The 57,781-nt window shown below is 35.3% G+C and overlaps 1 protein-coding gene across 1 annotated transcript; it reads left to right on the forward strand.

The window, feature by feature from the left end:
- The first annotated feature begins 22,898 nt into the window (after positions 1–22,898).
- LOC131848709 (putative serine protease K12H4.7) lies at positions 22,899–56,041 on the forward strand. The gene is made up of 11 exons (XM_059198649.1): positions 22,899–22,956; positions 23,787–23,977; positions 24,848–25,032; positions 38,145–38,255; positions 42,305–42,438; positions 42,871–43,009; positions 43,642–43,790; positions 44,770–44,898; positions 51,836–51,968; positions 54,250–54,447; positions 55,477–56,041. The coding sequence occupies exons 1-11, from the start codon at positions 22,899–22,901 to the stop codon at positions 55,640–55,642; spliced, it is 1,593 nt and encodes a 530-aa protein (XP_059054632.1). The 3' UTR covers positions 55,643–56,041.
- Positions 56,042–57,781: the final 1,740 nt, after the last annotated feature.

Below are 57,781 nucleotides of genomic sequence, written 5' to 3' on the forward strand. Positions count from 1 at the left end.
AAAGTGACTTATTGACTAAAAAGGTGGAATATCTTGGTTATGAAATTGAAAATGGAGAAATAAAACCGTGTAGAGACAAAGTTGAAGCAGTTTTAAAGTATCCGCAACCTAAGTCGGTAAAACAGATTCAAAGTTTCATTGGATTGACATCCTATTTTAGAAAATTTATTGAAGGGTATGCTTCTATAGCACGACCATTAACAGACTTATTAAAGAAGAATAATGATTTTATTTTCAGTGAAAAACAGGAGATTGCATTCAAATTGTTAAAGAAGTTGTTGTCTGAAAATCCAGTATTAAAATTATATAACCCAGGACTCGATACCGAATTGCATACAGATGCATCTATCATGGCTTATTCAGCAATATTATTTCAAAAGGATTCTAATGATGGGAGTTTACACCCTGTGTACTACCTAAGTCGTAAAACCTCAGATGCAGAGCAGAAATACACAAGTTATGAGCTGGAGGCATTAGCCATAATAGAGGGTGTTAAAAAATTCAGGAAATATTTACTTGGCATAAAATTTAAGATTGTTACTGATTGCTTAGCATTTGAAATGACATTAAAAAAGAAGGATTTATCAACTAGAGTTGCAAGATGGGTATTGTTATTACAAGAGTATGATTATGAGGTGGAGCATAGAAAAGGGAATCAGATGCGGCATGTTGATGCTCTTAGCCGCAATCCTTATGTTACTGTTGTTACCAGAGGGTTACATGATCAAATCAGGAGAGCACAGGAACTAGATGAGGGTATAAAGGCGATTTCAGATATAATTAAGGAGAGGCCTTACAAAGATTATTATGAACAGAATGGAATCATATACAAGGGTGATCAAGGACAAATACTTATTCCCAAGGGATTAGAAATGGAAATTATTAAAACAATTCACTCGAATGGTCATTTTGGCAAGAAAAAGATGTTAGAAATGTTAAATGTAGATTATTATATAAAAGATTTATCTTCTAAAATAGATAACTTCCTTGTAACCTGCGTACCATGTTTGTTGGCAACGAAGAAAGAAGGAAAACAAGAAGGTTTTCTTAATTCCATAGAGAAGGGCATTATCCCACTTAGTACATTGCATATTGATCACATAGGACCACTCTCAGAGACTTCAAAATTGTATAATTATATTTTAACAATTGTAGACGCATTTACAAAGTTTGTTTGGCTCTTTCCAGTGAAGACAACTACTACTAAGGAGACATTAAGTAAGTTACTTATTCATCAGCAGACTTTTGGAAACCCAGATCGAATTATATCAGATAGAGGAACGGCTTTTACTAGCAAGGAGTTTGATGACTATTGTAAAGATGAGAATATCCAACATATTGTTATCACCACTGGAGTACCCAGAGGAAATGGGCAGGTAGAAAGGATTCATCGTACTTTGGTGTCAGTCTTAACGAAACTGTGCATAGAGGATAAAAGTCAGTGGTATAAGCATGTGAGTAGAGTTCAAAGGGCTCTAAATAGTACTTATCAAAGAAGTATAGGAACCAGTCCTTATGAGTTAATGGTGGGTGTAAAAATGAAACAAAAAGAGGATTTAAATATTTTTAGTTTATTACTAGAAGAAAGTAGAGACGAATTTGTGACAAATAGAGAAGAAACGAGAGAACAGGCTAAGATACAAATTTTAAAAGTACAAGATGAAAATCGGCGAAATTATAACAAAAAACGCAAGGAAAGCCTTAAACATAATATTGGTGACTATGTAGTAATCAAGAGAACCCAATTTGGTACTAATATGAAATTAAAGCAAAGGTATTTAGGACCTTATAAAGTTGTTAAAGTCAATGGCAGAGACCGCTATGATGTACTGAAGATCGATATTGCTTCTGAGGGACCTATGAGGACGTCCACTTCAGCAGACTATATGAAGAGGTGGCCAGAGGTTAGTTCTTGAAACTCATTTACTTACCAAATTATTGTAATTTTCAAATTAAGTTGATGGCTGACCTTGTGAGGCATTAGTATTAGCTTATGGTGAAGATAAAGGATTATTTGATTGTACCTATTTTAGTACTTAGTTTATATTGTATTTGATTATAGGAGTATAGGTACTGTACCAGTTGTATTTTTTTCTTTGTGTATTATTATTATTTTTTGTACTGTGTAATATGTTAAAGTTGTGTAACTATGTTATAAGAAGGGTCATGTTTTAATTTAAGGTGTTTAGTTGTATTTTCATTCTATATTTTGCTTTAGTGTGTAGTAGGTGTGTATGAAAAGAGTGTGTTAGAAGAATTGTAGAGTGAAAGACGGACCCTGAGGTCAGGCTCCAATGCAGGATGGCCGAGTTGTAGGATTTGAAACTTGGCGGTATGAACGAATGGGAACGAATGAGTATGAATGAATGGAAACAGAGGAGCAAATGGATAGAAACGAAAGAGTGAATGGATGGAGAAAGGAATGAATGGAAAAAGAGGATGGGCATCGCTCTCTTCCTCGTAGACTGCCATATAGTTAGGTCGTTTCATGTATCATAGTAAATGTTTTTTTTTGTAATTTAAATAAAAGGAGTTCTATAAAATAATCATCCTGTTATTCGCGAATCCTCATTCCCACATATATATATATATTAAATTTACGGAAAAATTAATGACTGTTACGATCCATTGAAAAGTTAAACTTTACAACAGAGCATTGTTACTGTAACAATGTAAAGTCTGAACAAAGTTTCATGATAACTGTTATTTTTGTAACAATTCTAAAGATACAGACAGACGTCCCGACTTTCGGGTATTTATAACGCTATAAAATAACAAAGATTTATTAAATAACAAAAAAATATGAATATGAACAACTAGCTGTGCTCGCGGTTTCATCCGCATGATTATAGTATTCTTCTGATATAAGCTACATGAATGTAAAATTGTCTGTCAACTCTTTTCTATCCTATACGATCCACTAGCTCCTCGGTATCTCAAAGATAGATTTCTATTTCTAAGTTCATCACACTCTCGTGATCTTCGCTCATCTTCTAATCTCCTGCTGTATACTCCTTCTCATCGTTCTAACTTCTCATCCCAATCCTTCACTATTTCTGCTATTAATCTTTGGAATGCACTTCCTGTTGGCCTCAGAAGATGTCTAACCAAATTTTTCTTAAAGAGATCCTTGCGTGAACACTACTCGAAATTCTTGTAGCAATATAAACCACTGTCTCAAGATATATGTCATGAAATCATATATATTGTATATTTATTATAGTTTATATTTAAATTGTATGATATTTATTAAGCTTATATATTTCGCTTTATTTATGTAATTATATAATTTTAGAAGTATATTTGTACGTTTATGTGTATATATATATATTCTGTATTAATCTATTTAATACTTGTAAAATTGCACCGCTATACTATCTCTGATTAACGCGTCGGTTGACTGGTAGAGAATGCCATCAGGCATTTAGTCCGCCATGTATACAATTTTGTGTGCAAAAGAATAAATAAATAAATAAAATTCCATGAAAATCCGGTCAGTAGTTTTTGCGTGAAAGAGTAACAAACATCCGTCCAACCCTCTATCCATCCATACTCACAAACTTTCGCGTTATAGACCGTTACGCTAGTAGTTCAAATCAGGCCAACATAAAAAACAAAATTTTATGTGTCAATTTATATATCTAACTGACTCTCCGGTGATAGTAACATCACCTCACCAACCTGATTGCGTTGGATTTAAATATTCCGAGTGAAATGTGGGCAAGTCAAGTGTTCACCACAACATCGACAGTTGACAATCCTCTGACTACCTCATCTAGGATAACAGTCGTAGCGTGTGTTTTTTTATAGGTACTTACAATTATCAAGCTGACGGCCAGCCTGATGCACGCAACAATAGCTACCTGACATGAATACAAAATAATACCTTGATTCACAAGGTTTTCCTTGATTTAGGGGTATTTACTTTCTGCACTCTGCAGGTAACTGTCGGTCTGTTTGTCATAATTTAACCACAGAACTGAGGTTATCCGTGTGTGCCCACATAACCAATGCATTGGTAGAGAATAGGAAATTCCTGCCTAATATTAAAAACAGTAAATCCACAAGCAAGATGATCAGGGAAAACTTAGTAGACTTAATAGTAAAAATTCGTATGTTGTGTCCTGGACAATTTCACCTGTTTCAAGCATAAAAAATTTAAAACATTCAAATAATTTAATATAAATTATATTTTGTTTCCGAAAAATTATGAAATATTTTTGTGATTTCAGATATTGAGTAGATTATATGATAGGAGGTGGTCTAGCGGTCAAGCACACCGCTTTACGTCCGATGGTCGCGGGTTCGATTCCTCGCACGGCACACCATTTGTATTCATGAGTATGATTGGTTCTGGGTGTTTTCCATATATAACATGTTTGTATTTACAAAAAAAATCTATGTATTTGTATCACTTGTCTAGTACCCATAACACAAGCCTTAGTTAGCTTAACTTGGGTCTAAATGGCGCTGTGTGAATTGTCCTGAGATTATTATTATTCTCAGACCTACTGAATATACACGCAAAATTTCATAAGAATCAGTCAAGCCATTACGGGTGACTAATGTTACAAACACTGTGACACGAGAATTTTATATATTAGATAACTTTATCAAATCAAATTATTTATTTGATATACAGTTTATTTGATTTGATTTAATTTAAACTTCAATATTAGCAGCTTGTCTACCATTCTTTTTATAATATTTATATTTTTGATATCTATTTTTTTTATGTCATTTTTTACGTATTGTTACTTTTTTTTGTTCTCTGTGAGCCTTTCTGGAAAAAAATACACGTTTTTTTACTATTACTTGATTTTTAATTAAAATAGTAGTTGTGTTCCCGCTTCAGTCATAAATGAACAACCGTAGAAGAATTTCTTTTATTAATTTTTAATGCCAATCGAAATTGATAACAAAAATTTAGTAGTTCACCTAATTTCTGCTATTTGATTACCTACTCGCAGCTAGTGGAGGTTGGAGTGGAGGTTGATAAGATTAGTATGAGGTCAGGTCAGTTAGCCCATCGTGACAAATTCACCAAGAATTCATCACGATGGTGTCCAGAGAGAACCGCGTGGAGGTCGACCTAACACGGTACATTGCTAGTAATGGGGTCATGAGTCCACATTACAGAAATGTACGGTTCGTCTGATGGTAAATGGTTACCGTAGTTTATGAACGCCTGAAAAAGCAGGCGCACGTACGCGGTGTCCGATGGTCTCGGGTTTGATTCCTCTCGCAGGCATTCGTATTTATGAGTACGATCGTTTGTTTCAGTCTCTTGGATATTTTATATTGTAGGAGCCATACCTGATATGCTTTTACTGAACATAGATGTACTATGTGGCGTATGCTTTGCTAGCAATGGGAGTTACTAGTTTCCATTGCTAACAATCCCCTCCCCTACCCTCCCGTCAAGCATATTAAAACTGAACTAAAAGAGAAATGACTAGATTAAGCCTCTTTTAAAAAAGAGCAGTGCAGTATTACGGTGTACTCGAGTCAATTAAAGAGAGGGAGGGCCGGAATAATCCAGGACAGAACCCAAGGCCATTGTGCCTATCCACCCTTTAATCGGGGGATTCCGTGATGATTTATACACGCAGCGCGGACCCTGAGCAAGGGTTGCCAACCCTTATGACACGGCATTTGTTCCAATGGTAGCGGGTTTGATTCCCCGCACGTTGTAAATATTCATGAGTACGATTGCTTATATTGCTCTGGATGTTTTCTATGTCTAAGTGAATTAACTTTCGTTACTTAATTTATTTAGTCATAGAATACACCCACAAGCTGAGTTTCTTATCAGTTCTTCTTGACTCGAAATCATTCCGAACTGACGGTAGATTTGACATGTCATAAGTCTGTAATAGACCTACATGAATAAAGATAAAATCTTTTTGTTTTTTTTTATCTGAGGACAATTCACACGGCACCATTTAGACCCAAGTTAAGCTAGCTAAAGTGTTACAGGTACTAGATAACTAATAAATGTATATACAAATACATAGATTAATTAATACGTACATACATATTATACACAGAAAACACCCAGACCAATACAAACAATCATAATCATGAATACAAATTTGCACCGAGCGAATCATACCCGCGACCATCGGAAGTAAGGCGGTGTACTAAACCGCTAGACTACTGAGTCCGTCGACATTATGTATGTATTGTGACAATTTCTGGACGAATTTGTTACGATGTTCATCTTATCATCCTCCACTGTTGCCCCGCTGGCGTAAACCGTTAGCGCAGGCGGATGCACTTTCCATGAGGGATTTTCTCCAAGTCAAAAAAAAAAAAAGGCGGATGCACTTCATTATAACTCTATAAAGGAAAAAAATCTATACGAGAATTCTGTAATGGTTGACAACCCTGCAACGGACGCTATCTATTTAAATTAAAACATACCTATATAAATTACCCGGTCTTATAATGAAGTTAGCTCTGCTTTTCACAGTTTTATGGGAATGGCCTTTTTATTTGGGTTTAATAATCATAATTAAGGGTGTTTTCACACGTTGTAATCCCTATTTTATGTGAAAGTTATACAGTTATTAATACCTAATTATATTAATGTAATTTTGAAAAGGATTATGTGTTTTATTGTGCGTTAAGATAAAGCTTAATTTCCTACTTAATCATACAGGTAATAAGATTATTTTTTAATGGATGATAATGGAATGGTTCACCGGCCTGCGCTAACAGATACGCTGATGGAGCACCAGTGGAGGATGATCAGATGAGCAGATGCTCAGTGACGTTCAGTTTTGCGGTCATTTGGAGGCTAAAATAGCCTCAAAAAAAGCTTGGTGTGCTCAGTAGAGTGAGACGGTATTTCACAGCGGCCCAATGCAATTTTGGCGGCTTGCAATTATACAAGGCGCAGATCCGGCCGCACGTGGAATACTGTTCTCACCTCTGGGCGGGAGCACCACAATACCAGCTACTTCCATTTGACCGCATTCAGAACCGAGCAGCCAGAATCATTGGTAATCAACGTCTATGTGACAGACTCGACCCATTGGCTTTGCGGCGAGATATTGCATCTCTGTGCATTTTCTACCGCATATATCACGGGGAGTGTTCTGAGGAATTGTTCGGATTAATACCAGCTGCTGAGTTTCACCACCGTACCACCCGCCAGAAACTGAAATACCATCCTGATCATCTGGATGAATGGCGGTCTTCCACAGTGCGGTTTTCTAGAAACTTTTTGCCTCGCACAACCACATTATGGAATCACCTTCCAGCAATGGTATTTCCGAACCGATACGATATTGAAACCTTCAAGAAAAGTGCTTATTCCTTTTTAAAAGGCCGACAACGTACTTGCAATTCCCCTGGTGTTGCAGGTGCTCATGGGCGGCGGTAATCACTTACCATCAGGTGAGCCGCATGCTTGTTTGTCCCCTGTGTTATAAAAAAAAAAGATGCCATAGTGAGCAATTCGTAAGGAATTTATCACGATAGTTTCCAGAGGGAACCGTGTGCATGTCAACCTGATATGGCACATTGCTAGCAATGAAGTAATCAGTCCATATCCCTTCCTCTAAATGCTTGACTGCCATTACGGGTGTGACATGATCACGCGATGTTCATGGTGCTGTTCATAGGCGACGGTTAATCAAATTAAATCAAAAATTATTTATTCACGTAGGACATTTTAGCCGAGCCTTATGAGCGTGAAATTATTTGTATTTATTTATTTTATTTATTTATTTATTTTCGGAAAACCAAGGCTATTTACAAACATAGTTATAAACATAATTAAATGATAACGGCCACTTATAGGTTTCCACGGATAGAAACGTAATATAAAAAAAATTACAGTACTAACACGAGAGGCGTGTTTGTGTTATAAATACTCATAAAATCATATATCAAACAATAACAATCCACTAAATTAAAACATATGCTGAAATTAACAAACAAACATTTTTAACAAACAAACATTTTTATATTTAAACATTGTATTAATAGTAGTATGTAATGTATGCAAACAATACACTGAGGTGCTGCCTTTTTACGTATGGGCTATGCACACACACTACGTTACTCATACCGTTTTTTGTTATCTGTATTGCATTTTATTTTATCTGTATAATTGTTGTGTATTGTATTTTGTTTGACGTCACTAATGTAATGTGTATATCTGTATTTATTTTTGTTCTTATCACTGTAATACAGTGCCTTTTGTGTGTGTGTGTGCCTTTAACGTGAATAAAATTTTTATCTATCTATCTATGTATAGTCTTTGGCATAATTGATATTGTTCATAACGTACTCTGTGCAGTTGATAGAGCCTGATTGTAAAAATGGCGGGAACGGCCTAATTAAATGTGAAGCATAATTTAGCATTTTATTTATTTAAATATTTAAATACAGTACATTAATATTTTTTCCCTACAGTCTAGTTCAGTATACAGTTTCAATTGAAAAGAACTGGCTAGAAACTCAACTGAATTATTATTTTTTAAGCCAGTTTATTTACATGTCGTACTTATATAGCTATATGTTTAACATTAGGTAAAAATCCCATGCTTGAACTACTATTGCCATGCACGTTTGTCACTTAAGTAATCGTTTAGTGTGTAATAGGCTTTGCTTAATAAATATGATTTAACAGATGTTTTAAATTTCTTTAAAGGTAATTATAGTATATCATCATTATCTAGCCTGATGGTATGTTACCACTTAACATCAGGCCGTCACTTCATATTCCACATACATACCTAAACATATATGTTACGTGCTATGCGTCATATAAATTTAATATATTATTGCTTATTAAACAATGCATGTCTAATATACCGAGTCATCAATATCTATGACAGCCTCGGTGGTCTAGTGGTTTAGCACACCGCTTTACTATCCGATGGCCGTGGGTTCGATTCCTCGCACGCTACAAACATTTGTATTCATGAGTATGATTGTTTGTATCGGTCTGGGTGTTTTCTATATATATTATGTATTTATTTACAAAAAAAATGTATCCATGTATTTATATCAGTTGTCTAGTACCCATAACACAAGCTCTGCTTAGCTTGGGACTAGATGGCGTTGTGTGAATTGTCCTGAAATACTTTTATATACAAATATATATGTTATATGACATTGACGGCCTCGGTAGTCTAGCGGTTAAACACTCCGCCTTACTTTCGATAGTCACGGGTTCATTTCATGATTGTTTGTGTTGATATGGGTGCTTCCTATGTATATTATGTATGTATTTACAAAACATATTTAAATATTTATATCAGAATTCACTCAGCGCCATTTAATCTCAAGCTGAGCAGAGCTTGTGTAATGGGTACTAAACAAGTGATATAAATACCTAAATATTTATTATATCTAGATACATAATAATATAATTTACTACTACTACTACTTTTTATTTACTTATAATATTGTTTATTACTGATTTGATGTATGATAGGCCTTTTCTATAAGTCTACATATTTAGTACTTTTTTCAGTGTCAACAAGAGACCATTAGCGTGTGGTGTCGCTGTAAGAATAGCACCACCCCTCTCTTCCCGTGGGTGTCGTAAAAGGCGACTAAGGGATTCATCGACCAGTGGACGGGCAGCAGCGTCCTACTGAGTCATACTGCGATCGCCAACCCGCATGCCAAGCGTGGTGATTATGGCAATATCCCCCCAAATGAATTTACACCCAAGGCCCCGGCCCCCAGTCCCCGGCGGCCCCGCTAGTCTTGACCATGGTAGCGGTCATGGAAACGGCGGGGCAGGGGGTGCGAAGAATCTCCGGGTAAGACCAGGCTACCACAAACGACGACCACTGGCCCTGGCAACATACAACGTTCAAACACTGCGGACCGACGAAAAGTTAATTGAACTGGAGGAAGAGTTGAGCAGATTGCACTGGCATGTCGTGGGATTATCTGAAGTCCGAAGAAAGGGGGAGGACTCGATAGTCCTGAAATCCGGCAATCTGCTTTACTTCCGGGAGGGCGATCAACTGTCCCAAGGCGGTGTCGGGTTCCTCGTCCACAAGTCCCTTGTGAATAATGTTATCAAGGTCGAGAGCGTGTCGACTAGGGTAGCGTACCTGATACTCAGAATTACCAAACGGTATTCATTGAAGGTCATCCAAGTGTACGCTCCAACTTCGACGCACTCCGACGATGAGGTTGAGGCTATGTATGAGGATATCTCCAGAGCCATACATAGTACAAAGACTCATTATAGCGTTATCATGGGGGACTTTAACGCAAAATTGGGCAAACGAAGCGGTGATGAGCTGAGAGTGGGGCAATTTGGTATCGGTGATCGGAACTTCCGAGGTCAAATGCTGGCCGACTTCATGGAGAAGGAGAACCTCTTTATGATGAACTCCTTCTTCAGGAAGCCGGAACACCGGAAATGGACGTGGATTAGTCCCGATGGTGCCACAAAAAACGAGATAGATTTCATCTTGTCAACGAGAAGACAGATTTTCAATGATGTCTCTATGATCAATGCCGTCAAAATTGGAAGTGATCACCGGATTGTAAGAGGCACATTGAATCTGAATCTGAAACTCGAACGATCCCGACTGATGAAATCTACGCTCCGCCCTACACCTATACAGATCCAAAACCCCGAAAGCTTTCAGCTAGAATTGCAAAACCGTTTCGAAAGCCTTGGTGACTGCGTTGACGTGGACGATTACAACAACAGGTTCGTGGAAACTGTCCGTGCGGCTGGGTCTAAGCACTTCAAAACCCGCCGCGCAGAAAGAACCGGAAAAATATCTATCTCTACCCTCAAATTGATGGATGAAAGGCGAAGTATGGTCCTGCAGTCTCCGACTGACGCTTCTCAGTATCGGCAACTTAGCAGGCAGATCTCTAAGTCCTTGACTCGTGACTTACGCCACTTTAACACAAATTGTGTAAAGGAGGCTATTGAGAGAAACAAGGGCTCAAAAGTCTTTAACAGGGATCTGGCTGCCGGACAGAGCCAGCTGACGCGACTTAAGACGGATGACGGCAGGATCGTTTCGTCTAAACCCGAACTTTTGAGGGAAATTGAGAAGTTCTATGGACAGTTATACACGACAACACGGGCACCTGTTAACAACATGGCGAAAGACCCTAGAGCCAAATTAACCCGACACTATACCGAAGATATCCCGGACGTCAGCCTGTACGAGATTGGTATGGCTCTTAAACAACTTAAAAACAACAAGGCGCCGGGCGATGATGGAGTTACTGCTGAGCTTCTGAGGGCTGGAGGTAGACCTGTTCTACGAATCCTCCAGAAGCTATTCAACTCCGTCATCCTCGAGGGCAAAACGCCTCAAGCATGGCAAAGGGGTGTGGTGGTTCTGTTCTTCAAGAAGGGAGACAAATCGCTTCTGAAGAATTTCAGACCCGTAACACTGCTGAGCCATGTTTATAAGTTGTTTTCGAGAGTCATCACGAATCGTCTCGCGCGCAGGTTTGACGACTTCCAGCCTCCCGAACAAGCCGGGTTCCGAAAAGGCTTCAGTACCATAGACCACATTCATACGCTGCGGCAGGTAATTCAGAAGACCGAAGAATACAACCTGCCACTTTGCTTGGCGTTTGTGGACTATGAAAAAGCCTTTGATTCGATCGAGACGTGGGCTGTGCTACAGTCTCTCCAGCGGTGCCAAATTGACTATCGATATATCGAAGCGTTGAAATGTTTGTATGAAAACGCCACTATGTCAGTTCGCCTCCACGACCAGAATTCGAAGCCTATCCAACTGCAGCGAGGTGTCAGACAAGGCGATGTCATATCGCCAAAGCTGTTTACCGCTGCGTTGGAAGATGTCTTCAAGCTTCTGGACTGGAGCGGGCTGGGCATCAACATTAACGGCGAGTACATCAATCACCTTCGATTTGCCGACGATATCGTGGTCATGGCTGAGACCCTGGAAGACCTTAGCAAAATGCTCGAAGACCTCAGTAGAGTCTCACAAGGAGTAGGTCTTAAAATGAACATGGACAAGACGAAAATTATGTCAAACGTCCATGTCGTACCTGCTCCCGTAAAAATCGGAGATTCTACACTCGAAATTGTCGATCACTACGTATACTTAGGGCAAACTATCCAGCTAGGTAGATCCAATTTCGAGAAAGAGGTCAATCGTCGAATCCAACTCGGATGGGCAGCGTTCGGGAAGCTCCGATATATCTTTTCGTCCAAATTTCCGCAGTGTCTCAAGACGAAGGTTTACGACCAATGTGTGTTGCCAGTGATGACTTACGGAACAGAGACGTGGTCGCTAACTATGGGCCCCATCAACAAGCTCAGAGTCACTCAGAGGGCAATGGAGAGGGCTATGCTCGGAGTTTCTCTGCGTGATCGAATCAGAAATGAGGAGATCCGCAGAAGAACCAGAGTGACCGACATAGCCCGAAGAATTGCGACTTTGAAGTGGCAATGGGCAGGGCACATAGCTCGTAGGACAGATGGCCGTTGGGGCAGTAAAGTCCTCGAGTGGCGACCACGGACCGGAAGACGCAGCGTGGGAAGGCCTCCAGCAAGGTGGACCGACGATCTGGTCAAGATCGCGGGAAGGCATTGGATGCGAGCAGCGCAGGACCGATCGTCGTGGAGATCTTTGGGGGAGGCCTATGTCCAGCAGTGGACGTCTTCCAGGCTGCGATGATGATGATGATGATGATATAAGAGACCATATACCGACTGACAGTTATTTGTCCATCCTTCTGAAAACAAAAGAAACTCAGTCCAAACCTTACTAATATTATAAATGCGAAAGAAATTAGTCTGTCTGTTTTACTTTCACGCCAAAACTACTTAAATGAAATTTGGTATACCGATAGTCTAGTCCCTGTGAAAGGATATAAGTTACTTTTTAATGCGAAAAAAGGAAGTTGAAAGTGGAGATGAAAGGTTGCATGGAAGTATCGTCATTTTGAAAGCTAGAAACTTGTAACTTATTTTTTAGACAATGTATTAAATATTAATAAATATGACATTCGAGGTTTGTAAAGTAAAGAGTAAAATAAAATAGGGGTTGAAAGTTTGTATGGAAATTCATTTTTGAAGCTAGAACGATGAAGTTTTTTTTTTAGGTTTTTTGGGTTAGAATATTAAATATTTTATACTATACCATGGGTACGTGGCCCCTCCGATCGATCCCCCGTCCAATCGGGGATCGAAATTAGGACGGCCTGAGCCGAGGTTCGAACCCTTATCGGTGCCCTCAGAGTAAAGACGAATCCATGAGGTGGACTTCAGGTGCTCCATAAATCCTTCTGTCATCATCATCCGGTGAAGCTGTAATTTCAGCTCGATCTCCGCGGAGAACCACAACGGGATCTAGATTTCCTAGAGGAAGCACTTGGAGACCTGGACTTAGCGCGTGAGCCGGATCTCGAGCGAATCTGAGACTTGCTGCGTGACCTGGATTTCTTAGATGATACACTTCCTGATTTGGATCTCGACCGCGACCGAGCTGGCGAACCACTTTTCGATCTGCTTCTAGATCCACGACTGGAGCGTGACTGAGGCGTACCACTCCTAGATGTGTCTTTTGCGGGCGATCAGCTTCTCGATCGGCCAGATTTTGGTGAACAGCATTAGAGTAGTCCAAAAAAAAGCGAACGTAGTCGCGGGCACAGCTAGTAGAGTATATTTACAAAGCAGGTTAATTATTTGTCAATAGCATACACAGTTCGTGAGAATATTTCGCACGTGATGAATTCACAAAGAATTCATTGTTATTAATACGCAATGATTGTTGCAAAAACACGTTCTTCCTTATAGTTATGATAAAATGTGCATTGGCACCTGGTATTTTATGAATTACTGGTTCTTTGTGTCATTTTTAAGGTCCTACGGCCTGGGTGGTATACCGGTTTAGCATAGTCGCGGGTTCGATTCCTCGCACTGTACAAACATTTACGGTACGATTATTTGTATCGATCTGGGTGTTTTCTATGTATAATATATAGTATTTACGAAAAAAAATTACGTATTTGTATCTGTCGTCAAGTACCTCACACACCGCCATCTAAACCCAAGTTAAGCTAGCTAAAGCTTGTGTTATGGGTACTAAATAACTGATACAAATTCATACATATTTTTTTCGTAAATTATGTATTTATACATAAGGTCGATACAAACAATCATACTCATGAATACAAATGTTTGTACCGTGCGAGGAATCGAACCCGCGACCTACGGAAGTAAGGCAGTGTGCTAAACCGCTAGATCACGAAGTCGTCAAATCATAAGTAAGTCTAAGTATTACATACATACATGTAATGATATGCAAGGTATGTTATAATTTGCTAATCAAAATGCAGGCTTGCGCGCGCCGCTTTCGTAAACATATCTTTAATGACTAATACAGTGATTCATACGACACATAAATAATTTATAGATATTTAATAAATTAATAGGACCTTTATGGGAATGGATATAATGTTTTGCAATAAGATAACAATGGTAATACGGCGTTTACCTTTCAAGTTTCATTACGAAATACTAGTTAGGAAAAGTTTATGTTATTACTCATAAATCGACTAGGAATATACTTCGCCTTTGCATGAGTGTACAGTGTATATGACGGAGCTCGTTTAAGTATATACATGTTTATGGAATGCTGCACCCGCTTGTGCTAACGGTTTACGCTGGCAGGGTGCAGGTGGATGATAAGAATATGAGGTTAGATCAGTTAGCTCATCCTGATAAATTCACCAGGAATTCACAACGATCACGATATCCAGGGGAACCGCGCGGAGGGCAACCTGACATGGTACATTGCTTGCAATAGGGTTAATCAATCCACATTTCTAACAGCCCCATTTCTATGTATATTATGTATGTATTTAAAAAAAATGCATTTAGTCACCTAATAGTTGTTTAGTACATAACACAAGCTCAGCTTAGCTCGGACTAGATGGCGCTGTTTGAATTGTCCTGAGTTATCATTATTATTAAACTGACATGGTACATTGTTGTGATCAGTGATGTGATCAGTCCACGTTATTTCGTTCAATAATGTGGACTGATGATCTTATTGCTAGCTATGTACCATATCAGGTTGACCTCCACGCTGTTCCCCTTGGAAACCATTCTGATAAATTCTTAGTGAATTTGTCACGATTGGCTAACTGACCTCAAGTTTATCTTATCATCCTCGACTGGTGCCCCGCCAGCGTAAACCGTCAGTGCAGGTGGACACACCATTCCATTATCATCCTTAAAAAAAAAACAGATAAAGTCATGTAATAATCATGACTTTATCTAATTTGTTAGGATGGGCTAACTGACCTGACCTCATGTTTCATTTTATCATCCTCGACTGGTGCCTCGCTAGCGTAAACCATTATTGCAGGCGGATACACCATTCCATTATCATCCTTAAAAAAATAGAAAAAGTTATGTAATAATCATGACTTTATCTAATTTGTTACGATGGGCTAACTGACCTGACCTCATGTTCTTCTTATCATCCTCGACTGGTGCCTCGCCAGCGTAAACCGTTATTGCAGGCGGATACACCATTCCATTATCATCCTTAAAAAATTAGATAAAGTTATGTAATAATCATGACTTTATCTAATTTAATAGGATGGGCTAACTGACCTGACCTCATGTTCTTCTTATCATCCTCCACTGGTGCCCCGCCAGCGTAAACAGTTTGCGCAAGCGGGTGTAAATTCTTAGTGAATTTGTCACGATTGGCTAACTGACCTCATGTTTATCTTATCATACTCCACTGGTGCCCCGCCAGCGTAAACAGTTTGCGCAGGCGGGTGCACCATTCTATTATCATCCACAAAAAATGAGAAAAGTCATTATTGTTATCACATAATTTCACTGCCTTATCTCAACCAAAAAACAGCTTATAACACTGCTTGTTGGCTTAAATAGGTGAGATTAAGATATTCCGCAGACGACTATACAAAGTCTGTCTCGATCCGTCAGCATATATAATTCTTAATGATAATAATAATTGACTTCCTCAATGAAAACCACTTCACATAGTGCAATCTCTCCCACACTTGGCTAAGGCCAGTGAGTAGGTATTACCTTCTTATAGAAATATAAATAATCTATATTCAAATAAACTTTATATAAGCACTTTTGAATAGTCATATTTTTTTTATGATACCGCTCATTCAGAATGCATACTCATCACAAGAAGAATGAGAAAGAAACTTGTGTGTTGCCCTTTAAAAATATGTTGTTTTAATTAGATTTCTATTAACAAGGATTAGGCATGCGACAATCGACATAGAAACCGCGTCTCTGTTCTTTTAAACTAGATAAAAGAAAAAACAAAATATACATAATAATCTCAGGACAATTATTTAGGTATGAACTTTGTGATTCTTATGGAAATTTTATAGAATACTTAATATAATACTTAATAACTCTATATATTATATTATTGTATATTTATTTTGTTTGTATAATAATTAAAGTTTTTACAACAATAATAATACTATTAACTCAAACAAATAATAATCTCAGGACAATTCAGACCCATGTTAAGCTAGCTAAACCTTGTGTTATGAGTACTAGATATATAACTAATATGATATAGGTACACATTTACGTAAATACATACATCATTACAAAGTATAAAACAAAGTCGCTGTCGCTGCCTATCCGTCTCTATGTGTGCTTAAATCTTTACAACTACACAACCGATTTTGATGGGGTTTTTTAATAGATAGAGTGATTCTAGAGGAAGGTTTATATATATAATACATGTATACCAGTGTAAAGCCGGGGCGAGAAGCTAGTATTATCCATAAAAAATCGATTTAAGGTCATTCGCTCAGAAGACTGCAGTCTCTACCTTGGTTGGTCAGTTATAAAAATCACATATTTTTCAAAGAGGGATTAAGTAATTTGGGAATATGCTCCCAAATTATTTAATGTATATATATATATACCTTAATCGGTGAGCTTATTTTTTTTTAATAGCGATTAAATAATAAGGGAGCATATCCAGTACCCCTACATCTCTGAATGAACACGTGCGAGTGAGTCATAGCATTTCGCACGTGATCTGTGTCGGCCATTTTGTGTGGCAGGTGGTCATTACAGAACAATGGGCCGACGGCAGTACGCATGCGCCACTTCAATTTGTCATCCTATGTGCAACAGAGTACTATGTAGGTACTATATCTAATCTTATATATAAAATTCACGTGTCACAATATTATTTATTATACTCCTCCGAAAGGGCTTGAACGATTTTTATGAATTTTTATATGTATATAAATAATAATAATTAATTTTTATACCCCTAAGTGTTAAGGCTCAACCTGAATTTTTATTTAATTTTTTCGACAAATTTTTGGTTTTATTTGTCATTAAAAAATACATACAGCCCTAAAATTTCAACCTTCTACAACCAACTCCAATTTATTATTAGCGAACAATAAACATTAATTTTCTGGCAAAACAACGTTTGCCGCGACAGTTACTATATAATAATAATAATAATAATAATCTCAGGACAATTCACACAGCGCCATCTAGACCCAAGTTAAGCTAGCTAAAGCTTGTGTTATGGGTACTAGATAACTGATACAAGTACATAGATATTTTTTTTTTCGTAAATACATACTTATTATACATAGAAAATACCCAGACCGATACAAACAATCATACTCATGAATACAAATGTTTGTGCCGTGCGAGGAATCGAACCCGCGACCATCGGACGTAAAGCGGTGTGCTAGACCGCTAGACCACCGTCGTCGTCGAATATATATACATATATATGTATAATTCTCGTGTCATCTAGATAAATACCTTATAGACTAACATACATACGAATTAATATTATATACTAATATATATTGAAATTGTTTCTGTGATCACGGCACTGTACGGAGCCGTGGTTGGTGTATAATAATACTGTCCGAGACCACTTATCACGGACTCGTTACCAAACTCCACCGAAACGGCTTTACCGATTTGTATGAAATTTTGTGTGCATATCCGGTAGGTCTGAGAATCCGCTAACATTTATTCTTCATCGTCTTCTAGGTCTCAACCTAATTGGTAGGGGGAAAGGGATTGTTAGTAATGTGGACTCTCGACCCCATTGCTAGCAATGTACCACGTCAGGTTGACCTCCACGCGGTTCCCCCTGGAAACCATTTGATAAATTCCAGATGAATTTATCAGGATGTCCTAACTGACCTGACCTCATTCTCATCTTATCATCTTCCACTGGTGCCCCGCCAGCGTAAACCGCTAGCGCAGGCGGGTGCACCATTTCATTAACATATACAAAAAAAAAGCTAATTGGTACCATAATGATCCAAATTGTTATTAAAAATTATTATTGTTGCATATTTTATGAGTATCATATTAAAGTATTTTCTTTATTTCTTTTCTTCTTTCTTTATATGGATGGATGGCAACACATACCACATTGCCAGCTCACCACTCTGCCAAATTCAGACAGAGTCAGCGCAGTATAGAATAATAGAATAGAATAGAAAATCATTTATTCAAATAAACTTTTGCATAGTCATTACATTTTTTTTAATCTACCGTTCATTCGGAATCTGTCTCATCACAAGAAAAACGATCAAGAAACTTGTGTGTTGCTCTTTTAAATAATTTTATTCTTACTTTACAATTTAGCACTCATTCAATTAAATAATCAAATAGAAAATATATTGAATACACCACAACTGGTTAAACAATTAATAAGAAGAAATCAGTCATAGTGATTAGAGCAGACCAGTCTCCTGCAGCACCCGTTCACGAGTATGACGGACGAACTAGCCATCACTGCGCTAGACCATATTTTAGGGAGCCCAATGACACGGCCCACCACGCCGCCACAAGTCTGGACATTTTAGTGAGCATGACTACTCAAAACACCAGACCACGTCATAGCTACTCACAATTGCCATCTGATAGTTATAGTATTCACATTTTACATAAAAATGCATGCGGCAATCAATACAAAAACCGCTATGCTTTCATATTGCTAAAATAATGAAATCAAGAAAGCAATGAGTTAAATAAATAATAACGTTGTATGCTAATAAACTAATTATTTATATGTTGTCATCAATGAATTCGTCTATCCTGTATTAGGCTTAAAAATCAGCATTTTTTATTTATTCATTTAATACTGGAATTACCCTTAAAATAAATTCAAAACATCAGTTAATCATATTTACTAAGCAAAGCTTATTACTCACTAAACGATTACTTGACTAATGAGAGTGCATGGCAATAGTCGTTCATGCACAATACAAAATAAATAAACATTGTGAATAAACTAGCTTTTTAAAAAAATAATTATCATAAAAAATTCAATGGACTTTCTTGCCAGTTGTTCTTAATTGAATCTGTATGGACGGTAGGGAAAACTGTAATTGATGAGGTTTTATGTACAATTCTTTTTTCTGAAAAGTTTTGTACATAAAACCTCAACAATTTTTTGAAAAGAGAGAATGTCGTATTTTTACGTGTCATTATATATATTCATAAATTTTGCAATAATCATTTTTTTCTGTTCAGCTTTTATATTAGTTTTTTCCTTTCCTAAAACGAGCCGTACACAATAATAATAAAAATTATCGTTCATGAATAAATGATTATTTAATTTGAATTAATAATAATAGGTACATATTTTATACAATGACTCGCCAAACTGCAGAACAGTTTGTTGGCAATGTTATCACAATAATTAGTAGAATCCATTCAAACTATTTGAATATACACAAAAAGATATCAAATTGTTCGAAGATAGACTAATATATTTATTAGATAACATCGGCGATAACCTGCTCATTTTATCAATTGACATAAAACATCGCAATTTCAATATTAACTAATAAAAATGCGGACATCAGTTAGTTTTTCATGCATCAACAGCTTAAAAGATTGTCATGACATTTGATATTTTCGTAGCATTTAGGTGTGATGAGAATATAAGCTAAAATATCAATTATTATTAATATATTTCAATAATATCTTCCGCAGTCACCGGTTGATTGGGATTTCTTTGTATATATATATGAATATTACAATAATACTTGCTGATCTGACAAACGTTGTTTTGCCATATAAATTAATATCCCCCTCTGATCGATCCCCCGTCCAATTCAAACGGGGATCGATATTACGACGGCCTGAGCCGAGGTTCGAACCCCTAGTGGTGCCCTCAGACTAAAGTCGTATCCGTCAGGCGGGAGTTGGCCTTCAGCCGCTCCATAAGTCCTTCCGCGGGTTTGGAGTGCCATCTGAACTCGCCCTCTATCGTTCAGTGAAGCTGTAAAAGCCAGCTGCGGCCAACAGCATTAGAGTAGTCTGAAAAAAAGAGGTATAGAATGGTATAAAGGTGATACAGAGTTGTATGTGATTTTTAATGCTGAATCATCATCATCATCATCATCATTTCAGCCCGGAAGACGTCCTCTGCTGGACATAGACCTCCCCCCTACACGACGATCGGTCCTGCGCTGCTCGCATCCATCGCCTTCCAATGATCCTGACCAGATCATCGGTCCACCTTGCTGGAGGCATTCCCTTCCCAACGTTGCGTCTTCCGGTCCGTGGTCGCCACTCGAGGACTTTATGCCAAATCATAAACTTATTAAAATAAAATTTTTGCCAATAAATTTATGTTACCAATACGTTACTTAGGAGTATAAAAATAGGTATTAATTACATATATAATTTCAACAAAATCATCAGGTGAGCTTATTACTTTTTAAAAGGCCGACAACATGCTCGTTTGTCCCCTGTGTTAGTTTGTCCCCTGTGTAAAAAAAAAACTAACATTGTAACAATTCTATATAGGTACCAGATGTAATTGTTTTAGATCCAAACATGTTATTTATATAATTTTTATGGTGTTGAAATAAACTAGTGTTCGTCCCGTAGTTGAAATTCGACCGATATTAGTGAATTTATTATGGTTATCTTTGACATTCAGTAAGACTATAGACAAATAATATTAAACAAAAACAGTATTACTATGTAATATTATATTATCTGTGGTATTACTAACTAATCTATTCCCAATTTGACCACAGACTTTAATAATAAACCAAAGAGTATGTATATATGCGTACGTGTCAAGATCTACATGGTAGTGTGGGTAGTGTTTTTTTTTTTATAATAGTATAAGCATTCTGCATTCCTTTATGTAAATTATAAGTGTGTGAAATTTCATACACCTCCGGTGCAATCGTAAAAAGTATTAATATATAGGTCTTATTATTAATATTATAAATGCGAAAGTTCATGAGTGTTGTAGATTAGTTAGTGCGAAAGGGATGGATGTTTATTACTCTCTCACACAAAAACTACTGAACGGATTTTGATGAAACTTTACACTAATATAGCTTATGCATCAAAATAACGCAAAGGTTATATTTTTTATGTAAATTTATATACTGAAATTTAAAGCGGATGAAACCGCGGGCACATCTAGTTAATATTGTAAACGCGAAAGTTCGCGAGTATGGATGGATGTTTGTTATTCTTTCACGCAAAAACTACTGAACGGATATTGATGAAACTTTACAGTAATATAGCTTATACATCAGAATAATATATATATTATTCTTTATTAATTTATAGCCTATGGCTGTAAATTTCATGCAGGTGAAACCGCGTGCTCAACTAGTTCCTTAATAATTGTAAACTGGCCTGTTTAGATATAAAAATTAAAATAAATACAGGTTTACAGCAAACAAATACATAGAAAATAATTGTAAACATTGAATTGTACTTTTTATCTCCTTATCGCAATATAGGGCCGTTATCTTTTAATTATTATCATTGAATGGTACAGGTCTATATGCTAAATACGTGAATAAACATTATTTCATGTTATGTGGTTATAACATTTATAATTGTGTGAACTGAACATTATGTGTGAGTACTTTTAATTATATTATATACTAGCTGTGCCCGCGGTTTCATTTGAATAGAATAGAATAGAAAATCATTTATTCAAATAAACTTACATTGAAGCACTTTTGAATAGTCATTACATTTTTTAATCTACCGCTCGTTCGGAAAGCTGTCTCATCACAAGAAGAACGAGCAAGAAACTTGCGTGTTGCTCTTTTAAATAATTTTATTATTACTTTACATTTTTAAGTTTAAGTGTGTGAATACAAACCACCAATTAGCACTAATTTAATTAAATACTCAAATAGAAAAAATATTGAATATATATAACAAATCAGTCATAGTGATTAGAGCAGACCAGTTCACGAGTATGACGGATGAGCCAGCCATCACTGCGCTCGACCATATTTTAGGGAGCCCAATGACCCGGCCCGCCACGCCGCCACAAGTCTGGACATTTTAGTGAGCATGACTACTCAAAACACTACACCAAGTCAAAGATGCATTCGCATGATATTTATAGCCTGTGCTATTCTGATGTATTAGCTACATTGTAGCTATAATGGCTTTATGATTTAGATATGATTTAACGGTGTAGCACACTGTTTTATATGCGCTAGTTGTGGGTTCGATTCCTCGTACGATGAAAATTATTTGTGTAAGAATTTCTATCACTTGTCTAGTTCCCATAACACAAGCTTGGGACTAGAAGGCACTGTATAGATTGTCCAGGATTATTACTATATGAAAAAAATCAAAATATCTTTATTCATGTAGGTCTATTATAGACTTACGATATGTCAAATCTACCGTCAGTTCGGAATGATTTCGAGATAGAAGAACTGACAAGAAACTTAGCTCGTATTCTTTTAAAATTAATATTATACATTTTTACAATACAATAATAGTAATAGTATAGTTTGTTTACCATAATTGTTTATATAAACTTAATATAAGAAGAGATTATTAGCATTAACTGTCAGTTCACATTACTAATAACACTGGAATGGTATTATTGGTAATGTGGACTGATAACCCTATTGCTAACAATGTACCATGTTTAGGTTGCCCTCTACGGGGTTCGCCCTGGAAGCCATTGTGATAAGTTCCTGGTGAATTTGTCACAATGTGCTAACTGACCTGACCTCATGCTCATCTTATCATCCTCCACTCGTGCCCCGCCAGTGTAAACTGTTAGTGCAGGCGGGTGAACCATACCATTATCATCCATTAGAACAGCGACCATTAGAAGTAGGGTGTGTAGGGTTATCATACCTCGATTGTTAACTGGTTTACAGTTAACAATCGAGGTATGCTAACCTCAAAAAGATCAACAAACATAAAAATATGCAAAATCGCAACATTATTATATTTAAATTAAATAGAAATATATATGTATATATATATATATATATTCATATATTGTCCTTTAAATTTTTATTCAAATATACATAAGTCCTCAATATATATATAAACAATTACAAAAAAATTGTATAAACGTTTAATTTTATATACATTAAAAATAGACAACGGATCGAAACACAAGCATAATTATATATAATATATTTAAGTTCATATATATCTAAGTATTAACTGCTAACTAATATATATAAAATATAATTTATATTATTTTATTTATTTATTTATAACTCTTTATTGCACCTTAAAAATACAAAAAACAAAACAATATTCATAGTATCTAGGTACAAAAGGCGGTTTTATCGCTTAAACGATTTCTTCCAGACGACCTTTGGGTAGAGAATAATATAATATATATGTATTTATTTCGTAATTTAACATCCCCTCGAGAGGAACACATTAAACAATTAAAACTTTGGCCGTATCAAATCGCATCTGAAGTACTAGTTAATATCATAATCCAAAAAATGTGATAATAAACACAATGGAGAAACAAATAAAATTAATAAAAAAAAACTTTCAGGGTATATTCTGGTAGCACTGCTAGTGGCGCCCTCTATGGGCATGCGGACCGTCGAGCCGCCTCCTCCAAACACAAACTCCAGATCATACGTACATGAACACTGGTTCAACGTCAGATTGAATCATTTCATGGCACACAACAATGAAACATTCCAAATGGTAAGAAATTAACTTACTTATTAAGCTTCTTTCGGACTACTCTAATGCTGATGGCTGCAGCTTTCACACATTCCATCCATCTCTTTTTTGGATCTATACGAATTCATTTGTAACACCTTTCTTAAAATATTGTCTTTATTCCTACACATTTTATGGTAAATACAGGAGCATAGTAAATAAAGGTATTTATTATAAAATTCGTTAGTTTTAACATTAATAATTTAATAATTTATTAAATTATACGTGTTAAAACCTGATTACCAATGTGACATTATTTATTATTATACATATGACAGTATATTATGTATGGGACCAAAAATAAAATAAGTTACCTAAATACGTAAAGGACTAATGTTTTGTTTTTATTATTAATAACGGGATTACACTTGGTCTTGTATCATTACATAGTATAAAATAAAGTCGCTGTCGCAATCTGTCCGTTCCTATGTATGCTTAAATCTTTAAAACTTCGCAACGGATTTTGAAGCGTTTTGTTTTTAATACATAGAGTTATTCTAGAGTAATGTATACCCGGGCGAAGCCGGGGCGAAAAGCTAGATTAGATATAAATTAAAGAGGTTGTTGATTGACTAATGTTATTATTATTATTGTTAGTTTTATATTACATATACTTCAGTAATAGTTTTTGTATTATTACTACATCATTCTTTTTTTTTTATTGTTTAACATTTAAATTTAATATTTTTTGTAGCATAAGTATGTTGTATGCCATCTAGGCTACACGTCGGACAAATTCCTTCTATATGTATAACACCTTATGTAATCACGCATCGTTTACAAATGAAGAATCCTGAATCTTAATTTTTGTTTTGGAAAACATGAAAGTGTAAAAAATGTATAAATTTCCAGCGATTCTATTACAACGACGAATTCGCAGTGATAGATGCTCCCACGATTGTCGTCTTCGTGGGTGGTGAATGGTCGATATCACCAGGATGGGTGAGCGGCGGGCTGGCTCATCAGTTCGCTACAGCCGTTAACGGTGCAATATTCTATACTGAACACCGGTATTACGGTCTCACTAGACCCACTGCGTAAGTACATAAGTCTTACTTTCATTATTTTCATTTCTGTGACCCACACACCACTACCTGTGCCACGCAATTTTAGATTGAGTGCCATTGAAAGCAAAAAACATCGGTATTACGATCTCGCTAGACCCACTGCGTAAGTACATAAGTCTTACTTTCATTATTTTCATTTCTGTGACCCACACACTACTTCCTGTGCCACATTTTAGGTAGACTGAAATATCTCCTTTCGAAAGTACACTATCCTGAAGAGATAGAAACTTTTCCCCAAAGTGTCTACGCTTGTATTATAGGTATTAGATAACTGATGCAAATACTTAGATACAGTTTTTTTTTTGTAAATACATACATTATATACAAAGAGAGGGATTTTCCCTCTGGAAACCATCATGATAAATCCAAATGAATTTATCACCATTCTATTAAACCATTTGGTTATTATCTCTTTTTAAGGGATAATAACGGAATGGTATTGTTTCTCTTTGATTTTATTTGATTTTTATTCTATGTAAAGACAAGAATAAAAACAGCATACGCCACATAGTACATCTATGTTCAGTAAAAGCATATCAGGTATGGCGATCGTACTCATAAATACGAATACCTGCGCGAGGACTCAAACCCGAGACCATCGGACACCCCGTACGTGCGCCTGGTTTTTCAGGCGTTCATACACTACGGTAACCATTTACCATCATACGATCCGTATAATTCTTTGCGACCATCGTATAAAAAAATTCTAATAATATTTATGTAGCGATTAAATAGTCTATGCAATCGATAAGAAGAGATTAAAAACGCTGATATATGTACTATGACCTTCAATAAAATAGATATGCCTATTTTATTTATTACTTAACCAGCTGTGCCTGCGACTTCGTCCGCGTGGAATTTAACAAAAAAGTTAATTAGAGAATTTTTCTAAAATAAAAGTAGCCTAAGTTACTTCTTATTACATCAGCTACTTGCCATTAAAAGTCCAATTCAATAAAATGTTCGTAAAAAGGGGAACAAAGTTTATGCTTCACACATTAATATTATATTATATATTCTACGATGAATGGAAGAGAAAAACATGTTACGCCGACCCCAAATAAATGAGATAAGGAAGAAGTTGCTGTTCTCTTACATATTTTAACTACGCAACCGATTTTAATGCAGTTTTTAGCAATAGATAGAGTAAGGTTTATGTATGTATTACATGTACAACTGTGCGAAGCCGGGAGGGCAGCTTGTAGGTATTAATAATCATTTATACAGCACAACATAGTACAGCGTAGAAGTACAGTTCTTATAGCATTATATGAACTTAAAAACTTCTATAAATAATAAATTCATCTTCTTTGTCGGTTCCTCAAGACTGAGGGTCGTGACCATCAGGAATGCTCCTTCCAAACAATACTCTCCAGGCATTTCTATCTTGTGCTAAATGGACCGGCGACTGTATATTTTGTTTGACTGCTTCTCGTACAGGATCAGTCCAACGTGCAGGTGCCCTACCTCTGCCCCTTCTACCGTCCACGTGGCCCAACATTATATTTTTTCCAAATTATTTGGTTTTCTGCGGGCCACGTAGCCGAAAAAAGGTAGCAGACGCTGGAAGCACACAGTAGAGAGACGGGTTCTGATACCCAGTTGTTCCAAAACAGATGCATTAGTGCGGCGCTCCGTCCATGATATTCCTAACATTTTTCGAAAGTATCTATTTTGGATAAATAATAAATAACCTTAGATAATTAACACAGCTCCATCTAAACCCAGTGTAAGCAAAGCTTGTGTCGTGGTACTAGACAACTAATATAAATGTTTAGATATATATTTTTTGTAAATACATACATAATATACATAGAAACTACCTAGACAAGTGCAAACAATTATACTAATGAATACAAATGTTTGCACCGTGCAATAAATCGAACTTGCAACCATCTAAAACGATGGGCTAATCCGCTATACTATTAGACTAGAGTTATTGTTTCAAAATTTATATATTTATATAGCAGACCCGGCCACACGTTTCTGTGGCTAAGGTTCTTGAATAAAATAATATTGCGACTATAAATTGAGATGTAAGCTATCCTATCTTTCAAGTTAGATCAAGTTGCACTTGTGTGCATTTTGAAAAGAATAATGTAGTTTAATCTTTATATATAAAAATTACGTGTCACGTTGTTTGTCCGCGATGGACTCCTAAACTACTGAACCGATTGCAAAAAGATTATTCTACATTATTATTTTTATGGTTCCAGATAGACATACATATATCTATAGAAATATACTTAAAAACATTTTTTTTTTGTTAAACACAAGTACATATATAACACATATAGAACACCAAAACTAATAAAATCAATCATACTAACAACTCTGTTCGCGAGAATCGAACCGCGATAAGTGAAGCCGTGTGCTAAACCGGCCGTAAACCATCGCGGCCGTTTCAACTATAATAGTATACAGCAACCGGGTCTTTGTTGACAATCGGCTGCAATCTAAACGATACGATCTCCACGCAACGTGGGAGCGCTGAAGCGTGCTGTTGAATCTAAACTCGGTAATTAATGCTCAAATAGTCCATAGTTATCTGCGGTTATAATCACTCACTCACACCGCAGCGAACTCTCAAACTATTACATAGTTAGAATCTATACATATAAATAAAATTAGAGTGTCTGTTTGTAATATTGAAATAACCGTTTTTTACTACTTGCATATGAATATAAATACGGTACATACACCAAAATAATTTTTTTTACCATTTTTGTCTGTCTGTCTGTTCCGGCTAATCTCTGAAATGGATGAACCGATTTTGACGGGAGTTTTCTTGGCAGCTGATAAGGAGTAACTTAGACTACTTTTATTTAAAAAGAAATCTTTTAAAAAAAATATAAAGTTAAATTCCACGCGGACGAAGTCGCGGCCACAGCTAGTTTGTAAATAAAAATGTGAGCAAGGGTGGGATCTCTGAAAGAGATCTTTTCTATTCTATATTATTGTAAAATTTCGTCAAAATTAGTTCAGTAGTTTTTGTGTGACAGAGTGACAAATATCCATCCATCCATCCATACGCACAAACTTTCGCATTTATAATATTAGTAATGGAGCAGTATATTTAGTTTATTTTTAGTACTTTCTACACGTGGCACTCTTAGTCCTTGTAGCTGTCCTTCCCAGAACTCTTATCGCGTGGCACGTGTAACATATCGCTGTACTGTATTGATGTCTAATTGATGAAAACACGTAGATCTGGATGGTATAATATATTAGCTGTTCCCTCGTTTTCGTCCGCATGGAATTTAACTTTATTTTTCTAAAATAAAAGTAGCCTAAGTTACTCCTTATTACATCAGCTACCTGCCAATAAAAGTCCCGTCAAAATCGGTCTAGCCATTTCAAATAAAAAAAATATTGTATCTACCAACTATGCTATTTTTTTTTTATTCAGGGGGTTTGGGCTATTGTCAGGTGCTAAGACCTGTAACACTGCAACTTGTATAGATCTATTGTGCTCGCCCTTATTCCAAGTTCTCTAGACCCGTGAGGGACAAGAATTGAAGGATATTCTTAGGAGCGATAGTTTTTATTTCCTCAGGATATAGTGTATACTTTCCAAAGGAGATATTACGTTTATGCATGAGAGGGCTACAACCACATAGGATGTGTAGCGGCGTTTCCTCTTCTGCTTGGAAAATCTGCAGATTGATGTTACGCTAAGGCCTAATTTCGCCATGTGGTTATGCTGTTACGATACGGTGTAAATGAAGCCAGAGTCAGTTTGCAGGAACATACCACGGGTTACAACCATTACAGTGGGTTGAGGTGTAACTAATGGTAACCGGTTCGATTCTCGTGTCATTAGTATTCGTAACCGCATAGTAGAGGACGCCAGTGGTTCGGAATTAAATTACTGAATTGCGAACAATAGTGGTTATATGTTGGACGTCTATCATGGAGGAATAGTTTGTTCACAAGTGGTTCATTTTTAAGATAATTAGGGAGTAATATTAACGAATATTAGCGAAGTGTAAAGCCTGAAACACTCTGTCACATTCTGACTAATACTTTGACGTCCTCGGTAGTCTAGCAGTTTAGCACATCGCTTTACTTCTAATAGCCGCGGGTTCGATTCCTCGCACGATGCAAACATTTGTATTCATGACTATGATTGTTTGGATCGGCATTTGCAACTTCCTTTGCATTATAATTACTTGACATTTATCACTATATTTCATCCAATTTACATAATATCTTCTTAAATTGTAGCCTATGTCTTATTCTGATGTATAAGCTATATTACTGTAAAGTTTCATCAAAATTTGTACGGTAGTTTTTACGTGAAAGAGTAACAAACGTCCATCCATGCTCACAAACTGTCACGTTTATAATATTAATAAGATATCTCCCTTTGATGGCGACCTCGGTGGTATAGCGGTCCAGCACACCGCTTTACGTCCAATGGTCGCGGGTTCGATCCCTCGCACGGCACAAACATTTGTATTCACGAGTATGATTGTTTGTATCGGTCTGGGTATTTTCTATGTATATTATGTATGTATTTACGAAAAAAAATATCTATGTATTTGTATCAGTTATCTAGTACCCATAACACAAGCTTTAGCTAACTTAACTTGGGACTAGATGGCGCTGTGTGAATTGTCCTGAGATTATTATTATTATTATTATTATTATAATGTAGTAATATATTAATATCTACTAACTACCGTTTAGTCTGTATTGGCACACGTTTGGACCTCCGCCAAATGCTGTACATTAGTGTCAAACACACTACTGCATTATTCATTGCAGTCGGTTGGAAATAGCATTACATATTTTACTAGCTTTCACCCGCGACTTCTACTGCGTGAAATTTTAATTTAAATTTCACGCACAAAAATTCTAAATTAAAAGTAGCGTACCATAACTGACCGATTTTGATGGGTCTAAATGGGATAGTCTCGTCAAAATGCGGCATATATAAAATAAAAGTAGCCTACCATATGTGACCGATTTTGACGGGACAAAATGGAATAGTGCCGTCAAAATGCGTCCAGCCGTTTCAGATATTAGCAAGAATAAAAAATGATGCTGACTATATTTAATAATTTCGATGTAAGTACCGTTTCAAAGATTAGCAAGAACACTGAGCAGACTGATAGACATATTTTAAAATAAATCTTTGACATAAATGTAAACCGTATTATATTTCATTAAAAGAAATGTAATTTCTAAAATAAAAGTAGCCTACAATAAGTTATTCCATATAACATTAGCTATTTGCGATTGAAAGTCCCATCAAAATCGGTCCAGCCCATTCAGAATAAAAAATATGAAAAAAAGATAGACAGACTTTTAATTCGTTTTTTAAAATAAGTACCGTATATATTTTCAAATGCATTTAGTGAAATGCTGTTAATTTGAAATAACAAACAAACACTTAAGTTTTTAAGTTTTATTTATTTGTGTAGATATATTTTCCGTCATAATTTCGTATTTAATACAAATAGGGAAAATACTTTAGTACAATGAGAACGTTAGAAGCACGTTATGGCGATACATGGACATGCCGTATACGTCACACCCTAGTCTATGGTAAAGTCCATAGCATATAAATGACGTCATTATATGACGTCATGAGGTTAGGTGACAAATTCACCAGAATCATATTAGACCAGGAGGAACCGCGTGGAGGTCAACCTGACATGCTACATCGCTAACAAGGGGGTCAAAAGCCAGTTTATTTGTAAGGTAGATCACCTTACAAATAAACTGGCTTTAAAAAAAGTAATTCAATTGAGTTTCTTGCCAGTTCTTCTCAATTGGATCTATATACTGAACTGGACGGTAGGGAAAAAATTATAATGTAAAAAATTTGACGTTCATAAGCGGCTAAAATGTCCTACATGAATAAATGATTTTTGTATTTGAAACCCAAATTTTATTTGAAGCAGTATACTAAATCGCTAGACGACCGAACACGTAATTTAGTTAAAAAAAAAACAATACGTTACTGAGCTAATTGGTCTTTTATCCAAACCTTAAAAAACCCTATACTTATTCAAAATATATAATAACAATCTAACAATGGAACGGAACGGACAATTCAGTTCATTATGTTCCGAAGAATACATACATATTAATAAGGCTCCGAAACGATAGGCGTTCCTTTACACGCAGAACTAACTTTAATTTGCGAAAAATATTAGAATTGTGTTTCGCGACTCATGCATACTAAGCACTCAATTACAAAATTAATTTTGCACGTCTTCACATCCTTATTAATAGCAGTTAAAGTTCGTTGTTGCTTGATTCAGCTTCGGTTAGTTGGTAATAATGTTAGCGGTTAATTAGCAAGGATAGATATTATGGCGGGAATTGGATCAGCTCGGTCGATTCTACATTATTTTCGTAAAAAAAACGTTTACTTACATTATTAATGGTTAGTTGATCCACGCGACTTCGTCCGCTTCATATTTTCCCCGTTTTTGCCACATTAATCATTGCTGCTCCACTCCTATTGGTTGGAGCGTGATGTTTTATTTTTTTTTATAGATAAATGGGCTATCTAACACTAATTTTTTTTTCAAAATAGGATTATTAATACCGGAGATTTCTCCGAACATTCAAACTCACAAACTTTACCTATTTATAATATTAGTGTTTGTGTTTTACATACTTTATTAAGGATCAGTTTAGTTGATCTGTGCCACAATGTTAGTTACCATGCTATCAAACGGCTTGACCACTTTTTATGAAATGTTTATATATTCAGTAGGTCTGAGAATCGGCTGCTACCTATTTTTCATATCCCTAAGTAATAAGAGTTGTCCACAGCTAACATTTTTTTGGTCAATTTTTTTTATATAATTTGGCAAATAATTCATATCATCCTAAATTTTCACCCTTTTATCAGCGCTTTAAATTTCTTTCGCAAAACATCGTTTGCGGAGTCTGCTAATAATCTATAGACCAGAAGAATAAAGTAGCAGAACTAGTAATTTCAAAGAAAAATATCCATAACTTAATCTCAACTTATCTTAGGACTAGACGGTGCTGTGAGTTTCTATTATTAAATACATAATATATGTACATAGAAACTTCAGGAACAAAATTCAAGAATCAAATTGTTAGAGTTCACATCAATATTGTAGAAAAAATCCGATATTTTAAATGATATTTTTTTTTCTAGTATTTATAGACCGAACTAAGTTATTTGTCATAAGATAATTTACCCCCATTACCATTACCCCCGCTTCTCTCTCTACTACACTGACTTCGGTCTATAAATACGGAGGTCGGTAGTTGAATAATCCTCTTTCGTTGGGTGAGCCACGGCATTCAATCGACGAGCGCAGAGCGTGCCGGTCGTGTTTTGGATACTAAAGTGAATTGTATTAGTAATGGGTTTATCCCGGTCTTAGTTTGCCCTGGCGGGAAGCTGCAAGTAGTGAAGGTAAGTGTTAAAACATTCTAAAAGGGCCTATTAAACCTACACCCATGTCACAAGTCACGGGCGCTACTTGGGGTTTCCCTTGCGGTAGCCGGCTTCAAAGCCTAAGCCATCATCATAATTAGTGCTTCTTACGAAATGTTTGCACCATGTTTAGAAAGTGTTTTTCATCTTATCCAGTTTAACTAATTTTATAGAACCTTATACCTTCCTCCAGTACATCAACTAGTAGTATATCCATACACTTCTAATCAAATCAAATCAAATCAAAAATAATCTTATTCATGTTGGACATTTTAGCTGCTTATGAACATATATTTTTTATATTAATATTTTTGCCTACCGTCCAGTTCAGTATACAGATTCAATTGAGAAGAACTGACAAGAAACTCAACTGGTTTTTTTTAAATATGTAGCCAATTTATTTACTTTATGTACTTATGTCTAACATTAAGTGAAAATCCCATGCATGAACAACGTTTGTCACTCAAGTAATCGTTTAGTGTGTAATAGACTTTGCTTAATAAATATAATTTAACAAATGTTTTGAATTTATTGAAAGGTAACTCCAGTATATCTTTCGGTATCTTAATACCCATTCTTATAAAAGACACTTTGACTTTTTCTGAACTTATTTTACTAAATTAAATCATATATCATCCAGAGTAGATTTTTACGTAGATGAACTGTCAGCAGTGGAGCATCATTTTGACCTTTCTGTCAGTAGGCCAACGGCCAATTAACCCAACTGTGACATGGGTTACCCGTTAATTCAGACCTCTCATATTTAATCTATTTTTTATAAAATAAAGTATCCTAAAGCATATACTACATATATTTGTAAATGTAATAATAAAGTATCCTTTATTGCACATATAAACATAGGACATATACAAAACAATGAAAATAAATGTTTTACAAAAGGCGGTCTTATTTTATTTATTTTTATTTATTTTTAATGTCTCGATGGTCTAGCGGTTTAGCACACCGACTTACTTCGGACGGTCGCAGATTCGATACCTCGCAAGGCACAACCATTTCTATGAGAACCATGCGTACAATGAAACATGAGTATGATTTTTTGTATATATGAGAGAGTAGGGCGGACTCGCCTATAGACGAGACGTATATATACTAGGACTATAGAATAGGCGAACCAGGACTATAGAATAAGCGGACAGACAGTTTTCGTAACTAGTAGTAATAATATTATATTTCAATACAAATTTAAAATCATAAAATCGTGTATAAAACAACACCTGTAGCTCAAGTTACGTGTAAATAATTGCGTAGGAAACTTTTTCTTAGAACTAAAGGTGTTGAATTATTTACAGTTTCTGATGGTTGTCCGTCTGTACAATATCCTTTGTTTCAACGTGATTCGATTACAGACAAACATATACAAAATTCTTATACATCTTATATACGAGTATGTATAAAATTCTCGTATCACAATGTTAAGAAATGTATATGCATATACAGAAGATCTGAGAATCGGCTACAAACTATTTATCATACCCCTAAGTGATAAGGGTTTCCACCACTGAGTATGATTTTTTTTATTTTGTACACATAATATTTAGTTTTATTTTATTATGATTTACTATTGAAAAAGACATACAACCCTAAATTTTCATTCCATCACATTGCATCAATCTAATTTTTTTAATAGCGTTTTTAATTTATATTGCAAAACAACGTTTGTGGGGTCAGCTAATTATATATATATATTAAAATAACAAATTGCATAAATACAAAGTTTTATAAAAGTTAAAGTATCTTTAATACTGTAGATATTGTTCAAACGGTAGAAGAATTGATCTCATTTTAACTCCCCTTTTGTTGCCCATTTTCGTTAATTATATTTAATATCTGTCAGATTTCTGGGAGTGATGTACCACTCCCAGAAATCTGTTCTAGCTTCAAATATATATATATCTATATATATGTATATCTAAATATATATAACTGACAATAAATATATTTATATTTATTTATTTATATACACACTATCCTTACAGGCATATGCCCAATACAACAGTGCATCAATATTACAACAGCGGTTTGGTAACATAGCATAGGGTCATCAGTTATAGGCTATACCAGGATTATATTTATGTATTTATAAAATAAAATTGCAGAGCAGTTTATTCATTTAAATTCATAAGGAGACAACGGATTGACAATAATCAGTTGCGCGCGCAACTTATACAAATGACATATATGTTTATTTAAATAAGTCGCATATAGTAAAATATATAAAATACAATCCAAAATATCTGAATTCACATAGAGTACACACAAATAAATCCGTTCCCTCTGCTACTTGATTGAGAGTATGAGATTGAGAGAGAGAGATGAGATTGAGAGTATATGTATATATGTATTATTTTCTCAAAATCTGCTTCTTCCTTATTCCATTTATTTGAGAGGTAATATGACTCTGACATGACGCAGCGCCAGTGGAGGATGATAAGATGAGTAGGTCCCTGTTATACCGTCGTAGCAAATTCAACGGGAATTTAACAAGATGGTTTTCAGGGCGAACCGCGAGGTGGTCAACCTGTCTTAGTACATTGCTAGCAATGGAATTATTTATCCACATTACTAACAATCTCCTTCTCTGTCTCTGTCTATTACGTATGTATTTACAAGAAAATGTATGTATCTATTACTTGTATAGTACCCATAACAGAAACTCTGCTTAACTTAGGACTAGATGGCGCTGTATGAATTGTCCTGAGATATTATTATTGAAATGCCTCATGTTTATCAGGGATGTTAGGGAGCTCCGTAATCGTAATTGAAACTTTCGGATATCCGATATAAAAAAATATTCGTAACCGAAATAAAAGTTCCGGATAATATCGGATAGGGGCGGAGCCTAATTGAGACACGTTATGTAACCATTCTATTAGCTATTTGTATTTTACTTTTGAAAATCCTTAAAAAATTAATATCCGTAATCGAAATTATCCGAAACTAACGGACAATCTGAAATTTCATATCCCCATCCGTATCCGGTATAATAATCATTCCTATATCCGGAACCTATCCGTATCCGAAATTTCATATGCATAATATCCCGAGTGTTTATATTACGCTGTATAACAACTAGTTGCCGAGATGACTATGTCACTGTCAAGGTTACTCACAATCGGAATTATTCGTAATTCTCGTAAAACTGTTCATCCGCCCTTGTTACCTACCGAAGATTTTCCTGGTAAAATAAATAATAATGGTAATACAATTCACATAATTTATCCTTAAATAATTAAAACAATAAACAGTATATGACGACTCTGTGGTCTAGTGGTTTAGCATGCCACTTCACTTCCGATGGTCGCGGGTTGTTTTCCTCCCACGGTATAAACATTTTTTTTTCGGACTACTCTAATCCTGTTGGCCGCAGCTGGCCTTTACAGCTTCACCGGACGTTAGGGGGCGAGTGCAGATGGCACTCTAAACCCGCGGAAGGACTTATGGAGCGGCTGAAGGCCAACTCCTGCCTGACGAATACGACTTTAGTCTGAGGGCACCACTAGTGGTTCGAACCTCGGCCCGTTTGAATTGGACGGGGGATCGATCGGAGGGGTGTATTCATTAGTATGATTTGTTTTATTTATATTAATCTGTGTATATTCTATGTATATTATATACGAGGACGAAGTTGCGTGTACGACTAGTACTTACACGCGACTTCCTTCGCGTGAAATTTAACTTTATTTTTCTAAAATAAAAGTACCTATAAGTTACACCTCATTACATAGGCTACCTACCACAAAATGTCTCGTCAAAATCGGTCCAGCGATTTCAGAGATTAGCCGTAACAAACAGACAGAAAGATAGACAAAAATTGTAAAAAATGTTTTTTTGGTGTATGTATCGTATTTATATTTTTATGCATGTAGTAAAAAACGGTTATTTCAATATTACAAACAGACATTCCAATTTTATTTCTATGTATAGTGGTACTACAAAAAAATATCTATGTGTATCTATGGGACTAGATGGTGCTGTTTTAATTGTCCAGGAATATTATTATTATAGTAAATATTGTTTGTAAAGCATTGTGCACCTGCACCGCACATGCCTGCTTCCTGTGCAATACACAATTGCTGACATATGCAATTTCACCTCATTACGTTTCTTTTACCAATATATACATTATATTAGTATGTGTAAAAAAACCATTTACTTACCCTTGAGAAACGCCGTGAAATTGCTGATATCATTTACTTAATTAAAGTTGCCTCCGGTGTCATAGACTGTATCATAGAGTTACTTTCAAAATTTAATTTTAATGTACCACTAAACGTACCAGCTTCTATTTCTATACCTTCTGTATCATCTAACTATAGGCAAAACAGTTATATGCGAGCAAGTAATGTTTTAGATTAAGTAGGGTATTATATATTGATTTATTATAGAATATCTTTAAGGGCCGTGATGAGCAGGCAATTCTTTGAGTTATAAGTATCGAATTTAATGTTACTTACATGCATTTCCATTATTCAAATATGTTTGTTTGTTAGTTTCAGCATAATGTTTTAACAGATTGTTATTTTTTGATATATGATTTTATGAGTATTTATGACGCAAACACGCCTCTCGTGTTAGTACTGTAATTTATTTTATAACGTTTCTATCCGTGAAAATATAAGTGGCCGTTCTCATTTAATTATGTTTATAACTAAAATCATTGGTTTTCCGAAAATAAATATATAAAAAAAAGCATTCAACCAAGGCGGTTTTATTTAGCAAAAACCATTCATCAATCAATCGATCAATATATCAACTAATATTATTATCATAGAACTGCGGGCTCAAGCCCCCACAAGCATGTATACACGGACTTAAATTTGGTGGCGATATCTTAGCAGTGGTGCGAAGCCTCTATTATTTAAATTTATTATTAACATACCACCCTTGGTCTTGTGCTGAAAAACAGCGCTGCAGCGACACAGCCGCTGGACCATCATGCTGAGCACGGACCTATTCGGTAGATGCTTTGACACACACACACACACACACACCCGCGCACACACGCACACATAACTTTAAAACACTAGAAACAAAAAGTATTTTTTCCAATTTTTTTTCTTTATAATTGTGTTTAAGTAGGTATTTTGTTTTTGTTTTGTGTTTCATTGTATCAGTTCACTGTGTGTGTTGTGTGTGTGTACCAGTTAATTAAAATTATTTAATAAGAATAATAATAATAAATACATTTATTTATCATTACAGCAATATTCTTATTTACTACTAGCTTTTGCCCGCTGCTTCGCTTACGTTAATTTATCCCCTTAGGGGTGGAATTTATCAAAATCCTTTTTTAGGGGATGCCTACGTCGTCATAGTAGCTTTAAAATTGACAAAGTTTCATTCAAACTTTCATCCCCTATTTTATCCTCTTGGTGGTAGAATTAATCTAAATCCTTTCTTAGTGGATGCGTACGTTATAACATCTACCTGCATACGAAATTTCAGCCCGATCCGTTCAGTGGTTTGCAGTGCGTTGATAGATCACTATGTCTGTCAGTCACCTTTGAGTTATATATATTTAACATCAAATATATATACATCTTATTTGAAATTAGTAAAAATAACTTCACTTTGCACACGGTTATTCTACCATGAAATTCTACTATACTAATATTTTTCTTTTCAGAAATACTACCGTCCCTGACCTACGATACCTGAATGTAGATCAAGCTTTAGCAGATCTGGCACAGTTCATTCAATACGTCAAGAGTTATGAATTTCACAAAGGGAAATACACGTGAGTAAATGAATATACACTGTATCACTTTCTTTTTTGTGTATGTTTGTCTGTGATTTAATATATGAGTATACCTTTTTTGCCTTTTATGCCTTGGTGGTCTTATACATAATATAAATAACAATGGGATTATTACTCAACATTATTAACAACCCCCTTTCCCCCACTCTCAAACTATTTTTTTTTATGGATGATAATGGAATGGTGCATCCGCCTGCGCTGACGGTTTACGCTGGCGGGGCACCAGTGGAAGATGATAACATGAGCATCAGGTCAGATCAGTTAGCCCATCCTGACAAATTCAGTATAAGGAATTTAACATAAGGTCAAACTGACATGGTACATTATGGCATAGCAATGGGGTTATTAGTCAACATTACTAACAATCCCTTAAGTTGAGTTAGCTATAAGGCTTGTATTATGGGATAACAGATAACTGATACAAATACATAGATTTTTTTCGTAAATACATATATATTATATATAGAAAACACCCAGACCGATACAAACAGAATAGATCACGAGATCCTATTGTTTTATCCATCTATCTAATAGTTTGAGAGTGGGGGACTCTAGCACATTGCTTTACTTCCGATGGTTCCGGGTTCGATACCTTGCACGGTGCAAATATTTGTATTCATGAGTATGATTGTTTGTATCGGTCTGAGTGTTTTCTATGTATAATATATATGTATTTACGAAAAAAATCTATGTATTTGTATCAGTTATCTAGTACCCATAACACAAGCCTTAGCTAACTTGGGCTAGATGGCGCTGTGTGAATTGTCTTCATATTGTTAATAATAATAATAATAATCTCAGGACAATTCACACAGCGCCATCTAGGCACAACTTAAGCTAGCTAAAGCTTGTGTTATGGGTACTAGATAACTGATACATATACATAGATATTTTTTTTTTTGTAAATACATACATATTATACATAGAAAACACCCAGACCGATACAAACAATCAACTCATGAATAGAATTGTTTGTGCCGTGCGAGGAATCGAACCCGCGACCATCGGTCGTAAAGCAGTGTGCTATACCACCGAGGTCGTCTTGTTATATTATTATTATTAATTTAAATGGCAAAACAACGTTTGACGGGATAGCTAGTGTACATACAAATTTATTGTATTATTTAGCATACACACAAAAAAACGTTAAATCGAATCGATCAACCTTCTTTTTATGAAGTTGGTTGAACATTCATTTATAAAATTGACACAACGCACAGGTTGCGAGACTCTGTAGTTAATGTACTTGAGTAAATTGGAAGTAACTATAGTTCCGTCGGTCGGTTAGTCATCTGGTCATCAAGGTGACTGGTATGACCGTTATGAATGAAATGACTCAGCGTTGATAAAAACTAATGAATAACGTGAAAAAACAGTAGCATTCTCAATAACCATATAATATTAGTAAATATGCAATTTAAAGGTCTACACACGGGCCACAAATCGGCGAGGATGCAGGTGTGTTTTGGAGTGCAAAACAGACAAGTTTATTCGTGTGTAGACAAGTTTATTTATTTATTTTATTCGAAAAACTGACTTAGTTTTCCGTTTACATACGAACATAGTAATAAAGTAGACTCTGAGAAAAGATATAGGCTACTTTTTAATGCGAAACAGGAGTTGTAAAGAGTGTAAAGGAGATGAAATGTGTGGAAGTATCGTCATTTTTAATGATAGAAGCTTGAAAGTTAATTTATTGGCTATTGATTATATTATGCCTTTCGAGGTTTGTAAAAATTTTACCCTTAATATGGTAAAATAAAATAGGGGATTGTTCAAAATCTACCCTGTACCATCGTAAGCACAGATTATTATATTAGAGTCCGTTAGTTTCTGTTCCCGTGCTTTTCCTTCCCCTCCCTTACCTAGTACTGAACTGACCGTACGGCGGCCATGACGCGCGCGCATTTTGTTGTGAATTAAAATAAATTAGAACTGTGTTAAACCTACTTTGAAACTGGAAAGCTAGCGATGAAAGTTTGTATGGAGGTTAGTCGTTTTTGAAGCTAGAACACTAAAACTTTTTTTTTTACTTTTTTGGATAAGATTTTTAAATATTTTATGCTATCCAAGGTCACTATTGGGTGTATAGTGGATACCTTGGATAGCACTGGTAAACTGATCAGTTTACCCGTGATCATGGCGGTTGAAACACTGCCGAAATATCAGGAACTCAGTAAATAAATATGAAACTTGGTAATATCGTGATTTTTACTAATTACACGTATAAAGATCCTGTACTTTAGAATAGGCAGTGCTCATTCCCTACAGTGACAAAGGAAATGATAATTCCTTTCCATTCCATGGAACCGCGTGGAGGTCAACCTGATATGGTACATTTGCTAGCAATTGGGTTATTAGTCCATATTACTAACAGTTCTTATTATCTATTATTTTGAGATAAAGCAGTGAAATTACAGGTTAAGACATGACATTGTAGTCCTCTGTAAGGGCAACATAGGAGCTACTCGTTGGCCTAGCGGTTTAGTACACTGCGTTTCTTCCTATGATCGCGGTTTCAATTCCTCACACGAAACAAACATTTGTATTCATTAGTATGATTGTTTGTATTGGTCTGGGTGTTTTCTATGTATATTATGTATGTATAACAGTTGTCTAGTATCTATAACACAAGTTCTTCTTTTCCTGGGTTTAGATAGCGCTGTGTTAATTGCTCAGATATATTATTATTATTATTATTAAAATCGTAATCACTTTTAGGACCGTGTGTAGATGCTTTAAAATGCAATGTAATTGCAGAGTTCATTGACCCTATTATCAATTAACCAATGTTTCTTGTTGACAACGTCAGAATTTACGAATGAAGTAATAATTTATGAATACAATAGGATTAATAATAATAATAAATTCCTGGAGTAAAGTGTAAATTATTATAGAATTAGATAAAAATTGTATAAATTCCTGGAAGTAGATGAAAATTGCATAAATACCTGGAATTACATGAACATTGCATAAATTCCAGGAAGTAGATGATAACACCTATCACATAAATTAAGTCTCATAATACAATAGACAATGCACTTACTTGGTTTCGGCCCGTAAGTGTGGTACCTATACACCACAAGCAAAATGAAACCGACTGAAAATCAAATCAAATAAAATCAAAAATAATGTATTCATTTGGGACAGTTTACCCGCTTAGATCTATCTACATGTAGATTTTTTGTAGTAATATTTTCCCTACCGTCCATTTCAGTATACAGATTCAATTGAGAAGAACTGGCAAGAATCTAAATGAAAATCTCGTGCATGAACAACTATTTCTATGCACGCTTGTCATTCAAGTAATCGTTTAGTGAGTAGTAATAGAGATAGAATAATAGCAAAAATTGTATATATTGAGTTTCTTGCCAGTTCTTCTTAACTGTTAAAAGAATGAAAGAATGAAAGGTCCTACGTAAAAGTAATTATTTTGAATTTGATGGTCGTGGGATCGATGCCTCGCATAATGCAAATGTTTGTATTAATGAGTATGATTGTCGTGAATCGAACCCGCGACCATCGGAAGTAAGCGGTGTACTAAACCGCTAGACCACCGGGGCCGTCTAAATTAGTAGGTAAGTTAACATTACAGTTAATTATTTATACTTGTCAATAATGTCATCGACAAAATGCCTTGTGGCTACATATTACATATAACATTATCAAACATATACATACATTTAGATATGTATATGTCTATGTTGTCTATATATAAAGGATATATATGTATGTATGTTTGTAGTATGTATATATTGAAACCTTCAAGAAAAGAGTTTATTCCTTTTTGAAAGGCCGACAATGTACTTGCAATTCCCCTGGTGTTGCGGGTGCTCATGGGCGGCGGTAATCACTCACCATCAGGTGAGCCGCATGCTCGTTTGTCCCCTCTGGTTTAAAACAAACTGTACGTATGTATGTTATGTGTAATATGTTACCACAGCCTAACAAAGGTTCAGATATTAATGCTTCTGGCTGTACTATAATGGATATAGATTGTAAATAATTAATTAGAATATTAATTACAGGTACAGCAAAGTGGTACTGGTGGGATGTTCGTACGCGGGCAGCATGGCCACATGGATGAGACTGGGCTACCCTCATCTGGTTGATGCTGTCTTCTCTGACAGTGGACCTTTACATGCTCAAGAGAATTTTCACGGTAAAAGATTTATTAATTTCAGGCTACTACTGATGGTCCATTTTTTTTATACTACTATGTTGGCAACAAGCATACGGCCCATCTGATGGTAAAAGGTTACCGTAGCCTATGGACGCCTGAAACACCAGGGATGTCACGTTTGCCAGGACAGCTAGTTTGAATATAATAATAATAAAAGAAAATTGTTAATTTGGTACATAGCAATACTAAAAATATTTTTTAAATTTTAAGATACAATATATAGGTTTGTATGTCGTGACGGGGTGCCACGACGCTGGTATTCTGCAGATACCTTCATAGATATAATAAAATAATAATACACATACATACATAGATCTAGGCGGATAACAATCCTAGACAATTAACGCCAGCTTGCCATCAGCTTGTTTGCCATTCTATTTACATGGAAAAAACTTAATTCACAATTTCCAGAATATTTGGAGGTAGTAACAGAAGCCTTGCTTCATCAGGGCAGCGAGGAATGTGTCTCCAGCATTGCTGATGCTGTGGAGCAAGTGGTAGCTCTCCTCGACACAGAAGATGGAGCGGACAGAGTTTCGACACTGTTTAAGTAAAGTTTCCTTGCCTTTTTAATGTACTACTATTTATTGTAATTCACCAGGAACATTTCGAGACCAGGTTCCGAATGTCGACTTATCAATCAATGTACATTACTAGAAATAAGTCCACTATTGGCCGTTACTAAACTTCCCTGCTTCCAAAATAACATTTACGGACCATAATAACAGGAGGAGGTAATCAAGCGAAACCATATTTCACCGAAAAAAAACAAACATAAAATAATAGTTCTAGGACTCTGGAGGTTGGCTAACCTGCTTTTCTATGAATAGCGTTAAGAGGGAATTAACTATACGACGATATTATGATAATAGAGTCAATTAAACTAAATTTTGTTTCCCTAAAGGTAAATATAAGCTACCTAGATCGCCATAGACATGGTATTCAAGATTTTTTTTGTAGATATTGATGTACTCTATAAGACTTTAGTTCATCACTTTGCTCTATTGTCTATAATTTCTGTAGCGTATGCGATTTAAGATTTTTTGGTATTTTATTTACACCTTGTGTTTTTGGTAAAAGATTTTTACAAAATCCGTCCAGCAGTTTCGGAGCCTATTCAATATAAAAAATCAAACAAAAAGATTCTTTCATCTTTATTATATAACAAATATGTTTTTACAGCACCTGCGCACCCTTCAACATATCATCCCCTCTGGACAAGCCGACCTTCTTCTGGTGGGGCATCACGGAGGCCTTCGCCTACCTGGTCCAGTACGCCACTCCAGGGGATATACCTACCGCTTGCGATGTCTTAACTGACCCTGATGTTTGTATGTATTTTTTGTCATTAGTAGTCTTATATAGCTCACCAGGATTGTTGGTTTCCATAGGAAATAAGTATACATAAAGATATACTCCTATACGATACTATCAAAACAATTACGACCTCGGTGGTCCAGCGGTTTAGCACACCGGTTCAGATCCGACGGTCGCGGGTTCGATTCCTCGCATGAATTCACACAGCGCCATCTAGTCCCAAGCTAAACAGAGCTTGTGTTATGGGTACTAGACAACTGTTATAAATACATGGATAAATTTTTTTTTGTAAATATATACATATTATACATAGAAAACACCCAGACCGATACAAACAGACATACTCATGAATATAAATGTTTGTACCGTGCGAGGAATCGAACCCACGACCATCGGATAGTAAAGCGGTGTGCTAAACCACTAGACCACCGAGGCTGTCTTCATGAGTATGATTTGTACTCATGAGTATGATTGTTTGTATCGGTCTGGTTGTTTTCTATATATATTTAGTATTTACAAAAAAAATGTATATATATGTATATTAGTTATCTAGTACCCATAACAAGAGCTCTGCTTAGCTTAGGACTAGATTTTGAGGTTTTGTGTGAATTGTCCTGAAATATTATTATTATTGAAATATTCTTTGTTGCACAGATAATACAAAGACATTATAATTTAGAGACAATGTGAGCAAAGGTGGACTTATTCCTAGAAGAGATCTCTTCCAGTCAACCGAAAACAGTGGGATATGTGGTACTGAGTGGGTAATAACTGGTGCAAACAAAAAAATATATAAATAAGTATATTATTATACTTATAAATAAATATTACAAACGAATTAACGAAAAATTCGCGTAAAAGTAACTCTATTTAGTTTAGTTTGTTATCGGTGTTACCATCTATGAAGAGTCAGTCAGAAATATACAGATATTGGCACATATTCCAAACTGAATTGCATGAACGTAACCTAACACGATTTCCATCTATGGACAGCGGATCCTGTGCAACGGCTTGCTAATTGGATTACATCTCAAAGCTGGGCTCAGCCGTGCATCGAATCCAGATACTCTGAGGTGGTCGCCGCCCACACTAACACTGACTACGATTCACCGAACTCCGTTAGTAAGTTGAAATAATTTTTGTTATCTCACTCACATATCTTATTATTAATATTATAAACGCGAAAGTTTGTGAGTGTGGATGGATGTTTGTTACTCTTTCACGCAAAAACTACTGAACGGATTTTGATGAAACTTTACAGTAATATAAGCTTATAAATCCGAATAACATATAGGCTATAAATTTCACGCGGATGAAACCGCGGGCAAAAGCAAGTGTATTTGAAAAAGCAAGTGTATTTATAAATAAAATTGTCTGGTTGTAATTCCAAATTAACAGATTTTCAATAAATACATATGTAGTACTTATACAATGTATATACAGTACTTAATTAAAAAATATAATTTATAATTCTTTTGTCTGTCTGTTTACTCTTGCTAATCTCCAAAACCAATTTTGAAACCCAACCTTCCTCTTGAATCACTCTATTAAAAAAAACTACTCGACTACAAAATTCACTACAGACACTCTATTACAAAATCCGTTACGTAGTTTTAAAGATTCAAGCCTACATAGGGACGGACAGACAGCGACGGTGATTTTGTTTTATAATATGTAATGATAAAGTGACCTAATTATGTCATAACGCCTTTTGTACCTTCATTGTATTCATACCCGATTAACTATATTTCAATTGTTTCTACGTATGTGTCATTAGTATTACGGTTCAATTCTGCGGTCAAGCAAAAATATGTTGCCGATTTATCTTACTATTGTTAGTATGTATGAGCTACCGATTGAAAAACGTCGGTTAAATAGAAAAATTGCAGTATTCAAAATGTACATTTTTGTCTTGTCTTGTAGGCATTTAGTATATAAATTCATCAACACACAAGTAAATGATTTTTAAATATATTCGGAGCCAAAAAATCTTTGTGCATTTAAAAAATTTTGCCGATACGGATTCAAAAGTTTTTAAATTTATTTAAATTATTTGTTCCTTTAATGTTTAATTTACACAGAAGTATTGTATATCATTTTAAAAGTATTTAAATAATGATTAAGACTGCGTAATTAATTTAATTGACTTATATATAAGGAGGCAATTTGAGCTTCTAATTTTGAAAAATGTCATTTTTCTATTTAATTGTCGAAATGTGGTGGAAGCAACATGATTTAACTAGTGTCTGTTCTTTTCAATGATTTCTTAACAAGCGCTGGTATGTCACCATTATATCATATTTTCAGCCTCATGGTCTAGCGGTTTAGCACACCGCTTTACTTCCGATGGTCGCGGGTTCGATTACTCGCATTCACAAACATTTGTATTCATGAGTCAGATTGTTTGTATCGGTTTGAATGTTTTCTACGTATAATATGTATGTATTTACGAAAAAAATTATCTATGTCTTTGTATCAGTTATCTAGTACTCATAACACAGTCTTTAGGTAGCTTAACTAAATGGCACTGTGTGAATTGTCCTGAGATAATTATTTTTCTACAAATAAAATAAATCTATACATATAATTAAAATTGGAGTGTCTGTTTGTAATATTGAAATAACCGTTTTTTACTACACGCATATGAATATAAGTACCGTACATACACCAAAATAACATTTTTTACAATTTTTGTCTGTCTGTCTGCCTGTTTGTTCCGACTAATCTCTGAAATGGCTGGACCGATTTTGACGGGACTTTTATTGGCAGGTAGCTGATGTAATAAGGAATAACTTAGGCAACTTTTATTTTAGAAAAATAAAAAAAAATTCCACGCGGACGAAGTTACGGGTACAGCATACAATAATACAAGAATATACAGTTACAAAGTTGTTACATTATCAAGCACCATAGACCAAAACCATTCCATATAATTTCCATAAGAATCACAAAGTTTATATCTTGTGATCCCTTCTTTATTTCGCGTTTACAACATTTCAATTCACGTCGCTGAATGATTTATTAATGTTGAACACAATGGGATACCTCGCGTCCGTCCATTATTTTGAAATTGCGAAAACTGTTCCCAGCTCTACAACTCCCTATATTTTGCATTACAAATTATTTACTTCACATTTTAATATTATCTCAAAAGGAATATATTACAATATTTTATCAACCTGTTACTAAATATATATACTATACTTATCTATACATTTCATTACATAGTATAAAACAAAATCGCTGTCGCTGTCCGTCCCTATGTATGCTTAAATCTTTAAAACTACGTTACGGATTTTGAAGCGGTTTTTGTTAATAGATACAGTGATTCAAGAGGAAGGTTTATATATATAATATATGTGCACCAGTGCGAAGCCGGGGCGAGTAGCTAGTTATATAGTATAAAACAAAGTCGCGGTCTGTCCCTATTTATGCTTACATCTTTAAAACTACGCAACGGATTTTGAAATTTGAAACAGTTTTTTTAATAGATAGTGATTAAAGAGTAAGGTTTATATATATAATACATGTACACCCGTCCTAAGCCGGGTGAGTAGCTAGTGTATTATAAATGCGATCCGTTTGTTTGTCACGACTAAACGGCTGAATGTACTTTTAAATGTCGTGAAATAGAACTGGAGGAAAAAATAGAAAAGAATTTTTTTTATTTAAATAAATTTACATTTAATCACTTTTTAATAGTCGTCCTATTTATTTTAATCTACCGCTCATTCGGAAAGCAGTATCATCACAAGAAGAGCAAACAAGAAAATTGTGTGTTGCTCTTTTAAATAATTTACTTGTAACTTTACATTTTTATGTTAAAATGTGTGAATACAAACTACCAACTAACACTAATTTATTAGAGACAAAATAGTAAATATATAATTAATGCGGAATTTGGCTTTCAGCCGCTCCATAAGTCCTTCCTTTGGTTTGGAGTGCCATCTGCACTCGCCCCCTATCGTCCGGTGAAGCTGTAAAGGCCAGCTGTGGTCAACAGCATTAGAGTAGTCCGAAAAAAAATCTACCTCGGTTAGATTTGGTAAAAAAACAGCAATTTAAATTACTAAATACGTAAAATGGTATCACGAAATTAAATTCAAATGGAAGTCAGTAGCGTCGCATTAGAGCACGAGAACATAGTGATGTGTCGTTTGATAGCGAATTAGTTCGTAATAACGTTCGTAATACGTTATACGAAATACGTCGAATAGTTCGCAGACATTTCGCTTTTAACTTCGTGAGTATACTAATATATAATCGATAATCGATCATCGTTTATTTCTTTAATAGAATATTTATAGGATTTAATTAAATGTGATCTTTAAAAAAAACAAAACATGATAGCATTGAATACAATCGAAGCCTAAACAAAACGAATTCATTAACATTTGCGGCCTAAAAAAATAATAACACTTATAGGCCTATAGCGAAATTTTAGATTTGACCGATTCGCAGAACAGCAACGAACTCTATATAGAACTCAAAGTCGCGTTATTTCTGCTTTGCTACTCTGAATGTGCTCTTTATTTAGAAGGAATTCGATAGTATAGTCTTGCTGATAATTAAAAACAGATTTGAAATCTAATACAACAGTACAAACCTAAAAAAACAATATCATTAGCATTTCCGAACTAACAAAACAATAACACTTATAGATTAGCCAGCCTTCTGCCTTTCTCTAATTCGTTTGGAGCGAATGAACTAGTTGGCAAAAGAGCGGCGAACTATATTTAACATTCCGAGTCGCGAACTATAAATCCCAAATCTAGTACTTAAGCCGACTGTGAATAAGCCTATTGTTATAAGATGCAGTGTGCATCTGCAATGTAGATTGCATGCTAATTGTCATGAACAGAGATTACTGCCCAGATCTGCACCGCAGACGAGAGATTATACACGTGACCATATAAGAGTTTAATAATATTCGCTAACTAACATAATACTGCGGCGCTGCTCGAGTAATATAATGTGTACTGTTTTAAATTTGACGCAATCATTATTTATACTTATAATTATTAAGTAAAAATCACGGAATATTACCACGTTTTATTTTTATTCAGTTCTTGATAAACATTTTCAATTGTGGCAACAAACGAATACTTGTGAAGGTAGACGAATATGTGTGCCCTTAAGAGAGTTTATTTACAATCTACTCGCATTTCTTCAGTTTATCAGTGATCATGGCGGTTGAAACACTGCCTAAATATCGGGAACTCCACAAAAATAAAACGTGGTAAGATTCCGTGATTTTTACTAATTATATATATTAATGAGGCTTCTATGATTCTACGTTTTCTTGTTTGAGAGACTACAGCATGGGGTTTTTCAAGGTGGGTATATTTAAGTGACACATTTAGTGTCTCAGGCGTCCATAGACTACGGTAACCAATTACCATCAGATAAGCCATATGCTTGTTATGTTACCATCGTAGTATAAAAAAAAGGTGAAATTCCTAAACCGATTCGATTTTATTACTTATTTTTTCTATTACCTATATATATATTTATAACTATTATACACTTATATATATGTAACTCAAAGGTGACTGACATAGTGTTTTATCAACGCACAGCCCAAACCACTGGACGGATCGGGCTAAAATTTGGCATGCAGGTACATGTCATGACGTAGGCATCCGCTAAGAAAGGATTTTGATAAATTCCACCCCCAAGGGGAGGAATATTTGTATGAAACTTTGTCAATTTTAAACCTACTGACACTTTGAATGCATGCTACTATGACGTAGGCATCCGCTAAGAAAGGATTTTGATAAATTCCACCCCTAAAGGAATAAAACAACGCGAGCGAAGCCGCGAGCAAAAGCTAGTCTAATATATTTTTATAACGATATGTGTTAATACCATAGCCTCTAAAAATCAAAACGTTATCAAACCAGTATAGTTAGAGCCTAATAAGCTACTTATTATTATCTTAATGCGATTAAATATCAAACGACATTTTATACATTTATCAAAGTTATAAAAAATATCTAGAGACTATACGAAAATAAAGTCATTAAATATATCTGTAGGATTATAATATCATTTGGAGTAATAATGATATTTGTTATTAATATTATTTACTAGCTGTGCCCGCGGTTTCACTCGTGTTAAATTTCAATAAAAAATATAGCGTATGTGTTATTTTGATGCCTAAGCTATATGTATGTGTAAAAGTATGATATTGATGAAATTTTACAGTTTTACATATTTACAAACTTTCGCGTTTTTAATATTATTATTAAAACTAATATATAATTGGATTGGCAAACAAACAGGGCCCACGTGATGGTACGCGTTCGCTTACCACGACATCACGTTATCATGTGACACCTTTGATACTTAGCATTGCAATTCCAGAGGACTAAGAAGTCCTATCTTTGATCCTGTAATTTCATTGTCTAATCTGCACTCTACAACCGAAACAGCTTAGAAAGCAAGCTGCTCTATGCTGAAATAGGTGAGACCGAGGTACTCACACACGCAGATGAGTTTCTGCATATGCAGATGAATTACAGTTTACCGCATAAACTCCAATTAAACTCCTCCATCTGATCTGGAATTGTTTCTGAAGATTTGTGAGTGCTGTGGTAGTGAAACTCCGTAATGTGGCGAAGTCTGACTCCAGTGAGGGTATAGTAGTGGGCGTGTTTCTTCTCCAACTTGCCTTCTCCAACTGACTCTTGAAATCAGCCATAGTTTTATTAAAATGCTCTAACATACCGGCTATAGTATTGTATAGGTAGTGTGTCCATTTTACATTTTTTTTTAATAATAACTACTTAGGCTTATTTAAAAAAGTTAAGGTCACACTACACGTCTCTTAAGGTCACACTACACATCTCTCCTCCCTTATGATATTTGCCGAATTCTCCCCCCCCTCTCGAGCCTCACGTGATTAAGTGATTAATCAACTGCCCCTTTACTGAGATTATATTAATAATAATAATAATCTCAGGACAATTCACACAGAGCCATCTAGACCCAAGTTAAGCTAGCTAGAGCTTGTGTTATGGGTACTAGATAACTGATACAAATACATAGATTTTTTTTTGTAAATACATACATATTATATATAGAAAACACCCAGACCGATACAAACAATCATACTCATGAATACAAATGTTTGTGCCGTGCGAGGAATCGAACCCGCGACCATCGGTCGTAAAGCGGTGTGCTTTATCGCTAGACCACCGAGGTCGTCCGATATTATTTACTGAGATATATTATTTCCTTAATTATTTATTTCTTAATTTTTACCGAACCCCATACCACCTTGTGATATCACCACTTTCAATCTTCACCAGATTAATGGACACTTTACTATGATGATGATGATGGATGGATGATGACTACCCAGTCTTTGTCACCTCGTTGTCGTGAGGATACGTCTGACACACCAATTTCACGCCATGCAGCTAGCTTTGTAATCTGTTTCGATTGAACAGATTACATTGATAGATATGGCAGTTAAATTACAGTGTACGCAAAATTACAGAGCACTTTAGTCCTTCGGAATTGCATCGCTTGAATGGGCGTCCCATGATGACGCAGAGTCTGTAGTAATTCATATATATGTTATATATGACTATATATATATATATATGATTAGATGTTATAGTGTGTTATGATTTATTATGTTAGATAAATGAACTACCCGGGACTTCTGTTGGCTAAAATAAAAGTAGCCTAAGTTATACTTATAACATTATCTGCAAATGAAAGTCCCGTCAAAATCGGTCCAACTGTTTCAATAATAAAAATATTATTGCTTTAGCTTTCGGTGTAGCACATTGCTTTACTTATTATCGTAGGTTTATCGCAGGTTCGATTCGCATGGTGCAAACATTTGTTGACCAACACCATTATTAAATTATTACGATATATTGCTGTCAGTATTTTTTAAGTATTCTGTATGTTTATAGAAAAAAAAAACAATATTTACGTACTTCTCAGACGTCTAGTACCCATAACTAAAACTCTGCTTAGCTTGGGACTAGATGGCGCTGTGCAAATTGTTCTAGGTTGTGATTATATTATTGTATTATTCCAGTGCGTCTGTGGACCTACCAGACCTGCGTGGAGTACGGATGGTACCAGACCACCTCCAGTGAGTTCCAACCGTTCCTGTCCACGGTACCACTGGAGTACTTCCATCAGATGTGCAAGGATTTCTTCTCTGTTGAGTGAGTATATACTAGCACTACGGCGACGGTGACGGCCTCGGTGGTCTAGCGGTTTAGCACACAGCCTTGCTTCAGATGTCGCAGGTTCAATTCCTCGCACTTCTTCCTCCTCGCCTCTTCCCGTTACGGGTAGTTGGTTTTCCCAATGTTGATACGCCAGACTTTTCGTTGGTAAGCATCGTAGTTTGACAGGCCCAACTCCTTCATGTCTCTATGGACATTAGTCAACCAGATTGTAGCTATGAAAAGGCACTTTTTTACAACGTGGTTTTCAGTTTTACTCAGAATATGTCGCACGATACAAACATTTGTGTTCATGAGTATGATTGTTTGTATCGGTCTGGGTGTTTCCTATATATGATGTATGTATTTACAAAAAAAGTCTATATATTTGTATCTGTTATCTAGTACCCATAACACAAGCTTTAGCTATCTTAACTTGGGTCTAGATGGCGCTGTGTGAATTGTCCTAAGATTATCTATACATATAAATAAAATTGGAGTGTCTGTGTGTAATATTGAAATAACCGTTTTTTACTACATGCATATGAATATAAATACAGTACATACACCAAAATAACATTTTTTAAACTTTTTGTCTGTCTGTCTGTTCGTTCCGGCTAATCTCTGAAATGGCTGGACCAATTTTGACGGTACTTTTATTGGCAGGTAGCTGATATAATAAGGAGTAACTTAGGCTACTTTTATTTTAGAAAAAAAAAAGTAATGTAGCAAAGTTCCACGCGGACGAAGTCGTGCGTACAACTAGTTATATTATAAATCCGCTCCAGCTTTGTACGGTTAATGCATAAATGCACCAATGGAAAAACTACTTAAACTTAAAGGGATTAATGTCGATTTTGAATTAATACATTTAATTATTAAGAGTAGGGAATGTAATTCTAGGTACATTCTAGGGAACGTACCTAGAATTGAATAAAATACAATTGAGGTGTTAAAATATTAATTAATGGAGAATTACGTGTCGTTCCTTCTGTACTTTATTTGCATAATATTGATTTGAAATAAATCTTTAACTCTTCAATTACGTACAATTGGTTTGTGGTTTTCAATTCTAGTAAAATTATTTTAGGATGTTTCCAGTTAAATGCATTAATAACGTCTGTATTATGACATATTAATATAATACACTAATATAGTTCCCCGCGACTTTGTCCGCGTGGAATTTAACTTTATTTTTCTAAAATAAAAGTAGCCTAAGTTACTCCTTATTACATCAGCTACCTGCCAAAAAAAGTCCCATCAAAATCGGTCCAGCCATTTCAGAGATTAACCGGAACAAACAGACCGACAGACAGACAAAAATTGTAACAAAATGTTAATTTGGTATATGTACCGTATGCATGTAGTGTTATTTTAATATTACAAACAGATACTCCAATTTTATATGTATAGATTATAAATGCAAAAGTGTACTTGTTAGGCAAAGGTTTAACGATTTGTAACCACTGTAACTATATTTCTAGATAACTTTACTAACTGGATATATAACTGTAATTAAATTAGAAACAACAATTCCTAACAAATAGCATATATATGCAATAACAAACATGTTTATTATTATTGTTATAAATATGATAAACATTTCAAATGTGTATTAACTATTAATATATAACCATTTTAACAGTTTTCATGTAGTAAACATCAAAATTACAGGAAACTGTTTGAATGACTTGGTCAATGCGTCAATAAATGCGGTCAGGCGTGAGCAAAATAATTTAATATTGTTGTTTTTAGAATTGTAACAACTAATGTAATTTTTAATTATCTAATAATACCTATTACTAAATTACTACCGGTAATTAAGCCGGAACAAACAGGCAGACAGACAGACAGACAAAAATTGTAAAAAATATGATTTTGGTATACATATGTATCGTATATATTCATATGCGTGTAGTAAAAAACGGTTATTTCAGTATTACAAACAGACACTCCAATTTTATTTATATATATAGATAACAAATATCTATATATTTAGTTATTATGTTTTTAAATATCAATAAACAGGGGAAAGACGATTGTTCGTAATGTGGATTAATATCTTATTGCTAGCAATATACCATATCAAGTTGACCTCCACGCGGTTGTTCCTGGAAACCGTGATAAATTCTTGGTAAATTTGTAACGATGAGCTAACTGACCTGACCTCATGCTCATCTTATCATCCTCAACTGGTACCCCGCCAGCGTAAACCGTCAGCGCAGGTGGGTGCACCATTCCATTAGCATCCCTTAAAAAACGCAAATATTCTTTGCAGTTTCGATTACTTGCTATTGAGGAGAGGTATCAGGAGGACTAACAACTTGTTCGCGGGTCTCACTCATCTGCCGGACTACTCAGTGACGGTCATGGGGGGTCACGACCCGTGGTCACCGATGGGCCCCAACGCGGGTCATGCGACCCCCAAAGCGTCAGTATACGTCGTGCCTGGAGTATCACATTGCAGAGCGATTAGGTGAGTCAACTATATAGTTTTTTAAACCCCAACGTAAAAATGTGTATATAAGTTTGACGGTTCAGTGTGTCTGTCTGTGGCATCGTAGCTTCTAAACGAATAGACCGTTTGTGATGAGTTTTTTTTTTGTTTGAAAGTGAAGTAACGTCGAGATAGCGGACCGATTCTGGTGCGTTTTTCTAAAGTCGCGAGATGGTTCTTAGTCTATAATTTACTAGCTACTCGCCCCGGCTTTGCACGGGTGTACATGTGTTATACATATAAACCTTCCGCTTGTATCGCTCTATCTATTGCTGAAAACTGCATTAAAATCCGTTGCGCAGTTTAAAAGATCTAAGTGAACAGATAGCAGAAGCGACTTTATTTTATACTATGTCATCATCATCATCATCTCAGCCCGGAAGACGTCCACTGCTGGACATAGGCCTCCCCCAAAGATCTCCACGACGATCGGTCCTGCGCTGCTCGCATCCAATGCCTTCCAGCGATCTTGACCAGATCGTTGGTCCACCTTGCTGGAGGCCTTCCCACGCTGCGTCTTCCGGTCCGCGGTCGCCACTCGAGGACTGTACTGCCCCAACGGCCATCTGTCCTACGAGTTATGTGCCCTGCCTATTTGCCACTTCAGTGTCGCAATTCTTCGGGCTTGTACTATGTAAATTTATATATTACTAGCTGTTGCCCGCGGCTTCGCTCGCGTTAATTTACCCCCTTAGGGGTGGAATTTATCAAAATCCTTTCTTAGGGGATGCTTACGTCATAGTAACTTTATGAATGCAGAGTCTCAGCCCGATCGGTTTAAAATTGACAAGGTTTCATACAAACTTTCATCCCCTATTTTATCCCCTTGGGGGTAGAATTAATCAAAATCCTTTCTTAGCACATGCCTACGTCATAACATTTACCTGCATGCCAAATTTCAGCCCGATCCGTCTAGTGGTTTGGGCTGTGCGTTGATAGATCACTATGTCAGTCACCTTTGAGTTATATATATTTAGATTATTATTTATATCTATCTTGTCTTTACAGATCAACAAAAGATAGCGAGACAGAAGAGCTGGAAAGAGTAAAGTGGGCTGTTTTAAATGACTTGCATCAGTATATTAAGGGGCATCCCTTAATTCCAGATGGAAGTAACACAATTACAGTTCCAGCAGTACTGCTTATCACAGCTGCAGCGTTCGCAATGATCTGAGTTGATATTAAACTTCTAGAATCACACCGGAGAAGAGTTCAATCTCTATTCTTATAATATCATATTGACGGACTCGGTGGTTTAGTGTGTTAGCACGCTTCACTTCCGATGATCGCGGGTTCGATTCCTCGCATGGTACATACATTTGTATTCATGAGTATGATTGTTTGTATCGGTCTGAGTGTTTTCTATAATATATTGTATTTAGAAAAAAATGCAAGTATTTGTATCAGTTGTCTAATACCTATAATACAAGCTCTACTTAGCTTGGGACTGAATGGCGCTGTGTGAAATGTCCAGGATATTCTATTAATTAATTAAAATAAATCACAAATACACAAATAAATGTGCATAAAGCGGACTTAACAGCTTGACATATTTTCTCCCAGTCAAACATTGAGCAAATAGACATTCATGTTGATGCATTATCAAAATAAAAAAAAAATAAAAAAGATAATCTCGGACAATTTACACAGCGCCATCGACTCCCAAGTTTAGCAGAGCTTGTGTTATGCATACTTATATGTATTTAGTTGAAAGCTGCTAATTTTAAACTACAAACAGACAGTTCAATTTTATTTATTTATTTTTTTGTAAAAGAAGAATAAACTATTGTATGAAATTTTGTTGAAAAAAAAAACTTTTATTGACATGTTCTTATGGCGAACGCAATATCTATATCTATACGCGTATAGTTTTTGTTCCCTTAAATTATGACAACCTCGACACGTTCTTATTAACCTACTTACGGGTCCGTCACGACACGACACCGTCCTCGCTGGCGAAGACGACTCAGTCAGACCATACCACGCAATCAACCAGGCGCCGAAATATAAAAGGATTTGGTTTATTTTAGGTAAAATTGAATGAAACTCACAAATACATTTGTATAACGGTATTTTATTGATACCACTAACTATTACAATTGTCATATGCCTTGTTAAAGCGACCGGATGCGATGGAATATGGCGGGGGGGTCACTTCCGCCGACCCCCACGTGGACTAACATCGACAACATTAACTGTAAGCGCCTATAATTAATACAATAATGGTTTTTTATTTTTTGTTAAGTTATCGGTACATACATTATCGCATATAAATATAATATACAAATTCAAATCCAGTATATAAAATGCCAATTTTATATCAAAGCTCATGCAATACATGTATAAATATAGAGGAAAAATGGATGGGTTTAATTTGGTCTAAACCTAGCCTAAGGTACAAAATATATGTTATACAATATAATATATATACATATATATTTATGCAAATGTTGTATATATTTATATAAAACGCTGGCGGTGACGTAATGGCGTTAAAATATAGGTACACAATTATCTTTTGTGATACAAGCTGTTTAAAATATTTCTCCCTGTTTATTTTGTATACAGACAATGTATACCACATATACATATATACATACAACCTAATAATACCTACTTATATATATTACGTATATAAAGCGAGATATTCACTACAATATTTTTATTATTCATCAAATACATATATATATATATATAATTTTACAAAACTGATTACGTTAATTTTCTATTCATTATATTATAAAAGAGTATTAAATTACTATTATATTTTTAACACGTATGAAGCAGTTTATTATGAAATATACCACAAAAAAACACTACAAACTTTCAAATTTGTATCTATTCATTTACATGACTTCGAAGTCAGACGAATATAATATCTATATTAATCTACGGAAGCTTGATTATGTATTGAAACTAGATCTAATTTAATACTGTTTATGGCAATATTTTTTTATATACCATATCCTTGAATAATTTTCAAAGCGTAAATACCTTAAGTTATATATATTTATTACAAAATATTTAGTTAAATATAATTCCAAAAGTAAACTTATATACGTTTTTGAGTTCAGGCACTATATATTTATTGCTTGTATATATATACATTTAACAAAATTGTATACAAACGGGACGAATTATACACCCAAAACGATATAATTCAACAGAATGATATCGTGTTTTAATTATTGAAATCCAATAAGGGATATATATATACAAAATTTGTTGTCTAACATAAACAATGCCTGTATACATTTGTTTGATAAATTAAACAGCTTATATACAATTCATTTACGGTTACTAAATATGGCAT

The sequence above is a fragment of the Achroia grisella genome, unplaced genomic scaffold, assembly GCF_030625045.1.
Source record: "Achroia grisella isolate CSIRO2021 unplaced genomic scaffold, CSIRO_AGI_Agris_v1 utg1090, whole genome shotgun sequence".
In the NCBI taxonomy this organism is placed as follows: Eukaryota; Metazoa; Arthropoda; class Insecta; order Lepidoptera; family Pyralidae; genus Achroia; species Achroia grisella.

What these genes read in the sequence shown, in the direction of transcription:
- LOC131848709 (XM_059198649.1), top strand. Translation starts at nt 22,899, where the DNA reads ATGTGGACTGATAACCCTATTGCTAACAATGTACCATGTTTAGGTTGC. An exon ending in ACAATGAAACATTCCAAATG is followed by an intron (nt 23,978 to 24,847) that starts GTAAGAAATTAA and finishes ATAAATTTCCAG; the next exon opens with CGATTCTATTACAACGACGA. An exon ending in CTTAACTGACCCTGATGTTT is followed by an intron (nt 43,791 to 44,769) that starts GTATGTATTTTT and finishes ATCTATGGACAG; the next exon opens with CGGATCCTGTGCAACGGCTT.